The 72,089-nt window shown below is 36.2% G+C and overlaps 4 protein-coding genes across 4 annotated transcripts; 2 read left to right on the top strand and 2 right to left on the bottom strand.

The window, feature by feature from the left end:
- Positions 1 to 25,305: 25,305 nt before the first annotated feature.
- LOC110794965 (uncharacterized) lies at positions 25,306 to 26,277 on the top strand. Its single transcript, XM_021999939.2, has one exon. It carries the CDS (start codon positions 25,306 to 25,308, stop codon positions 26,275 to 26,277), a length of 972 nt encoding a protein of 323 aa, XP_021855631.2.
- Positions 26,278 to 43,081: 16,804 nt separating this feature from the next.
- On the bottom strand, positions 43,082 to 47,057 carry LOC110794966 (RAP domain-containing protein, chloroplastic). Its single transcript, XM_056839600.1, has 3 exons — positions 44,910 to 47,057; positions 44,717 to 44,799; positions 43,082 to 43,386 (listed from the first exon to the last, which is right to left on the bottom strand). Exons 1-3 carry the CDS (start codon positions 46,690 to 46,692, stop codon positions 43,315 to 43,317), a joined length of 1,938 nt encoding a protein of 645 aa, XP_056695578.1. The 5' UTR covers positions 46,693 to 47,057; the 3' UTR covers positions 43,082 to 43,314.
- A 2,466-nt stretch (positions 47,058 to 49,523) lies between these two features.
- Positions 49,524 to 52,295, bottom strand: LOC110779247 (alpha-amylase-like). The gene is made up of 4 exons (XM_021983777.2): positions 52,051 to 52,295; positions 51,803 to 51,935; positions 50,279 to 51,087; positions 49,524 to 49,967 (listed from the first exon to the last, which is right to left on the bottom strand). The coding sequence occupies exons 1-4, from the start codon at positions 52,141 to 52,143 to the stop codon at positions 49,713 to 49,715; spliced, it is 1,290 nt and encodes a 429-aa protein (XP_021839469.1). The 5' UTR covers positions 52,144 to 52,295; the 3' UTR covers positions 49,524 to 49,712.
- Positions 52,296 to 56,285: 3,990 nt separating this feature from the next.
- LOC130469549 (uncharacterized) lies at positions 56,286 to 56,879 on the top strand. The gene has a single exon (XM_056838900.1). It carries the CDS (start codon positions 56,286 to 56,288, stop codon positions 56,877 to 56,879), a length of 594 nt encoding a protein of 197 aa, XP_056694878.1.
- The last annotated feature ends 15,210 nt before the right edge of the window (positions 56,880 to 72,089 follow it).

Genomic DNA, 72,089 nt, shown 5'->3' with positions numbered 1-72,089 from the left:
TTAAGTACGTTTTTCTTTATTTTCGAAATTAAATTAAATATATTCGAAAAAAATAAAATAAAAATCTTATTCCTTAAGTATATTTATTCGTTTAATATTTATTCGCTTAATAAATATTTATTCGTTTATTATTTATTCGTTTAATAAAAATTTCTTATTAATTATTCGTTTAAAAAAAAAATTCTTTATTTTATTTATTCGTTTATTATTAATTCGTTTAATAAACTTTTTTCTTACTAATCGTTCTTGTTTTATTCTTTAAATTCTTCAATGTTTGACCTATTATGATTTATTATGATAGATGGGTAATATAGGAAAGGGCATATAGGATAGAATTATATGTGCATTAGTAGTTAATTGCTAGCATAAGAAGTTAATTGCTATGTGCATGTGTTAAATGTTTAAGTGTTGCATGTAAATGTGCATAGAAATTGTTTGATTCCACCAAACTTATTGTTTTATTGAATTCTGATTATGCTTTGGTTGGGAAATCGTTAGTAAGATCTTAAGTTGTTTGTTTCATTAATAAAACGCTTCTTTCCAAGTACACCAACATAGGATCCTTTGAGAAGATCGACGAATACTGAGGATCTAGATTTCACTTCACAAATTTCCAAGGAAAGAACAGATAGACAAGATGCCTTAAACATTTGAAGTTGTAATAGTTAGTTTGTTCTTAAATGTTTTGGAGAATAAGTAGCAAAGCTACAACAGTTTAAAGTTAAAGCAATAAGAGTTTGAGTTATTCTTTATTCTTTTCAAGGATGTATTAAACCTTTATAGAATTAGCAATAAAAGTTAAAGCATTCGTTTCCAATGTGAGAATTCCATAATTCGCCAACAATAGTTTATGTTTATGTCATAGAACTTTTAATTTTATTTTGAGGACAGGTGTGTTGTGGATATTTAGGATTGTTATTAACATTCTTTTGAGGAATAGAGTTAGATCATTGATTATCCAAAGGATCAAGAATTTATTTTGGGCACGCAAAGAGAATGTTTTCTTCTTTTATTCTGCCTTATTATTCGTGATGATTGAATTTGTTCCTTGTTTCTCAGTTGAATGTCATGTATGCGAATATCATTCATAAATGATTGTTTATGTATGTGAATTCTGGATGCTGGTGTGATATTACATTGCTAGGATAATGTTAAGTGAAGTTTCGAACCTAAAATAGAATATATTACTTACAGGTCGCGCTTTAGGATGGCCAACAATAATGACCTAGCTGCTGCTATTCGCCTCTTGGCGGAAAAACTAGCCCAGGAAATAACTGAGCGCCCCGATTCTGCAGGGGACATGTTTGAAAGGTTTGCGAAAGTTAAGCCACCATACTTCAAGGGGCAAGCAGACCCGACCTTCCTAGAAAACTGGATTAGGGAGTTTGAAAAACTATTTTGGGCGGTAAATTGTCCTGAAAATATGAAAGTAGGCCAAGCTGTCCTTTACCTAAAAGATGAGGCCGATCTATGGTGGAAAGAAAATAGAACTAAGCTAAGTGTTGTTGAAGGATTTAATTGGGACTCATTTGTTGTTGCATTGAGGGAAAAGTTTTATCCTCCTTTTATAACAAAACGAAAAGCGCAGGAATTCATAAACCTTGGGATGGGGAGTATGACCATCGCTGAATATTATAGCAAATTTATAGCGATGTCGAGGATCGCACCTGAAGTTGTAGCCACAGAAGAGATAAAGGCTCAGAGGTTTGAGCAAGGGTTGACCGATGAGTTCCAGTTGGGATTAGGTGGAGAAACCTTTACCTCTTTAGATAATGTGTATGAGAGAACCGCTCATATTTACGGTTTGCAGTCCATAAGGGACGCGAAAAATGTTGTTGGGGAGAAAAGAAAAGAGTTTAATGTCCAGGAAAACCAAGGGAATTTCAAGAGGAATATGAATGAGAATAGGAATGAAAATGGAAATGGAAATTTTCGAGGAGGAAACAGTCAGGGGCACAACAATAGGAGTAAATCCGAGAGAGTGTATCACTGCAAGAGGTGCAACAATAACCACCCTGGGAAGGACTGTAAAGGAAAATTGGTGAATTGCCACTATTGTCAGAAAAAGGGGCATAGAGAGTTTGAGTGCTTCACTAAGCACAGAAAGGAACAAAATAGTAATGGAGGTGGGATCCAAGAGAGGTTTAACCAGTCTGGAGATCAAAATTCAAAGCCCGGAGGGGCACAAAACAATCAAGAGAACTATAATAAGCCTGCAAATGATAACAACAACCAGGATAAGGCTCCGGGCAAACTATTCGTGATGAGTAGAAATGAAGCTGAACGTTCTGCAGACGTAGTTCATGGTACTTTTTTTTAATTAATTTTGTGCTAGTTAAACATTATTTGATTCGGTAGCAACTTATTCTTTCATTTTGTCATTTGTTATTAAAAGTCTGAAATTAGTAGATTTTGAATATTTCATTTACCTGTTATTATGCCCACCGGTGTAACCATAAGGTGTATAAGATTATTTAAGAACTTGCCTTTGAAGACAAAAGATTGCGTTTTCCCTTCTGATTTGAAAAAAGTTTAATTTTAGGGACCTAGATGTAATTCCAGGGACGGATTGACTAAGTTTTTACAAGGCTAAGATGGACTGTGAAATTTAGAGAGTAATTTTAAGGAACCTTGTTGGGAAATTGACCTCATGTAGATGTTTTGAGAAGTCCAAGAACCTTTAGTTATTTCTGTAATGCGAGTGAGGAAATGGATGAATAGAGAGTGTGAGCTATTTCTCTGTAGTGTGCTAATTGGGAGTAAATAAGTTGGAGTGAAGATCGAGGATGTTCCCAGTGTGAATGAATTCATTGATGTGTTTCCGAGTGGAATTGCGAGTATGTCACCAACTAGAGCATTTGAGTTCACTATAGAGTTAAATCCTGAAACGACACCTATATCTGAAACACCGTATAGCAAGGAATGAGAAAGAGCATGGTAAACACTTGAGAGTTATTTTGGAGACGCTTAGAAAGAATCTAGTTTTATATGAATGAAGTATAAAAATCTTGAAGTCATGTGGGTATAAGTGACACTGGCGGAAAAGTGAATGACTAAATTGATTGAGAACTACGTTACGTAAAGGAAAAAATTTAAGAGAAGATTCGAGTGGTCCAGGATCGTTAAAAATCATTTGTTGTCTTGAAAAGATGAAAGGAAATACATGAATTGGTGAAAGAGCTAAGAGTTGTGCCGAAAAGTTATACATAAATGAAAGGTGCAATGAGGTCGATAAAAAGGGAAAGTTGACCAGAAGGAGTCTCTGTAGATCCTGCTAAGATTCAAGATGTGAGTGAGTGACCTATTCCAAGAACGTGTCCGATATCTAAAGTTTTCTAGGCTTAGATGACCATTATAGGAGGTTGTGAAAAAAAAAAAACTTTTGGAAGAAAACAAAACCAATGACCAACTTGTCGAAAAGGAATAGAAATTCAAGTGGAGTGAGAAATGTGAGGAAGCTTTTCATATTTTAAAGGAGCATTTGACCTCTGCACTTGTTGTCGCGTCAATTGAAACCTTACGAGACTAATTAACCTACTCATGACCTAAAGCTAGCTGCTATTGTGTTACCTACAAATATTTGGAGACATTACCTTTATAGGACAACATGTAAGATCCTTACCGAGCACAAAAGTTTGAAATTTTGGCAATAAGGTCCAGTTGAATCTTGGGGACAACATTGAAAAAGAGTACTGCCTTCCACCCTGCAATTGATGGTCAGCCTGAGAGGACTAACCAAACTATGGAATATATGTTGGGAGCATGTGCTATTGGCTTTAAAGAGAAGTTGGGAGATCATCTAGATTTTATTGAATTTTCGTGCATCAATAGTTACCATGCGAGCATTACGATGTCACATGTTGAGGCATTGTGTGGGAAAAAGTGTAGAAGTCTATTTGCTGGAATGATTTGAGTGAAAATATTGTATTGGGGACAGAATTCGTTGAAGTGGAAATATCCAAAGTTATTTCCTGAGATGAGTTACGAGGGTGTAACTCGTTTTCTTTAAGGGGGGTAGAATGCGAAAAAATTCGCGCTTTTTACCTATTTCTATACCAAATTTATGCATTAATTTATGCTCATTTTTAGCAACTTATACATGTTGGTGCAAAGTAAATAGATTCTCCGCATAAGAAAAATGTGTTCATGAGTAACACAAGCAACTTTAAGTTGGCAAAAAGTGCACATGAATGGCACAAGTACTTCTTTACGTAAGAATAAGTTGAAAACTTTTGAAAAGGGTGTGAATTTTCGTGTCAAGTTTCGGGACGAAACTTCTTTTAAGAGGGGTAGATTGTAATCCCCTGCAAATTTAGAAATATTATTTATATATTTTAACGTATAGTTAATTATATTTAAATAAGAACTTACGAATTTTAGAAATAAATATATAATCAACGTATATTTATTTTATTACATTTTTAATATTTTTAATGATTTATGAAATCAAAAGTAATTTTAGAATTTTTCGTTGAAAAGAAATCGAATTACGAAAATTGATTGAATTTAGAAAACGATCTTATTCAGTTTTGGATTCGAATCATAAAAGCTAAATCCTAATTCTAGCCCACTTGGGAAAGCCCAACATTAAAACCCAAACACTCAAACCTCCCTTCCCTTACTCTAATTCACGTGAAACCCAAGCAAGCATACACTCCTCTCCCTCCTTCAATCTCACGTACAGCAAACCCTCACAGCCGTTTTTCTCTCCTCCTTCACGTCGTGCTCCAGCCGCCGGTCAATCACCGCCCGCCGCCGGTAAGCACCCCTCTGCTTCGACCTTCTTCTTCGTCGTCCTTCTTCCCTTTCGTTTCTCTTTTCTTTCTTTTGTTTTTCTTTTTCGCTCCTCCTCACTTCGTTGTTTTGTTTCTCGGGTCAGCCACCACCGCACGACCACCGTGCCTTGCTGCCGACCATCGTTCTCAACCACCACGACAACCACCACGGCAACCACCACCGGTGTGCTGCAACGTTGATTGCTGCTTTGCCCAGCCGGCTCTCCTCCTCTCCCCTTTCTTATTTCGAGTGCTACCCACCACCAACGCACGCCCCAGCGCAGCCACCACCCTGCTCCACCATTGCGCCGCCATCCTCCACGACCAGTTGTGTTGCTGCCGCGCAGTCCACCGCCGGCCAACCTCTTCTTTCTCTTCTAGTTTTTGGTTAATTCTCAACCCTAAACTAAATTATGTTTTAGTTATGTTTTAATTAAATATGTTTTATTAGTTTAATCCATGTTTCTTGAATTAAATTATAGTTTTATTATTAAGTTAGGAATTTTAGATTATATACTTTGCATAATTAATAATTTAATTTCCAGATTTATATAATTGAATTAAAATAAGGATTTTAATTATTAAAACATGAATTTTTAAGATTTTAATAGTTTTAAAATCATGATAGAATGGTTATGAATTATTAAAATTATTATTTTTATGTTCTAAGCATGATAATTTGGTTTTGGGAAAGCTTTAAACGATTTCATATTGCTGAAAATTTAAAGTATGACGTTTGCGAAGAGTTTTCAACGAATTTCAATCATTGATTCAATGATTATGATGCTAGGAAATCAAATATTCAAGTTTTAATGTTAGGGAATGTCCTAAATATGTTTAGGATGTATTTAGAATGCTTTGTTATTGTTGTGAGTGATTAGAAGTTGATTGGGAATATTTGTTGGTTGTTTAGGCGGAGAATTCTCTTTAGGCGACTTTTGAATTATTAAAGTGGTCTTGCAGTTTGTTTACACAAGGTACGTACATACCTGTGTGCTTGGAATGTGTGCTAATTGTTGAAACCATGTTGAATTTGTTGTTGAACTTGGCTATGTTGATAGTATTGTTGAACTTGGTGATGTTGATATTATCGACGAACTTAGTCAGGTTGAAATTGCATGTTTAATACTGTTGCATGGACATATTGAACCTATATTGCATTACGAGAATTATAACATGTTAGTATGGATGATTGATGCAAACATGTTTGATTGGGAACACTAGATTACTTTGTATATATTGATTCAGATCAGTTGATTGTTGTTCCCTTTTAGCTTTTCACTACTTTATGAGGGCCGAGGACCTTGTTTAGTAAGTTGAAACCTTATACCCATATAGAGGGGTTAATCAGTATTAAAGGAAAGGTTGGATTTAATTGGAACGAGTCTTCTTTGATCCCTTTATGATACTTACTTAATTCCAAGATAAAAACAGTTGTGAATACATGTGGTTTGTATGCCTTATGTGATTGTTAAGTCATAACAGAGTTTCAATTTGTAAATCATGTAAAGTGAAACTGAGTAGCAATAGCTTTAGACTGTGCACGTCTAAAGTGACGGACAAACAGGAGTTGGGGTTCATGGTGGTAGCCCATGGCCTTTAATTCGGACCGGATTGATCACCGTGTCCTATTTTTATTCAAACGTTCCTCGATATCGCAGGTCACTGAGGTTACGGAGTCGCGCCCGCACCTCGTCTTCCTTAGTGAAGCCTCTAGCTAGAAAACTCGGTCCATTGTCTATTTCAACTAAAATAATATTATTGTTATAAGTCTAGCCTACTCTAGTCAAGTATGGTCGTCAAATTATCATGTTTGTCTGCCCTTATTTATGTTCATTAGTATCATGTTAGGATGATTCGTTTGGTAGTATCATGTTAGGATCATTATTGCTTTTAGTATGTAGTACTCAGCTTTGCTGATTACGTGCTTTGTTTGTGTGTGTTGATCATGGCTATGCCTTATTGATCCTGTGATGACCCAACTTTGGTGAGCAGTCTCTAAGGATCAATAAGCATTGCCCATCTACAGGTTTGAAGATGATGCATCATTGGGATCGGGATTAGAGAGCTTGTAGTTATATTTGTTTTATTAAGTGATTTGGTTTGTTAACTTATATTTGAAAGTTGTCGTACTATTCGTATTTCCTTATTTCCGTTAATTGGTTTTGGACTTAATATGTAATCGATTATTTATGAACCTAAAAGTTAGTTTTATGTTTTCCGCTGCAAAATTCTGAATAAGCCGTAAGTTTTCACACGGGCGATAATGCCTTGATAATTCTCTATAGTTATATTTATAAAAGGGTTGTTATAGAAAAAGGGAATTGTCGGGGTGTTACATCAGCGCCGTCATTCCGGCATGCTGCTGCAACGCGCCTCCCTCCTCCACCCGTAAATCGCCACCCAACCGCCGCTTGTCATCCTCCTTCCCTCCTTCTTCGTGCGTGCTCCCCTGCTTTGCTTTGCTTGCCTTGATTTACGTTACTTCTTTTCAAGAAGGCAGGAAACCAAACCCAACTTGGAGTCTTGCTTTATAACCTCCAAGTCAGTAACCCCTAACTGTTGTACCCGGGTACAACCAGCTCTGGCTGTATCCGCCAAAAACGACGCGCTTATATTGTTTGCTCTTTCTTGTTGTACTGTTTTCTTTCTTGTTGTACTGTTTGATCTTTCTTGTTATACTGTTTGTTCTTTCATGTTGTTTTTTAAATTCATCATCAAATTTTCATAAGTGTTGTATTTTTTGTTATTTCTTCTGGAATTTTATGTTCTTTTTTATATTGTTTGTTCTTTCTTGTTTATTTGTTTGTTTATTTATAATAATCATATGGTTAATGTTTATAATGAAATTAAACTCTTCATTAATCTTTTATATTTTTACAAGCGCCAGTATTGTTTATTCTTTCTTTTTGTATTGTTTGTTCTTTCTTGTTGTACTGTTTGTTCTTTCATGTTGTTTTTTAAATTCATTCATCAAACTTATTGTTGTATTGTTGGTTCTTTTTCTGGAATTTTATGTTCTTTTTTATATTGTTTGTTTTTTCTTGTTTATTTGTTTGTTTCTAATATGGTTAATGTTCATAATGAAATTAAACTCTTCATTGATCTTTTATGTTTTTACGAGCGTCAGTATTGTTTATTCTTTCTTTTTGTATTGTTTGTTCTTTCTTGTCGTACTGTTTGTTCTTTCATGTTGTTTTTTTTAAATTCATTATAAAATTGTTCATAATTGTTGTATTGTTTGTTCTTTCTTCGGGAATTTTATGTTCTTTTTTATACTGTTTTTTTTTTTTTTGAATTGTTTGTTCCTTGTTTTTTTTTGTTCTTAATAATCATCTGGTTAATGTTCATAATGAAATTGCATGTTCATACTTTTTATTTTATTTGTTCATACCTTTTGTATTCTTTGTTCGTTATTGTTCTATTGAGTCCAATTATGTAAATAATACCAGATTGACAACGGAAGAACTTGAAGGAATTATCAATATTTTCAATTGCGGTCATTTCCTTTTGTAGTCTTTCATCCTATAGAAGAATATGGTTGGTTGTTCAAAAGAAAAATTTAGATAATCTGCAAGTCTCTTCTCTTAGAAGTTGTTTAGCTTGCCGACTGATCCTGGCTTTAGACCATTACAATTTGTTTTGATCAATGTAGAAAAGGTGCAAAACATATAAACTTATGAACCAAAACACAAAGTTTCTACACCTTAATCTTAATCACTACTACACATAAAGGTGATGCCTAATTGTCCAGAAATGAAATAATGCCAATCTTCCTGAGTTAATGACGAAGATGAACAAGGTTAGAAGCATCAATGTGTAGAACCAACAATCGGACAAATTCAAAATCCAACTGTGTTCTGCAAGGATTTTATTTCGAGATAATGTAAACATATGTTCAAAGTAATAACATCGTAATGCAATAACTAAGTTCATTTTAAAATTACTCTGTAGTAAATACTCATTTCACAATCAGTAGATAAATGCATTTCTAAACTGGTTGAATAAATGAGGATTGTCAAATAATTAGATAAACGTTCATATTCGAATGAGTAGATTAATGTTCTTACAAATAAATAAATAAATGTTCATTTCCGAAATAGTAAATGTTCATTTAAAAATAAATAAATAAATTTTCATTTCCGAAATAGTACATGTTCATTTCCAAATAAATAAATAAATGTTCATTTCTGAAATAGTAAATGTTAATTTCCATACCAGTATATTAATGTTCATCTTAAACAACATAAAACGACGTCGTTTTGGATGGGGGTACATCCAACTCTGGTTGTACCCGGATACAGCCAAAAATTTGCGCCAAGTCAGCCCATTTCTACCATAGTGTTGGTCCAACTTCTAGTTTGAGTAAGTTTCAATATTATTTCCCTTTTTGATCTATGTACTTAAACTAATACTAATATGTTAAAATACTTTTGAAACCAATTGTAGAATTTAATTACTAAGTGATATATTTACTTTATTTTTTTATTATTATTTAAATTTATTTGATAATATTTCATGTAAATTGATTTATGAATTTATAAACTAAAAATATTATTTATAAAATATTAACTTTATAATATTTATCGTTTTAATATTAATTCAATAATTTAACCTTTTGAAAGAATTCGGACTCGGAGCTCAGGAAGAACGAACCTAGGAAAAGGCTTAGCAAAATCGCGGAATTGAGGTAACAGTTATTGCTAGTACCCGCAATCCCTTCGAAATGTATTTATGTGCGAATGATGTTATGAACGATTGATGTTTTATAATGTTGTTTTATGATTTGTGGGTTTACAAGTATGATTTGATTGAATTATTTTATGATGATGCAGCTTTATGCAAAATATTGATTTAAACGAAGTATTATTCCTGAAAAAAATTATTTTATGAAATAACGAGATTTAATGGTTTTATTGAACTATCATGAATGAATGAGATTTTCCTGATTAATATTCCATTAAAAGAAATATAAACATGATAAATGAAATTGTAAGAACTGGTCAAGTTCCCCTGATATGGTGAAGGAAATAATGCCCTTGGTCCAAGTATGCATTCAATGTTAAGTCTAATAAATGCGGTTCAGTATTAATTAACAAGTTAATAATTCAGTGAGATCAAGTGAGCTGAATGCCTAGCTAGAGGCCGCTTCAGTTCAAGTGGAATTAATGATATTAATCCACAACTTACTCTTGACTGAACCCGTAGGGTCACACAAATAGTACGTAAACGGATCAAGTATTTAATGGCATTAAATACTCCATCTATGGATATTCGGAATCGACGGATCTTGGTTTCAGTGGGAGCTGAGATCGTCACAGGCAAGAAATGAATTCTCCGGAAACGATGATATTGCCGGAAACGGAAATATGGATCGTATCGGAAATATAAATATTATCCAAGTCGTAGATGTTGCTGGAAACGGAAACATGGTACGTATCGGAAAATATTATCGGAAATGGAAATATTGCCGGAATCGGAAATATTGCCGGAAACGGAAATATTGTCAGAATCGGAAATATTATCGGAATCGGAAAATAATTCCGAAAACGGAAATATTAAATATTTGTTCGAAACGAAAATTGATTCCGGAATCGGAAATATTAAATATTGTTCGTATCGGAAATGAATTCCGGAATCGGGAAATTAATCGGAAGCGTATCGTACGAATTAGCATCGGACGAGGCCTGCCAGACGAAGGCCCAGCACGAAGCCGGGCCATCGCCCAGCAAGCCAGCGTGCCACAAACGCACCAGCCAAGGCTGCGCCAGGCCCACCGCAAGGCAGGCCCAGCGCGCGCCAAGGCTGCGGCAGCGTGTGGGCTTGCGGCAGTGGGCTGCGAGCTCGCGGGCTGCGCGTGCGCGCGCATGGCGCCCCTCGTGGGCTGCTGTGCGTGCGTGTGTGTTTGTGTGCTACTCGAATCCTAAAGCTGCCGGGATTTGTCATATGATTAATCTAATCCTAAAAGATTTAGTTTATTTAATTAGAGTCCTATTAGGATTATAATTAAATAAATTAGTATCCTAATAGGATTCCAAATCCTTTTCCATAACTCTATAAATAGGTGCCTAGGGTCACATATTTACATAGAGAATTCAAGTATTCAAAGTGAGTTTTTGAGAGCAAAATTCAATTACACAATTGCCTATAAAGTGCCGAAAATAAGTTGTACCTTAAGGGCGATTCTAGTTGGTCAATCTTAAGGCGGATCCGGACGTGCTGTGGACTATCTACGGAGGGACGACACTTGGAGTCCTAAAGACTTGTTCTTGTTCGGTTCGGGCGCAGCTAGGGAAGGCACGCAACAAAGAGTATGCATCTAAACTATGCTAAATGATTATGTGTAAATAATATGTTTTCCTGGCTTTATGGTTTTTCCGCATGATTTATGAATTGTCATATGTATCATAACCTAACAGTGGTATCACGAGCCTCTTATTATTTTCATAATCTAAAATTGCATGAACATGGTTAAATATTACAAATTTGCAAGAATTAAAAGGGGTGATTAATTTTCGTAATTGTTAATTAATTGCAAATTGCGTTTATTTAATTATACGTACGCAGTTTTTCGGCAGTTTCTTCGTTACTCATCCAAATCGAGTGATTTTTGTGTCAATTTCGCATGTAAAAGACATTCTAAAATTTTGACAAAAAAAGTATTTTTCTGCCGAACCCAGAATTCTCAAATTCGAACCCTAACTATGACTTTTCGGAGGTTTTAGTTTTTCGAATGCAAAATTTCGTAAATTTAAGATGTTAAATTAAATATTTGCGATTCTTGTTGATAAATCTTGAATTTTGATTGACCTACTGTATATGTTTAACAAGTTTGAATGCCTAGCCTTGTTAATTATGCAATCTAATTTGTAATTATGATTAATTTGTTGAAAATTAGAATAATTTAGAATTAATTTGATTTTCATAATTAATTATAATTTAATTAGATACCTATGATTAAAAACCACCATAAAAATTGTAAATTTATGATAAATTTTAAATTTTTATGACCTAGACTTGAATCCATGTTAATCGGAAATCAATTGAATAATAAATTTTCGATTTTTCGCCCTAAAATTATGAAATTAATATTATTTATTAATTTGTCATTAATTTTAAATATAAATTTTTTAAATTTTATGCGATTCGTTCATATAACTTGCACGCACAAAGCAATGGACGCTACGTGTAACCCTTAAGGGGTGTTGTATAGTGCGGGCATGTGACGACGAGCAAGGGAGCTCGTCGCCCATGCGGCACGAATGCAATGAGCAAGGCCATGGTGCACGAGCACAAGGCAGCAGCCCTGCCTTGTGTCGTGGGCTGTGAGCAATGGACGAATGGGCGAGGGCGAAAGCAAGGCACATCAGTCGCGTGTGGGCACCAAGCGAGCTGCGCCACAACGCGCACTGCCTCGCGCAAGCGTGCGGAGCCTCGCGTGCAGCGAGTGCAAGCTCGCGTGCCACGAGTGCTACGCCCAGCGTCGATGCCTCGCGCAGCGAGCGATGGCTCGCAGGATCGAGCGCTGGCAAGCGCGTGCAGCGAGCGCTGGCGAGCGCACGCAGCGAGCAATTGCCCGCATAAAGCAAGCGCTGGCAAGCGCGCGCAGCGAGCGCTGGCTCGCATGATGCAAGCGCTGGCGAGCGAGCGCAGCGAGCGATGGCTCGCGTGCGTCGAGCGCTGGCGCGCGCAGCAAGCACCATGCGTGATGCCTTGCGATGGTGAGCAGCAGCGATGCAAGGCAGCGCATGGGCTGCGCGCACATGGCCAGCGATGGCTGTGTGCGTGTGGCCCATGGGCGTGCGTTGCGTGGGGTTGTTGCGTTGCGATTAGATCGTTTTGAAATTTTAATTTGAAATTTTCAGTTTACGTAATTTTAATTAATTTTAAAATTAATAATTTAAATTATTTTCTTGGATTTTAATTTTGAATATTGTAATTATAATAAATTTTATTTATTCTAATTATTTTACTAAAATTAAAATCATGAATTAATTTAAATACGACTGAAATTAAATTAAACTTTTTAGATTTAATTATAAATTTATATGAGCTTTAAATTTTAATTAAATTTGTATGTTTCCGGTTAGACTAGAAATACATTTTTATGTTTAAAATTAGTAAAGCATATGAATTTATTGGTTTAAGTGGGAGCCCTTTTTAGTCATAAACTCTTGATTAGGTCTACAAATCCTTAAGGTTAAAACAACTTGATTAGAATTAATAAGGACTGAATAATTGGTAGATTATTGGTGCCCTTGATTAATTGATGCAAATGTTTACGTGATGCATAAATGTTTTACTAACCAGCTATGTGGGCCATTCATGATAATGAATGGGTGAATGGTATATATTGTATATGTACTGTTTTGCAGGTTATGAAGTGACTAGTATGTCCCAAATAGGATAGAAAATATGGTCTGCGTACCATTAATTTGAATGTAATTGGTCTAAAGTACCAAAGTTGTTTTTCAATTCAAATATGGTCTGCGTACCATCAAATAGTTGTAATTAGTTTTAATGATAGCTTATCCTATTTGAAGAAAATGGTGCCTCCCACGGAGATTTTCAAGACGGACTTTGAAGTTAAAGCTTCAAGATGAAGTCGGGCCATACTAGATCACCTTTATCTTATGCATGTTTTAAGTTATTTATTGCTTTTAAATATGTCTTAAAATGCATGAGATCAAAAGCTTGATTATGTTGCATGATTAAGGATTTTAGTTCACTTAAAATCTAACCAACATAGTAAGAGCCTTAAGTTCCAAACTTAAAAATTGAGTTAAAAGGTGCCATGCCAAAATATACACTTGCTTGGATATCCTTTACATCAATCTAGTAATAGTTTTCGCTCAGCGAGGTGTTACTTATTGGTCCTAAAGGGGCAAGGTACACAAATAATTGTGAGTACATGTTAGTTTTGGTGAAACTCAACGATATAAGTAAGGAGTCCTTTTATGTCGTGGCAAAATCGATAGGTTTACCTAATAAGTTCTTAGACGTACCTATCAACCAAGAATAGTTTCTAGACTATTAGCAAAAGGCTTTTGCTTACCTAAGATGTTTTAGGATTAAGTCGACAAACTGTGCTTAGTTCTTCAATGATTTTAGGATCTTGGAATCATTTTATTCACACCTGCTGGAACACATAACTTGAATAAAATGCTTAATAAACATTGAATTATGCATGTATGCTAGAATTTAAGTTTATTAAGAGAAACTGTGAATGCTTATTTATTTGTTTATTCTTTTCGATTGTAGTTTTTAAATATGGCAAACAACAATCAAAACATCATCATAGGTTCTGAGCTTATGGTCAAGATGAACCTGGCAAATTTTCTTGAATGGAAAGCTAAGCTAGTTGAAATAGTCAAACTCAATGGACTTGAGTATGTACTGTCACATCCCATGCCAAGATACTATGCCAGAGACATGACCCCTGAGATATTTTACGCCTGGGATGCGGATCTCAAAAAGGTTATGAGTCTCATGCTGAACAATATCCCTGATGATTGGGCTAGAAGGTTTATAGCCTATGAACCTTTTACGCTCATCAAGAATCTGAGGGATATCTGTCGTGGAAGCACGGAGGACAGGGACCTGAACGTCCATGAGTTGATTGAATCAATGTCTGGTCTAAAGGTTAGTTCTCCCAACAGGTGTTATAGGATGGAGGTCCAAGAAACACATGTTCAGCTCCTTCGCACTAAACAGAGGGTAGGCGTCCCACTGAGGTTCCATGTGGATCTTATGCGTTCATACTTTGATCGCCTAAGTCTACTAGGAACACCAATAAGCGAAAGGATGGTAGTCTCTATCTTGCTCAATTCACTACACAATGGGTTTGGTCGTTTCAAGAAACTATACCTAAGTGAACCAAGAGAAGAAACAGTTGCAGAATTTGTTCACCTTGTCAGAAAGGCTGAAATAATACTGGACTGTGAAGCCAAAGATTTACTCAAGGCTAGAAGGAGACCGTTCAAGAAAGGTGGAAAGTCCAAGGGCAATGCTAAATCAAAGCAGGACAAATCCACATCAAGCTGTCTTTATTGTGATGGAATAGGCCATTACAAAAGAGAATGTCCAAAGCTAAAGGAAGATCAGAAGAACGGAACAGTCGTTCCATCTTCAGGTATTTTCGTTATAGACTGTATACTTGCTAATTCAACTTCTTGGGTATTAGATACAGGCTGTGGCTCACACTTATGTTCCAATCCACAGGGACTAAGAAGAAGTAGAAAGTTAAGCAAGGGTGAAGTCGACCTACGAGTGGGAAATGGAGCACGGATTGCTGCATTAGCTGTAGGAACTTACTATTTGTCGTTGCCCTCCGGGCTAGTTTTGGAACTGGAAGAATGTTTCCATGTTCCAAGTCTTACTAAAAACATCATTTCAGTTTCTTGCTTAGATGCTAAGGGATTTTCCTTTTTAATAAAAGACAATAGTTGTTCGTTTTATTTTAAAGAGATGTTTTATGGATCTGCTAGATTAGTCAATGGACTTTATTTATTAGATCACGACAAACAAGTATATAACATAAATACCAAAAAGGCCAAAAAGGATGATTCAGATCTCACCTATCTGTGGCATTGTCGATTAGGCCATATAAACTTGAAACGCTTAGAAAGACTTCAAAAGGAAGGAATTCTAGAACCATTTGACTTAGAGGATTATGGTAAATGCGAATCATGTTTACTTGGCAAAATGACAAAGCAACCTTTCTCTAAAGTTGGAGAAAGAGAAAATGAACTATTGGGTTTAATCCATATAGATGTATGTGGACCAATGAGTACAAATGCTAGAGGTGGTTTCAGCTACTTTATCACTTTCACTGATGACTTCAGTAGATATGGTTATGTCTACCTAATGAAGCATAAGTCTGAATCCTTTGACAAATTCAAGGAATTTCAGAGTGAAGTAGAGAATCAATTAGGCAAGAAGATTAAGGCACTGCGGTCTGATAGAGGCGGTGAATATTTGAGCTATGAATTTGATGACCATCTGAAAGAATGTGGAATTCTATCAGAATTGACTCCTCATGGAACACCACAATGGAACGGTGTGTCAGAACGGAGGAACAGAACCTTGCTAGACATGGTCAGGTCAATGATGGGTCAGGCCAAACTTCCATTAGAATTTTGGGGACATGCACTAAATACAGCTGCACTCACTATAAATAGAGCTCCGTCTAAAGCTGTCGAAAAGACTCCATATGAATTATGGTTTGGAAAACCTCCAAATGTGTCTTTTCTGAAGATTTGGGGATGTGAAGTATACGTCAAACGATTAATTTCAGACAAACTTCATCCAAAATCTGACAAATGTATCCTTGTGGGCTATCCAAAGGAAACAAAGGGGTATTACTTCTACAATACATCTGAGAACAAGGTGTTTGTTGGTCGAGATGGTGTCTTTTTGGAGAAAGATCACATTTCCAAAATGACAAGTGGGAGAAAAGTAGACCTCGAAGAAATTCGAGTCGAACAACAAACTCTAGAGAATGCTCAAGATGACATTCAGGATGAAACTCAGAGATCTTTAGAAGAATCTGGTGAGAATCATGGTCAATCTAGAAATGTTACCCCGCGTAGATCGCAAAGATATAGATCTCAACCGGAAAGGTACTTAGGTATTTTGACGAACGAGAGCTATGACGTTCTATTACTTGAAAGTGATGAACCTGCGACTTACAAACAAGCTATGACGAGCCCTAGCTCCAAGCAATGGCAAGAAGCCATGCAATCTGAATTAGACTCCATGTCTGAAAACCAAGTATGGGATTTGGTCGATTTGCCAGATGGCTACCAAGCCATTGGAAGCAAATGGGTTTTCAAACTGAAAAAGGACAAGGATGGGAAACTTGAAGTTTTCAAAGCTAGATTGGTTGCAAAAGGTTACAGGCAAGTCCACGGTGTGGATTACGATGAAACCTTTTCACCAGTTGCAATGCTAAAGTCTATTCGGATAATGTTAGCAATCGCTGCATATTACGATTACGAAATATGGCAGATGGATGTCAAAACTGCTTTCTTAAACGGCGTTTTAACAGAAACTGTGTTTATGACACAGCCTGAAGGTTTTGAGGATCCAAAGAATGCTAAAAAGGTATGCAAGCTAAATAAGTCAATCTACGGATTGAAGCAGGCATCCAGGAGCTGGAATATACGTTTTGATGAAGCAGTCAGTGACTTTGGTTTCATCAAGAACGCAGACGAATCTTGTGTATACAAGAAGGTCAGTGGGAGCAAAATTGCCTTCCTAGTATTATATGTCGACGACATATTACTTATCGGAAATGACATTCCTATGTTGAACTCTGTCAAGATTTGGCTTGGGAAATGTTTTTTCGATGAAAGATCTAGGAGAAGCGCAGTACATATTGGGCATCAAGATTTACAGAGATAGATCTAAAAGGATGATTGGACTTAGTCAAAGCACTTATATCAATAAAGTGCTTGATAGGTTCAAGATGGCGGACTCCAAGCGAGGCTACCTACCCATGTCTCATGGAATGACTCTAAGCAAGAATCAGTGCCCAAAAACACTTGATGAGCGTAGACGAATGAATGGGATTCCATATGCATCTTTGACTGGTTCAATCATGTATGCTATGATATGTACACGCCCGGATGTTGCGTACGCACTCAGTGCTACGAGCAGATACCAGTCAGACCCAGGAGAGGCGCATTGGACTGCTGCCAAGAATATTCTGAAGTACCTGAAAAGGCACAAAGATGACTTCCTGGTCTATGGTGGAGATGATGAATTAATTGTTAAAGGCTATACGGACGCAAGTTTCCAAACCGAAAAAGATGATTTCAGATCACAGTCTGGGTTTGTCTTCTGCCTCAACGGGGGTGCAGTAAGCTGGAAAAGTGCTAAGCAAAGCACCATTGCGGATTCTACAACTGAAGCGGAGTACATTGCTGCACATGAAGCAGCAAAGGAAGCTATATGGCTAAGGAAGTTCATAGGTGAACTTGGTGTAGTCCCCTCCATTCAAGGACCAATAGCCCTGTATTGTGATAATAACGGAGCTATTGCACAGGCAAAGGAGCCTAGACACCACCAGAGAGTCAAGCATGTACTTCGTAGATTTCACCTTCTATGAGAGTTCGTTGAAAGAAAAGAAGTCGAGATAAACAAGATTGGAACTGATGACAACATATCAGATCCATTAACTAAACCTCTGCCGCAGGCGAAGCACAACTTGCACACTGCAGCTATGGGAATCAAGCATATTGGAGAATGGCTTTGATGACCCTGTTTAATGTTTTAAAGTTTTAGAGTTTAAATCTTTGTAAAACATTATTGGTTAATCATTCACAATAAATGAAAAGAATTCATTTTTCCATTTAATTTGTGGTTTATTAAATGATGAGTCCCTTCAATTTGACGATATATTCAAGATAGACTGTCAGGACCAGTCCTGTGACTAAGAAATGTCTATCAAGTGAACTTGAATGTCAAAGGTTGAAAATGGTCCCTAGTCGGAGTTTTCTATAAAATTGGACGCATAGAAAACGTTAGACGACTAGAATGCAAGATGACTAGTAGTTCTGTTTCTTGAACTATGTGGACATGGCAGTGTCATAATCATTTGCATAGATACTTACTTTGGGAAGACTAGTATCGGACAAGACCTATGAAACTTTACTGTAAGAGATGAAAATCTGTCATAAGTAAATTTCATTAAAATTATTAGACACTAAATCCTCAATACCTGAGTGATTTGAGATTACTTGTTTGAGAACTGGTTGCTTTGACGTTGACCAACCGTCGCACCGTAAAAGGAGGCTATAAAGGCAACGCTCAGGTAATCACCTATCAAACAAAGTCTAATCTCAAGATCGCAAGATTGGGATTGTCCTCCCATAAATCGGGATGAGATGCTAAAAGTTGTACAAGGCCACTCGGAGAGCTAGAAACTGTGAAATGCATGGCCGTGCTCGGATGAATCATAGGCTATGATTATCTGTTTATTTGATCAGTTGAACTCTGAAACCGAGAAACACCTCTGGACATAATAAGGATGACAACTCTTACCTTATGTTCAAGAGCAAGCATCGAGCGACAAAGGAATTAGGAAATGCACACTTGTCCCTAAGGACAAGTGGGAGACTGAAGGAAATAATGCCCTTGGTCCAAGTATGCATTCAATGTAAAGTCTAATAAATGCGGTTCAGTATTAATTAACAAGTTAATAATTCAGTGAGATCAAGTGAGCTGAATGCCTAGCTAGAGGCCGCTTCAGTTCAAGTGGAATTAATGATATTAATCCACAGCTTACTCTTGACTGAACCCGTAGGGTCACACAAATAGTACGTAAACGGATCAAGTATTTAATGGCATTAAAATACTCCATCTATGGATATTCGGAATCGACGGATCTTGGTTTCAGTGGGAGCTGAGATCGTCACAGGCAAGAAATGAATACTCCGGAAACGATGATATTGCCGGAAACGGAAATATGGATCGTATCGGAAATATAAATATTATCCAAGTCGTAGATGTTGCCGGAAACGGAAACATGGTACGTATCGAAAAATATTATCGGAAATGGAAATATTGCCGGAATCGGAAATATTGCCGGAAACGGAAATATTGTCAGAATCGGAAATATTATCGGAATCGGAAAATAATTCCGGAAACGGAAATATTAAATATTTGTTCGAAACGGAAATTGATTCCGGAATCGGAAAATTAAATATTGTTCGTATCGGAAATGAATTCCGGAATCGGGAAATTAATCGGAAGCGTATCGTACGAATTAGCATCGGACGAGGCCTGCCAGACGAAGGCCCAGCACGAAGCCGGGCCATCGCCCAGCAAGCCAGCGCGCCACAAACGCACCAGCCAAGGCTGCGCCAGGCCCACCGCAAGGCAGGCCCAGCGCGCGCCAAGGCTGCGGCAGCGTGTGGGCTTGCGGCAGTGGGCTGCGAGCTCGCGGGCTGCGCGCGCGCGCGCGCATGGCGCCCCTCGTGGGCTGCTGTGCGTGCGTGTGTGTTTGTGTGCTACTCAAATCCTAAAGCTGCCGGGATTTGTCATATGATTAATCTAATCCTAAAAGATTTAGTTTATTTAATTAGAGTCCTATTAGGATTATAATTAAATAAATTAGTATCCTAATAGGATTCCAAATCCTTTTCCATAACTCTATAAATAGGTGCCTAGGGTCACATATTTACATAGAGAATTCAAGTATTCAAAGTGAGTTTTTGAGAGCAAAATTCAATTACACAATTGCCTATAAAGTGCCGAAAATAAGTAGTACCTTAAGGGCGATTCTAGTTGGTCAATCTTAAGGCGGATCCGGACGTGCTGTGGACTATCTACGGAGGGACGACACTTGGAGTCCTAAAGACTTGTTCTTGTTCGGTTCGGGCGCAGCTAGGGAAGGCACGCAACAAAGAGTATGCATCTAAACTATGCTAAATGATTATGTGTAAATAATATGTTTTCCTGGCTTTATGGTTTTTCCGCATGATTTATGAATTGTCATATGTATCATAACCTAACATATGGAGCCTAGGCTCCCCTGATAAGAAGCACTGGCTTCCCCTGATATAGAACCAAGGTTCTTTCTAATAAGAAGCAAGCACCGGCTTCCGTTGAAATGGAACCCAAATTCCCCTTGTTATGAAGCATTGACTTCCCCTGTTATGGAGCCCAGGTTCCCCCTGTTATGAAGCACTGGCTTCCCCTGTTATGGAGTCCAAGCTCCCCCTGTTATGAAGCACTGGTTTCCCCTGTTCGTAGGAGAAGTCCTACCATGTTTTCCTGTAAAGTCCTGACGACCAGAGTAATACTGTTAAAAGTAGAAAGGTTAAAGAAATGATGTTCTTGAAATGATGTTCTGAAATTATGTTTCCGAAATAATGCTTCTGAAATGATGTTTTATTAAATGTTTTACTATATTCTATTCTCCCTGTTTATTAAATAAAATGAATTGAAATGATGTTACGATGCTAAGATAGCTCGTTATTGAGTGTTCGTCTCACCGTTTTCTTTTCTGTTTTAGGTACTGTTGGGGACAACGAAAACGAGTAGTGGCGAGGATTTCACCATAGCAATGTTCCCTTAAGTTAATGTTATTTTGTAACAAGTTTACGTATGACTTTGTATTAAGTTATGTGCTTTTATTAAGGAACTAAAAATTATTATTATATTATTATGAAGTTTTAGAGTAACTATTATGATGTTTGCCTTATAATTTCCAAGAGGGAGTTACGGCGGTAATGTTCCTACCGAATTAGGATGTTTTCGCTGCTTAATTCCATGAATTAGAGGCCGAGGCGTTACAATAGGTCAATTAATTTTTTCACAAAGCCCTTAAAGGTAAGATAAAGAAACCCAAATCATGACTGATAAGTGGGAAGAGATTGATCTCAAAGCTTTGTCGATCTGCTATGCAACTATGTCTCTCAAACAAGGTTTTACAGGAAGTTGCAAAGGAGGAGACGGTTTAGGCAGACTATGAACTTTTTTTTCCGGCGGTTTGGGCAGGTTCTGATGGTCGGCGGTGAAATGTGATGGCTCATATATGAGAGGGAAAGGGAGGAGAGTGAGAAAGAGAGGGAAGAAAGGAGAGTGAGATAGTGGAGGACTAGAGGGTAATAACGTGAATTTGCACATTTTAGGCTAAAAAAACAAACATGTAGGCTGTAGATCATGTAGAAAGGCTTTATCAACTGCAACTCTGCAAACTTTACGTACCATTAGTCAAATGAACGTCCGATGCATGTATCTGTTAAGACATTTTAATTTTCACATTAATAGTGTGTTACCTTTAACTTATAGGGCTAAACTTATCTGAAGTTATAGGATTTTATTTAACTTATAGTATCTTACATAACCTTATTTAACTTATATCACCTTATAAGTTAAAGGTTATGTGAGATACTCCACTTCAATTCATAACAAACAAGTTCAAATTAATGCAATTTCAGGACTTATTTTGCAAGTTCAGTTCAATTCATAAGCATTCAGTTAAATTTATTTAATTTCAGTTCAGTTAAATTCAGTTTAATTTAATATAACCAACTTATTATTATTATTATTATTATTATTATTATTATTATTATTATTATTATTATTATTATTATTATTATTATTATTATTATTATTGTTATTATTATTATTATTATATTATTATTATTTATTATTTATATTATTATTTATTATTATTATTATATATAACTAATTATTTACTATTATTTATTATTAATTACTATAATTTTATATTTTATATTATTTTTTAGTAATTAATTACGAATTACGAATTATTAATTATTTAATTTTTTATTATTTATTTATTAAATATGAAGTATTTATTAATTATTTAGTTATTAGTTATTCACTACTCCTATCATTTATTATTATTATTTAGTAATTAATTATAGATTACTAATTATAAATTATTAACTATTAATTATTTTTATTGTTTTTTGTTATTTGTTTATTGTTATTTGTTTAATGTTTATTGTTTATTATTTATTGTTTATTGTTTATTATTTATTGTTTATTATTTATTATTTACGTCACAGAATAGTTGACAATTTAATGCGATAAGTAGTAGTCTGGTTATCAAGTATTATTTTATTAAAAAGTAGATGTGGTGGAAGTTAGTGAGATATTTTAAATATTAGAAGAAAGATAATGTATGATCTCTATTACATAAGAGAAGAGGAGAGGGGCATTTCGATAATCCCACTTTTGGTGTCACCTAGGAATAGACTCAAATACCCTCGGTAACTTCACAATTAAAACACTGATTATTTTAGTAATTTAAAAAAATCTAACTATTCAATGCAAATTAACAAATACAAAAAACCAACCCTTATATCACGCATGAAATTTTCAGGAAACCGAAAAAGTCAACAGAGAAATAAATAAACTTTCAAGGAAACCTACAAACAAGGAAAGAGGTCAAATATTATGGAAATATTGGAAATGAATTCCTTGATTAATCATATGTACATCAATCAATATATACAAGGCTAAATTAGCGTAATACTAGGATATAATTAGCTTACAATCCCACTTGCATGGATCAGGTCCAACTATTAGTGTGGACCAGGGTATTTTAGGTATTTTACAGCTTTTAAGGATGACATGGACAAGCAATGTTTACGTGATCCAAAAATCCCGCGGCCTATATAGTAACTCTTACGTTGATATAGTTTACTTATATGCAATATAGTTACTCTACTAGTCATACAGTAAATTTTAACAATATAATTATTAATATATGCGACATAGTTACTGCAAAGATCATATAGTAACTATTAAGTTGATATAGTTGTACTAGCTTGTATGTAATATAATTACTCTAATAGTCATACAATAACTTTTTGATGTCATTTTGATAAGAATTCAATTACTTAATAATGTATACACAAAGATATTGACTGCTTTATATCATATACTCCCTCCGTCCCTTAATACTTGCACCGCTTTCCTTTTCGGGCCGTCCCTTAATACTTGTACCAATTCTATAAATGGAAATTTTTATCAATATTATATTATTTCTCACACTTACCTACTACCCCACCTACACCCCTATTCTTTACAAAAAATTATTTAAAAATTCACATCCTCCACTCACCACTCCCCACCTCTTACACATTTCCCACTAACAATATTTAAAAAATACCCCACTATCAACTAACACCATTAAATTAATAAGTCAATTTAAATTTCTTAAAATCCGCACCGGTCAAACCGGTGCGAGTATTAAGGGACGGAGGGAGTAGTAAATATTTCTATCGTATAGAAATAGTTACTCTTCTATATCATATATATAGTAACTCTTTCTATTCTATAGTTACTATTAACTCTTTCAAAAAATATAGTAGCACGTCATCTCCCTCCACGCCCGAGTCCTCTCATTCCTCTACCACGTTCTTAGTTTTCATTGTTGTTAGAATTTTCTTCTTCTTCTTCTCCTGCTTTTGTTTTCCTTGCAGAAGTTATTCTTCGCACAACTTCAATTCTAGATGAATCTTCTTTGTATTTCTGAATTAATAATATATAAACAAATTTAATAATTTAACATTTAAGTGTGAAAAAATGACATAGTAACTATGTAAAACATATAGTTTCTATTATGCATCATACAATAACTCTTAGAATTAATGATGGTAAGATATTCGCAGAAATGAAATATAGTTATTGTTATAGTCATATAGTTACTGTCATAATAATATAGTCACTCTTATTACTAATAACATAGAGACAAAAAAATAACATAAAAGTAAAAGAACAAAATGATAACATAGTAACTATTAAAAACATATAGTTACTATTATACATGATATAGTATATTTTATTATTAATGATAGTCATATATTAGCAGTTGCATATATAGTTATTGTTATGATCATATAGTTAATGTGATCATAACATAGTAACTCTTATTAATAATAACGTAGAGCACAACAAAGAACATTATAATATACATAATAACTATATCAAACATATAGTTACTATTATACAAGATATAATACCTATAAATACTATTGATGGTCATTTAGTCACATAGTTGTAGACATAGTTGGTGTGATAATAATATAGTAACTCTATCACTAAAAATATAGAATAACATCAAAAACATGCACAAAACATAATAAATTTAAATAGTAACTATTTCAAACCTATAGTAACTATATAAAACATACAAATATTGTTGAAGAAAATAAACATATGGTAACTAATCATGATAAAATAAACATAATACACATTTCAAATATATAGTAACTATATAAACAATATAGTAACTATTGATGAAAATAAACATATGGTAACAAATCATGATAAAATAAACATAGTACCTAGCTATTTCAAAAATATAGTAACTATATAAAACATATAGTAACTATATAAACATATAGGGACTATTATTATAATATAGTAACTATTGTACACATATAGTAACCGTTATAATCATATAGCCACTATCTAAGAAGCGGACAAAAATATACTCTAAATAACATAGTACATAATGTAATTATATAGTAACTACTCCCTCCGTTCCTAAATATGTGTCCACTTTGGACATTGGCGCGGTAATTAATAAAATTGAATGTTGTGTAAGTGGTAATGATTGTGAATGTTTTTTTGGGGAAAGGAAAAAGTAGATAATTGTTTATTGTATAAAGTACAAAAAGGAATCATAAAAAAGAGGAGAGAAACCAGAAAAGTACAAAGCTACCAAGTCAGCAATCCACTAACTCAAAAACCAACCAATAGAATTCTGATTCCAAAAATCCAACAGCCAATAGGAAAACAGCAATTAAATTACACAGATCAGCCAACAAAAGTGGGGACTTCTCACTTTTGGGGGGAAATTTTTGGCAAAAAATTGACTTTTCCCTCCAAAACTTTTATATACATCAGGAGAGAGAATTTTTTGTCCAAAAACAAACCAAAAAATACACAAACACAGAGCATTTATTCAAAACAGGGGCTGGTAGCTTAGCTTCATTGCACTTGGCTTCTTCTGCTCAGACAAAATGGAGGAAGATGCTGAATGGGAAGATGCTGCTTGAACAATAATGATGCGTGGATACCAGAATCAGATGATGATGGTGACCACATTGACGAGGAGGAGACTTTTTTCGACTTGAATGAAGCAGCAAAAGAAACAGGGGACATGGAACACATAGTTTTTCCATTTGATCTCAATGAAACACCAGAGCAGCATCAACACAATTTTCAGCAACAAGTAGGAAGACGGGGTCATCAACGCAAGAAGAACCCAAGGCTCAGCTGCGACACAAGGTTGCAAATTCTGATGTGGTTGTTGAACAACCATCGCAAAAGGGACAAAGACAAACCATATTATGGAGCGTATAAACATATTGCTCAAATGTACAATGTGCATCCAAGAACAGTCAGACGAACTTGGAAGCAAGCAAGGGCACAAAAAGAGGCATTCCAGAGATACAACATGGCAACAAAGGCAAAAAATGCTGGCAGGAAACGCATTCAAGTTGAACAAGACACAATCACAAGCCTAACCATGGGGGACAGAACATGCATTAGGGATTTGGAAGAGATGCTAGATATTGGACCAGAAACACTTTGGAGAATGATAAAAAGGGGTGATGTTAGGGCACACACAAATCCCCTACATCCGGGGTTGCAAGACCCGAACATGCTACAAAGGGTCAAATGGGTCCTAGATTTACTAGAAGGGGACAGTCCACAAACAAAGAGGCAATACCAACCAATGTTTGATTTTGTGCATATTGATGAAAAGTGGTTCTACTTGAGCAAAAAAACACAAAGGGTGTATTTGGGGAAGCATGAAAGGGGCAAATACAGATCGGGAAAGTCAAGCAAATTCATACCAAAGGTAATGTTCACAGCAGCAGTTGCAAGGCCTAGATTTAATGCTCAAGATGAATGCACATTTGATGACAAATTGGGGTTTTTCCATTCACTTATCAAGAAGCAGCAAAGAGGAATTAAAAAAACAGAGACAAGGGGACAATGGTGACTAAAGTAGTTGAATCAGTCAGAAAGAAGAGACAAGGGACATGCTCATCAATCAAATTGTTCCAGCAATCATGCAAAAATGGCCTCCAAGTGAAGGGCCAAAAACAATATTCATACAACAAGACAATGCAAGAACACACATCACTCAATCTGATGCAATATGGCAACAAGCACATCAACAAGGTGACTTCACTTTCATTCTAGTCCAACAACCACCAAACAGTCCGGACTTGAACATATTAGACTTGGGTTTTTTCAGAAGTATTCAAAGTTTAATGCACAAGAAAATGCCAAAGGATGTTGATGACATGTTGGATGCAGTTAACCAAGCTTATTATGAGTTAGAGGCAAGAACACTTGGAAATGTTTGGTTATCATACCAATATGTGATGAATGAAATACTAAAAGCCAAGGGTTCAAATGATTATGATCTACCACATGTGAACAAGAAAAGACTTTTTGCTCAAGGAAGGTTACCAATTCAAGTTATTGCACCAATGTGGGCAGTACATGATGGGTGGGATTTTTTGTATGGAACACAAAATGGGCAACACACTGAAAATGCACAAGATATGCAAGAGGACAACAATGCACAGAGAATTACAAGTGAGGCAGCAATGGCAGACATTCCAGAGAGCTCAAATGCACAACAAAATAGAGGCAATCAAGCATGGGAAGACATTCCAGAGAGCTCAAATGGACAAGCAAACAGATCAAGTCAAGAATGGAAAGTTTGGGAAGACATGCCAGAAACAAATAGAGAATCAAGGGGACTAAGGATCATGGGTTGATCAAAGAATACAACACTTTTGTGTTTTGGGAACATGTATTTTTTGGGGGACAAGTAGTCACTTTTGGAAGCTTGAATGTAAGGAATACATGTATGCAAAACATTTTGTAAGCAAAGTAACATTTTGAAATGAAATGAATGAATAGTTTGTTAAATTGGTTTGGTTCAAGTAATATCATTGCATTAAAAAACACATTAACATGCACATTCACATATCAACCAGAAGACATGAATGATAACAAATGAAAGAATCATCATATATCAAATAACATAAGATCTCAGATTGTCCCCAAGCATCATTGACCGAACCCTTTCCCATAATACTTAGCTCCTGAAAAGCATCATTGATGCTAATGGTGCACGAGTATTATTGAAAAATAAGAGGGTTTCAGCCTCAGCAAAAGAAGTCTCATCATAGATCACACATAAAACCAATAAAGGTAGTAATATCAAACAAACATAAAATTTGTTTTAGAACTCAACATGGCAATTTCATTTAGTCAAATGTTGTGGACATATACACAAAAGGATCTCAAAATGTCCCAAAGCATCACAATCACAAATCCAAGAAACAAACACTTAGTGCCGGAGAAGCATCGTAATTGATATTAATGACAGCAAATGAAAGACTCATCATTGATCACACACAAAGACAAATAAAGGGGACACAATCGGGAATCAACATAGAAATGAACAGGTTTCCCGGTCTAATGCCAGTTTATATGTGTTACGAAACTATTCGTTTCCTAAGACATGAAAACTGGAAAAAGATCGGAAACCTAAACAAATCAATTAAACCTGGTCAAACATATTCAATCACAGTTTGTAACACAAAAGGATCTCAGAATGTCCCCAAGCATCACAGTCACAAATCCAAACTACCAACACTTAGCGCCGGAAAAGCATCGTAATTGATACTAATGGCAGCACGAGTGTTTGAAGTTAATTGGATTTATTTCTCAGCAATTGAAAGACTCATCATTGATCACACACAACAAATTAAAGGCACACAATTAGGAATCAACATAGAAATGAATAGGTTTTCCGGTCTAATGCCAGTCTATATGTGTTACGAAACTATTCGTTTCCTAAGACATAAAGACTGGCAAAAGATAAAAAAACCTAAACAAATCAGTTAAACATGGTCAAACATATTCAATCACAGTTTGTGACACAAAAGGATCTCAGAATGTCCCCAAGCATCACAGTCACAAATCCAAACTACAAACACTTAGCGCCGGAGAAGCATCGTAATTGATACTAATGGTAGCACGAGTGTTTGAAGTTAATTGGATTTGTTTCTCAGCAATTGAAAGACTCATAATTGATCACACACTAGGACAAATTCAGTGGACACAATTAGGAATCAGTTTAAGGATCTCAGGTGTCCCCAAGCCTCATTGAAGCACATTATCTTGGCTTCTCAGCAAATTGAAAGACTCGTCATCGATCAACACAACAGGGTCAAACATGGTCAAACAGGCTCAAACAGGGTCAAACAGGGTCAAACAGGGGACATTTCTTCATGGATAACACAACAAACCAAACACATCAGGGACATTTCTTCATGGTTAACACAACAGACCAAACACATCAGGGACAAATTCATCAAGAAAATCTCAAAAAGGGACCAATTCATCAAGTAAATCTCAAACAGGGACATTTTTACAAGCTAAAACAGGGACAAATTCATCAACTCATTTCATCATTTCATATCATCATTTCATTTCATCAATTCATCTCATGATTTCATCATTTATCATGTCATCATCATTTTTTCATTTCATCAAGTTCATTTCATCAAGATCAAATAGGGACCCATTTAACATTTGTCATCATTTGTTCATTTCATCAAGATCAAATAGGGACAAATTGATCAAGTAAACATAATGTGAACATCAAGTAAACATCATTTCTCATGCATCAAACAAACAGGGGCGAAAAACAATGATTGAAAATCAATAAAACCCTCCAAACTCCACATGCATCAACACAATCTCCTTCAACAACAACAAATCCAACCCTTGCCAGCAAGAGATCACACTTGCTGGCCTACAATCATCAACAGCTAAACATGCATTCTAAAAGGAAAGCCATAAATAGAGAGAGAGGGAAGAAGAGAAAACTGCCCCTTGTAGACATGCAACACCAACAAAGCTAGGACCTCGAACATGCACTATCAAATTTTGAGCCACTGTTATCGGGATCACATTTCCCTTTGTCAGCAATTAGGGTTTCAGACCCCCCAAACTCGAAACCATCAGGGGACTTAGGTGGAGGTTGATCAACTTCATCATCAGGAATTAGGGTTTTAGATCCGCCAGGGGACGGTGGAGGTGGCGGTGGCGGTTTACCCTCCACCGTTTTTTCAGATCCGGTGGAAGGAGAAGCACAGAAAGAATTATATCTTTGGCGTAAATAATTGAGATATTCACCACTATAGCTGTGATCGCCTTCACAATACTCACCAAGATCGCAGTGCTCATCGGTGCACTGATACTCAAATGACTCCGTCTTGCCGACGTTATCATCGGAGGAGGAAAACCCATGAAAACTCTCCGTTTTTTTTGGAACCCATCAAACCAGAAACTCAACCCAGAAACTCAATCAAATAATCAGAAAACCCAGAAACGCAACCAAAAAACCCAGAAACTCAACCCAGAAACTCAACCAAGATCAATCCAAACCCAGAAACTCAACCCAGAAACTCAACCAAGATCAATCAAAACCCAAAAAAACGCAAAAACTCAAAGATCGAATCAAGATCTTCAACCCAGAAACCCAGAAACCCAGAAACTCAACAAGATTCAAAAAAAACCCAGAAAAACCCAGAAACTCAACCAAAGAATCAAGATCTTCAACCTAGAAAAACCAGAAACTCAATCAAAACCCAAAAAACGCACATGCAAACACTTTTTTGAAAACTCAGATCACAAAAGTAACCCAGAAACCCTAGATCTTCCCGATCTTCAACCAACTAAACCCAGAAAACAAAGAAACTCAATCAAACGCCAGAAAATAACCCAAAAAGCGCACATGCAAACAAATTTTTAGAAAGATCTAAGCAAGAAAACATCAAAATCAAAAGAGAAACCACTTTTTTTAAGGTTTTGATCCCAGAAAACGAAAAAACTCAAGAGATTTTTTCAAATTCTAGAAAGAGAAGGAGAGAAACCAGAGAAACATAGTGAATATTTGAGAGAGAAAGATGAAGAAATGAGAGGAGAGAGAGAGGAATACGGGTGAGAATGGGGTGGGTGGGGGTTATATGGGGGGTGTGAGGGGGTCGAAAAAGCACGAGGCTAATGCGTGACCTCGTCCCTCGTGGGTGTGACGCTTCTTTTTGTCAAATCAAGTGTAATTAGATTTCTTGTGAGTTTACACCCAATTGACTAGTAATATAGGAGTCGCCATTCATTTTTTAACGACAATGAGAAAAACTGACAAAACCCGGTTATCGTGACATAAAGGGAGTGCAATTATGTTTGACCACGACGGCCGTAGGTTCCCTTGTGATCCCTGGTGGTGGGGATCGCTCAACGTACACCCGCAGGGTAGAGATTGAGGGTTCGGGGGACTGTAACTACCGAGAGGAGTACTCGCTCTTCGATAACTCCAGAGGCAGGATATCCTTACTAGCTCAGCATAAATAATTGAAGGGACATGCGTTAACTATTAAACTAATCTGAGTTGATTTTAATAATATGCAACATATAGTACTAGATCGAACGCGATTATCTGATTTAGATTGTTTTAAGGGACCTAGCATGATAATCCAATTTCCCAAAAATATCATATTTATTAAGCGTGATCGAACAATCAGATTTTAGTTAGTTTAACAGTTCATAAAAGGGCGAGGAAAGCAATTAAACCATGGAAAAGGGACACATTACGACGCACCCTTGAGAGGTGCGTCACGGTTCTCACAAAACTAACCACTTTGACTTTGCTATTTCTCCTTTTATTTAACGAATCTCAAATTATGGGACGGGATACGTTCTGTTCGATTTATGGATCGATTGCGACAGAACGCGTGATCAGTTTTGCAGCGTGAGGCTTAGGCTTAGGGGTTTAGAGTCAATACTCAGAATAATAATTGTGTGTTGTTGTTTTCACGTCGAACTTAAGGCCCTATTTATAGAAAAGAGTTCGTGGAAAGATAGAATTGTAGAACTCTAATCCACGAGGAATTAGGAAAAAACACGTACCAGGTATTTTCAGCGCCCAGGCCTGGGCGCCGAAGATTTCGGCGCCCAGAACTAGGCGTTGAAAATAGGGTCTGGGCTGTTTTCTTAGTCAGATGCGGATTCCTAGAATCCAGAGTATTTGAGATTTAATTGAGTCTTTTAGTGCGTATTAACCTTGTGACGGGATGCGTCTGGGTCCGTTACGAACTCTAGGCTCGCTAGGATTTTAATTAATACGTGACTCTTACTTTCGAATCATATTAGGAATAGGATTCTCTCGCAATTTCTATCTCATTCAGGATTTATGTTGGAGTGCAACGCCTAGTTCTGGCAGGTTTCTATCTTTTATGACTTGCCACTTTTAACAACTACCCATGACGGCAGTTACTATTTTTAGCAGGTTTCCATAAATAGAAGGTTTCTATAAATAGCAGGTTTTGGGTGAAATGAAAAGGGGAATTGAGATTCGTTATTTTATAGAAGATGCGTTATCAAGTGGAGATTTACGCTTTCATCATCGAACCTTCCCTTTCGGGAATGGGGACAAAAGTAGGTGTCTACAGTTAGCCCCCACTTTGACTGAGTCTTGGAGTAAGACGATGGTCAAAGTATTAGACGGAGTGCGTCGCACAAGCCATGGTGACCTGTTTTGGCGAGGGTCTCACGAGCCCCCGAGTGATAACATTTGACTTAAGGGTCATCACTTGAAGTGTCGACATATCCCTCACGTGTCATTGGGATTTGTCAACGGATAGTATAGAAACTTCCTCACTTTGTCATTGGAAGGATCTAAAGGTGCGTAGAAACTCCCTCACTTTGTCATTGGGAGTAGCTACAGATGTTTTCGAAATCAAAGCTATAAAGTGTAATTGGGCCTGGCCAAGCCCAACCACGAGGTAAAAAATGTTTTTAAAGATTCTCATTTTTAGGGCTAGTTAAACGAGAAAACCCCCTTGTTTGTATGGGACGCAAAACGAAGGAAAATCCAGCACATCGCTCTTTTTTTGGAAAAAACGGAAAACCAATCCTTTTAATTTTTGGAAAAGGGAAAACCAGAAAAAGTTATCGCTGCAGCGACTAAGGACCTACACGGCTTGTGACGTAGACCCCGCCGGCTAAAGATGGCGAGCCTGTCCGCTAAGGGTGGACGCCCCGTCCGAAAAAGTGGACGAATCTTGTTTTTGAAATTTGAAAATAAGGACCTACGCGGCTTGTGACATAGATCCCGTCGGCTAAAGATGGCGAGCCTGTTTCATCTTGAATTTTGAAAATTTCATTTTTGGAAAACTGAGGACCTGCGCGGCTAGTGACGCAGACCCCGCCCGCTGAAGGTGGGCGAGCCATGTCCGCTAAGGGTGGACATCCCTGAATTCGTTTTTTCCTTGATTTGGAACTTGCGTGGTTTGCGGCGCGATCTTGCCTGATTGAGGTGGGCAAGTCTCTATTTTTTGTTCATTGTGATTTCTTTTTTGAGAATTTCTTTTGTTCATTCTTGCAAGAGAGAATTCTTTCGAGGAATGCTCGAATTTAGTTGCAACCTGAACGTGGGCTGACAACGTGTTCAGACGGACCTTTGTCTTGCGATCGTCTGCTTTTGTGGTTTTGAGCTAGTTTTTTACGGCTCAATTTTGCCACTACTTGGGTCCTTGATCAGGGGACTATGTATAAGTATCAACGGCGACCTTTGTCTTGAGGTCGTAAACCGGTTTTATTTTTTTGAGACATCCAAACATGGGACTTCGTACAGCGTAGTCTGGGAATATTGTTTTAACCTTGCATAATATATATTTTCCCTCGAGCCCCCAAGCACTCGTGCTTGACAGTTATTTCTTGTCAAAGAGGTTCCTTGGGGATAAGCATTTTGTAATGTCCTTGATCGTGTTTGGGATTGTGCTCGTAAATGCGAGCGATCTTTGTAGTGGTGTGCTACTCTTAACAAAGCGGTGAGGTGCGACTTTCAGTAAAGAAATCGGCAATTTTCGAGTCGAATAAATATGGCAGGGCCCAATAGAAGCCAGAGCTGTTTTTTGGGTCTGGAATCATTTTCGGCGCCCATGCCTGGGCGTTAATGATTTCGGCGCCTAGCGCTGGGCGCTAAAAATAATTTCTGGCGAGGTTTCTTGATGACACAGCCGGCCTCTTGTTCGTCCGTTTTCCTTTTTTTTTTCTTTTGAACGCGTTCGTAAATGTTCGATACTTAGAAAAGATGATATGTGTGTGCGAACGAGCGTTCATAGAATGGCCGTGGTGTGCGGTCCATTAATCAGTTTGCTTGAATTGTTTCATTTTTTTTGAACAACGTCTGATTTTGAATAGTTTGCTTAGAAGCTTGATAGGGTTCAGGCCCATTCATGAAGTGAGCTCAAACATCGTGCCCTTTCGATTGTTCAAACATTTGCTTCGAGATTTTTTTTATTTTGCTACGGTTGTTTATTAGCTTGGAGCCCCCAAGTATGCATGTTGGGATGCTTTCCTTTTGGCGTACGATTTTTGTAGGTTCTTTCGAGAAAGATGCCTTGGGGTTCCGCTCGTGTAGGTGCGAGCTATCCCTTCCGTGGTAGGTAATATTTTACTGCCTTTAATCCTTAATGTATAAGTCGTGTGGCTTGCATTTTGAATTTGGGCGATAAGTAGTCTTTGCCTCTTTTACACGTGTTCTTGGTCGTGCCCGCATTAGCGCAATATGCCTTATCCTCTCTTTTTTAGACGTGTACCGTGGGATGGTTGAACTTATGGTGCGACGTAGGCTTGTGTGGCCTAACATCGTGTCTTAGAACATTCCTCCAGGTGTTGGGATATCTTTATTATTTTTGCATTGGAGTACTTCATCATGCCTCGTTCAGGTGTTCGAACAAGTGTAGCACCTTCTGCGTTGGTTTGCACGGCTTATAACTTCGTTCGACGCGAGGATTCATAGGTGTTTCTTTCTTATTTTTATATCTGGGCAAGACTTTGGCTAGCAGAAAGATTCAGCGCCCAGGCTGGGGCGTTTAAAGATATCGGCGCCCAGCTCTGGGCGTTGAAAATAATTTCTGGGTATATTTTGACAGTTCTTATCCTTGATTTTTTTCTTTCGCTTTTGCTTTGGAACGAGGTAGACTGTGTAACGGGCGCTTGTAGGGCGAGCGTTATGTGCAGTAGTTTGATCGGAGTTTTGGTGACTCGCGATTTTCAGTTACCCTTGTTAGTGGGGTGACTTTATATATTCTAAGTAGCGCTTAGAATTTGGGAGGGGTTGTAGCCATTCTAAGGTTCGTTTTACACGATTAAAGATTATGATTGTGCCCCTGTGATGTATGTATAGCATTAGCGTCGAGAATTTGCGATAAAATCGTCATTTCGAGCATTTTTAGAGTGTTTTTCTCAAGCCCCCAATTGTAGCTACGGGATTGGCTTGGTGCTATAATGCTTTGCATACGTCTTTATGCATTCATGGCGACATGGATCATGAATAGTTTGAACCAGACTTGTTTAGTGCGAGGTACGTTCGAGTAGTGACCTGCTACTTCTCTTGTAAATGTCGTATTGTGCGACATTGCCATGGTCAAGGTAGTCACATGTTGAAGTGTGCCTTGACCAAAAGCTATGTGCCTTTCTTTACCCACAATCATATTTAGAAATCTTTTGACTCACTTGCAACATCGGGATAAACGCATACTTAGATTAAACCAACGACTCTTTATTATGTTCGAAGAAGTCTTTTAAAATTATTTGGAAATTATTTAAAATCCGAATCCTACTGTGTACAGTCCGAGGTGTCCTAAGTAAGTTGACTTATAGAAGGGTTCGTACAGGATTACATGAATGAATCAACATATTGTTACGATTTTTGGAATGCTGTCTAAGGATTTGCTGGAAGCTAGGGTACAGGCGTCAAGATATACTTGTGCCCGTTTGGCATATGCTTTAGGTTTTTAAGGCCATCTTTTCCAGAATTGCGGGAATATAAACCGTTTTCAAATTGACTTAGATTTACTTGGTGTATGTCTGCACAAAAGGTCAAGGTATACTTAGTTCTTTCCCTATCTCTTTCATTTCAATTTTTTAGCCCCCAGTTGCTGTTATGTCTTCCCATTAATGATGTTTTTAGATTTCGATCTTAGATGCCCGTGTCATATGTCTAAGTAGGGTGGGCCTTGGTTAAGTGCCAAGTCCTATTGACAATGTCTGATTTTCTTTAAAGGGGATTAGCAAGCATTTGAGTTGCCATGAACGGGTGCCCTGAGTTCGAAGGAACGATGGGGCGATGTCGTAGAACAATCTTTTTCATTGCAAGCTTACTGCCTTTATTACTTGTTGGCGATTATGACTGTGTCTAGTGGTGAAAGAAGGTCTTTAAGCGAACGACTATGTCTAGTGGTGAAAGAAAGTCTTTAAGTGAGTTAGTTCGCTTTAGGGAGGGTCAAGTCGAGTACTTTAGAGGTCATGGACGCTTGCGCTAGCCCCCATTCAATTGAGGCAAAGCGATCTTTTTGAGTCTTGGCTAAGTGCCTAGGAGTGTGAGTGCTCCTTCTGGCAAGGGTACGTGCCCTTATTATTTTCGATGTGTGCTCATTTTGGCATCTTGATGACTTGGATTCTTCTTCGTGCTTTCAATTTTTCTTTCGACTTGGATTGCAAGTAATTAAATTTCAATAAGGGACTTCCATTTTTATTCTTGTTTTTCTATAGGCTTTAATATTGGTTGGACCGAATCATGGATTGCCTACGTATCCGCCTTAAATAGATTTAATTTGGAATCAGGTCTTGCGTAGTTCTTAGCCTAGAAAATGGTTTCTTAGAATGCTGATTTTAAACAAGTACGTTCGAGTGGAATCGTAATGTTTGGAAATAGGGTGAAATAAGTGAAGTTTATTATTATTTTAATCTCCCGCTTTGCCGTAAGCCAAAATTTTGTTTTATATTTTTTGAGTACATGTATTTTTTGGTGGTACGTATATCTGAATACGTGTTGTACCCCTCCAAGTATTCGTTATTTTTCCGTGCATGTGCGGATAAAATGACGAGCACTTCTGAACAAAACTTGGCAGATAGAGAGTTTCAACACCCAGGCTGGGGCGTCAAAGTTTTCGGCGCCCAGCTGTGGGCGCTGAAAATGATTTCTGGGCGGATCTTTTTTTTGATGCACTAAATGCTTCTTTTTCTTTTTAGACTAACTTTAGAGGCGCTTTGCAAGTTTCTTTTTTATTATTCACATTCTTTAATTTTTTTTTTTTTTTCATTTTTGAGTGTAGAATGTACTTTTCATTTGTCTTTTTTTTTTTTTGTGACTCAAGACGGCTTGCAAGATGGGTTGAATGAGATAGGATAATTTTTATAGGTAAGCACGAGGATTATATCTGCTAGGACTCACAATTTGCAGCCTCAAGCTAGTGTCATGAGTTTACATCAACCAAGGCCGATGAGTAGCATGGGGACGGCTCAAGGGTATATCAACAGGATGTATCCAAACAAGTTATATGGTCATTATGCTAATGGTGGTGTAAGAGCAGGTTTGGGAAATAACGGGTATGACGCACGTGTCAATTGTCGTACGTGGTTTGCAGTTGATAACAAGTTCAGGAACAAGAGTCGAGGTAATGGTTTCTTGGGTTATGGAAATGAGAACATGGATGGGTTAAATGAGCTGAACAGGAGCCCCAGAGCGAAGGCGTCTAAGAACATAAGGATTGGAAAAGGTAGACACTGTAGAATTTTATGATTTGGATTGGTTGACTCAATTCTTTTCCTTCGTTTACTTGGGTAAATTTCGCACTTTTGGGAGGTACGGGCTAAGTACTTCATGGCTCGCTCTTTTCGCTCTCCCTTTTCTTTTTCTCTTTAAGTATATCATGGTTCGCTCTCTTCACTCTCCCTTTTCTCTTTCTATCTTTCTTCTTTTTGCGTGGGATTTCTCCCCAACATAAATACTTCAATTTTTTATTTGGGCTAAAAGGTAGATGGTTGTGGTCTTTGAGTCACGAGGCGAGACTGAGTGAGCCTCGTTTGGTAGGCCTATAGTGGACCTTTTAACTTTAGTAGGCCTAGGGTGGACCTTTAATTTTAGTAGGCCTAGGGTGGACCTTTAAATTGTCTTACTTTGCAAGCGTATTTAGTCGTTTCTTAAAATGTGCAAATAGCGTAGATTCAAAATCTTGTTTTTACTTTATTGAAATTTAACGAAAGAATTACATCGAAAATAATTTTTTTTGCTTCTTTTCAGATTCCAGTTTTCGGGATTTAATTGGAAGTTGTGATTTAGACTCGAGCTTTCATTAATCTCTCTGATTATAACCCGTGTATGAATTTAAGGAGGCGGCCTAGACTCAAAATAATGACGTGGCGTAAGCCTATAATACTTGACCAAGCGACTCTCAGACTTAGGCTAATAGGACCATAACTTTCGTTGGTTGACACTTTAGATTTTAACCCTTGGGTGTTCATTTGTCATGCGCCATTTTGCTTAATGTTGGCAAGTTAGTTAATTTGGGAGATCGAATTTTTATTTTTGCAAGACTAGAATCATTAGTGCATCTTCTCTCTTAGTGTGTATTGCTTTACCCCAATGGTAGCCTTATGGTATGCCGATTTGGGTATTTTCATGGTTGGTCATGTTGCATTCATGGAAAATCTTTTAGTCCGTACTTAGTAGTATTTCAAGGAGCGAGTGACTCGAGAGGACTATGATAGTCGTGACCCAATGTGATTATAAGCCTTGGGGCCATTAATTTTTTTCTTTGCCAATGGTATTAACACCTTAGGTTCACTTTGGGGGTTGTGCGACTATGGGGGAATGATTTCCAGAATGTGACCGTTTCCATTTTGCAAATACTATAATATATTCTTTTTATTGGTGAGAGAGAGTATTGAGGCCGTAGACTCTTGGCAAGAGATGACAATTACATATGGGTGCTTATTGATTTAAATGTTAGGAAGGGATACTCAATATGTTTTAACCTTTTTATTTGCAGAACGACACCAAGCATTAGGACCGATTCTATGGATAAGACAACTAAGACTTAGGATTTAGATTGTACTTCGGCGTAGCCTAGTCTAGACTCGGATTTACTTATTTTTTATTCGAACATTATTTTTCTTTGAAAACTTCATTTAAACATTATTTTTTTTGGAATACCTAGCCCATGTGACATTCAAGGTTTTTTTTTTATTTTTTTTAAACTAGCATGCTCGGTTTTGGTGCCGAACATTGTCGTCATAGGAGGCCTAACAACAACACAAAGGGTTATTGTTTTATAAGTCGCTTTTGGAATCGAGTGCTTTTTCATACGCCCTCGTAGCAAAAAAAAATTCACGAAAAGTTTTTTTTTTTTGCTACACATTTTCTTCATGCGTGGGCACCGAGGGTGTTGTGCCTGACCAAAAGGCCAGGCAGCAACATCAGCGCCCAGCGTAGGGCGTGAGAAATTCTGGCGCCCAGCCAGGGGCGTTGAAAATGCGTCCCTGGCTGGTTCTCGTTTTCTGTTTGCGTCTACTTTTGTTTATGCGACTTCGATTTTGCGTGCTTTCCCAATAACGTCCTTTACGCGTTGTGCAGCGTTTGTGGGATTCGTTACAGGCCATCCCGAGCGTCACTTATTTTTGTGGCGATCGTTCGGGTTTGCGGAACACGTATTTCGGTATAACTCTTTGGCAAATTGGTTTATGAATGTTTGGGCAATTTTGAAGGTCGTTGGTTTTTCTAGGATAGTTTGTCACACACAATCATATATTTTGCTACACATAACTAACATTCCATCATGAGGCAATAATAATATGTCATGTAGTTTATGATAGGCTTCTATGGGTAGTTATTTGCGCCTGGCTTGGTACCGCTTCTATCGTAGATCCACCACATGCCCCAGTCGGGGTAGTGCTTTCAACAGACGAATTTCTCCCCAGAAGGCCAACCCGCAAGTGCAAGCCAATGGGGCATGCAGGCGAGAGGGACATAGTGGGCGAGCGATTGGGTTTGGGACGGGTGTACTACTAGCGAAAGTGCCGAGTGGACAACATTCGAAGCGTATGCACCCCCCGGTTGGCGATGTGTATCCTTAGTCCCAACTCCCGAGATGAAACACCAAGGGAGCCAAGATTCGTTATGTGGTTCTGTCCGTTCACATTAATATGCTGATTTTCAGGTCGTCCCAACTTGATGGGGAAATAAACGCGGGGTATGATCGTTTCACCCTTCGGCTATTTTGATTACCTACAAGCACGAGTATTTCCTTCACTATCCCCAGTGGAGTCGCCACTGTGAGGGGGTCGAAAAAGCACGAGGCTAATGCGTGACCTCGTCCCTCGTGGGTGTGATGCTTCTTTTTGTCAAATCAAGTGTAATTGGATTTCCTGTGAGTTTACACCCAATTGACTAGTAATATAGGAGTCGCCATTCAGTTTTGAACGACAATGAGAAAAACTGACAAAACCCGGTTATCGTGACATAAAGGGAGTGCAATTATGTTTGACCACGACGGTCGTAGGTTCCCTTGTGATCCCTGGTGGTGGGGATCGCTCAACGTACACCCGCAGGGTAGAGATTGAGGGTTCGGGGGACTGTAACTACCGAGAGGAGTACTCGCTCTTCGATAAATCCAGAGGCAGGATATCCTTACTAGCTCAGCATAAATAATTGAAGGGACATGTGTTAACTATTAAACTAATCTGAGTTGATTTTAATAATATGCAACATATAGTACTAGATCGAACGCGATTATCTGATTTAGATTGTTTTAAGGTACCTAGCATGATAATCCAATTTCCCAAAAATATCATATTTATTAAGCGTGATCGAACAATCAGATTTTAGTTAGTTTAACAGTTCATAAAAGGGCGAGGAAAGCAATTAAACCATGGAAAAGGGACACATTACGACGCACCCTTGAGAGGTGCGTCACCGTTCTCACAAAACTAACCACTTTGACTTTGCTATTTCTCCTTTTATTTAACGAATCTCAAATTATGGGACGGGATACGTTCTGTTCGATTTATGGATCGATTGCGACAGAACGCGTGATCAGTTTTGCAGTGTGAGGCTTAGGCTTAGGGGTTTAGAGTCAATACTCAGAATAATAATTGCGTGTTGTTGTTTTCACGTCGAACTTAAGGCCCTATTTATAGAAAAGAGTTCGTGGAAAGATAGAATTGTAGAACTCTAATCCACAAGGAATTAGGAAAAAACACGTACCAGGTATTTTCAGCGCCCAGGCCTGGGCGCCGAAGATTTTGGCGCCCAGAACCAGGCGTTGAAAATAGGGTCTGGGCTGTTTTCTTAGTCAGATGCGGATTCCTAGAATCCGGAGTATTTGAGATTTAATTGAGTCTTTTAGTGCGTATTAACCTTGTGACGGGATGCGTCTGGGCCCGTTATGAACTCTAGGCTCGCTATGATTTTAATTAATACGTGACTCTTACTTTCGAATCATATTAGGAATAGGATTCTCTCGCAATTTCTATCTCATTCAGGATTTATGTTGGAGTGCAACACCTAGTTCTAACAGGTTTCTATCTTTTATGACTTGCCACTTTTAACAACTACCCATTACGGCAATTACTATTTTTAGCAGGTTTCCATAAATAGCAGGTTTCTATAAATAGCAGGTTTTGGGTGAAATGAAAAGGGGAATTGAGATTCGTTATTTTATAGAAGATGCGTTGTCAAGTGGAGATTTACGCTTTCATCATTGAACCTTCCCTTTCGGGAATGGGGACAAAAGTAGGTGTCTACAGGGGGACAATTAATGTTCCCCATAAAAACCCCAACTCCCCATGTCGGACTTCCCCCTTTTAAAAAAAAAAAGTCATTTTTTTTATTATTTTAATATTTTTTCGAATTAAATAATTGGGAGAATTAGGTAATGTTTGTAATTGTTTAGAACTTTAGGGGTATATTTGGAAAGATTTTAAGTCAAAAAATGGGAAGTGGACACTTAAAAGGGAACGCCATATTTAGGAACTGGACACGTATTTAGAAACGGAGGGAGTATTATTTATCAAAAGTCACTATAAACTGTTCATAATATAATAACTATCTTAAGCACATAGTTACTGTTTTAAACTTATAATAACTTTCTAAAAAACATAGTAACTATTTTAAACACATAGTTATTGTTTTAAAGTTACTATAGTAACTTAAAAAAAAATAGTTACTCTAAAAACTACTACTAACATAAACACAACGAACATTCCAGTGACTATTAAAAACACTATTTCGCAACATAAATTAAAGGTAACTACATGATTTATATACTAACTATGTGAAACACTAACCTTAATTTCAACAAAACAACAAACATTTCAAATCACTCAACAAAATAATAACTATGGTACACATATAGTAACTATTGTACACATATAGTAAACATTAAAATAATATAGTAACTATTGTACACATATAGTAAACATTAAAATAATATAGTAACTATTGTACACATATAATAACCATTAAAATTACATAGTACCTCTTTGAACCATATAGTTATTGTATTACTCATATAGTTACTATTTAAAATCATAAAGTCACTGATCGAATTGGCGAAGTGAAAATATTATTTTGGCAAAACAAAAACATTAATTTCTCCAAAACAACAAATATTTTCAATTTTAAATAAAAATAGACTTAAAATTCTTTAAAAAACAACAAACCGATATGTGATCTCTAAAAATTCTTGCGAAGATTTGTAGACGAGCGCAAATTCTTCGATTCGGTTTCGGCAACGACGAACCTCCTTCTTGATCTACTACTTCCTCCAATTTTTCCTCACCTAATAGATCAAATTATAAGAATTATAAGATAATTACGAAGAAAATCGAACAAAACCTAGAAATTTGGGCTAAATTTTGAAAAACATAGAGAGAAAATGAAGAGAGAGAAATTAAAGAGAAATGACCAGAATGCAGATCTGAAATTTTGAAAAATAAAAAAGTTTAAAACGTATATAAAGTGGGCTAGACAAAAATCGCATTGAAACTCTACAAAACATATAGTAACTCTTTAAAACACATAGTTACTGTAATACGCATATAGTTACTATTTAAAACCACAAAATAACTGTCATATGACGTACATTTACACATATTGCCCATACAAATTACTCCGTTGCCCTGGTCCACGCTAAGTTAGCATGGACCAGGTTTATATTAGTGTAAATAATTAGCTTAGTGCTAGGCTATAGCTGTTAGCGTAATTTTAGGCTATCAATTACGGAGTACATAATCTGTAATAAATTAGAAATCAAATGACATAAATCACGCCTAATATTCTGTATAATTCTGTAACAAATTAGGAAATCAACTGACATCAAGGAGTTCGATCAAAAGTGCAAACGCATCAAGGAAAAGAATCAACAATCCCGGGAAAAACATCTACGAAAGAAGAAATTAAGTAATATGATGCAAATTTTGAAGTGTTTTAATTGTTTTTTACTTTTTAGTACTAAATTTGAGTAAATTGTGTTTATTTCTTATTTTAAGGAAAATCGCCATGAGTTATGTAATTTGGTTTGGTTTGTGACAATATATCCATCTATAATTTTAGTTTGTGTATAATCTCGCACGTATCGCGTGCATATAAGACTAATATTTTTATATTGAATGATAGAGGAGTTGAGATTAAAATATTTGTGTGGTGGGTCAAAGTGAGAAAATAACATCTATTAAAATATAATAAAAACTTTCTTTAAATGGGTTGGAAAAAAAGTATAACGAGTAATCTGGGACAGATGAAAAAGAAAAGTGTAACGAATATTCTGGGACGGAGGGAGTATTATTATTTATTTATTTTACTAATATTTAGTTCAGTTAAGTTCAATTCTATTCAGTTAAGTTAAATTAAGTTCAATTCAGATCAGATCTAAACCAAAGTAACAAATTGCACAACATGCTGAAACACGATGATCAAATGACACAAACATATTTGCATTACAAATTTACATTAATCGGGTAAACAGAATATACAGATTAGTCCTGTTCCTATAAATAATGTAACACAGGCATTGAAAGTCCAGCTTCTATTTTCAGTCAAGTCCAACATATCGAATGATCAGCACATCCACATTTTCTGCTTCTACTGTATGAAGGTAAAATCTCACCCTACATAATCTTTCAAAATTTGTCTCAAGTATTCTTCTTGCTCAACACTTCCTTCTAATTCTTGCCACTACAATGATAAAGGAAATGCATCAGCAATTCATAAGCAGGTAAAACAAGCAGATGACAGAGATCAATCTGATCCAAAAATAGCACTTTTAACTTCAATGATCCAGATAATTTTTTTTACTTCAACTGTCATTATTTGTAACTGAATACTAGGTTATGTGGGAGTCTATAAGGGCTGTGGTTCAGCCCTCTGAGGCTCTGACAAACTCAAATATCCACTACCAGTAAAATTCGATCGACTCACTTCAGACTTCATACGGAAGAACTAGGAGAATGAATCGTAAAGGTAAAAGAAGAATACGGCAGTATCATCAAGCAAAACTGTTATCATAACGAATTGCAAAATCCAGGTAAAACATGAAAACAAAAACGATAATGATGTTTTCTGAAAATTAGCACGTAAAAAGAACAGGGAGAGAAAGAGTTGGGATCAATGGATCATCATAGTTCTTAAAGAAAAAAGAGCAGAACTTTTCTTGACTACATACATGGTTACATGCCTAAGGCATTGTGAGACGAGTATAAGTTATTACCGGTCAATTTTCAGATTAAGATAACTGTGACTTAGAAAAAGAGATTGTTTCAATGTAGAATTCTCTGAATTCCAGGTAAGGAAAACATACGTAGGACATAAGGCTGCCTAGACTACAATAAAGAACGCCAGTTATTCCGTACAAAACAGACACCTTTCTTGATCTAGCTTGCATCTTAAAAAAGCTTGGTCTCCTCATTTGTCAAACAATCATCATTACAAAATTAAGCTCAAGGAAGAAGTGGATGAACAAAGTCATGTTTTCCTTTTGTCAAATCATTTACTTCAATTACATAGCACAGAAAATGAACATCATTCATACGGAGTAGTTTATATCTATTTCAAACTCTCAGAAGTAACCTAGAGATGATTATTCTAGAATCTAGACTGCAAATATGAGTACTCTATACTTGCTTATTATACACGAAGTTATACCAAAATGAGATTTTTTTTCTTATCTTTTCTCAGCTATTAGATTGGATCTAATTATATCGTTGCTCTGCTCTCATTACCGTTTATTGTAAATAAACTATTTTTACGATTTTAGGTGTGGTTTGACACATGTATGATAGCTTCCGTTCAACTTGTTTGCCAACATTTAAGACGCATGTTTTTCACTCCAAATATAATTGATCTTACCCCCATAGGGGAACATGTGCAATATGTTGGAAATTTTTGTGATTTAAAATTTAGGATTTACATGTCTTAGGACTTTAGGTAAACACAATATGCTCAAATAATGCAGCACAGTTCAAAAACAACGATTACAGAAAGGAAGAAAATGTTTCAGGAGACTCACTTCTTGATGAGAAACTGATACAGGATCCCAACCAAAAGCAGAAACATATCTCCGTTTCAGCACAGTATGTCCAAGAGGGACTCCTGCAAACTCAACTATGTTATGCTTCATACAGGCTAAAACATATAGAAAAAAAATTAATGCCTTGGATGAAAAGATGTATAGAAAATGTAAGGTATAATCTGAATTTTACCTGAATTTCTGGAAAAATGAGTAGGTCCATCAATTTCAAGAGCAACTCTCTTGTCAATCAAGGCTGCATCTAATGTGTATGCATCCAAGTCATATTCTTTCACCCAATCTAGCCCAGTACCGTAAAGTAGACGAGCAACCTCTTTTTGGAATGATGACGTAACCTTTTGATTAAATCTCCTAGTTCTCCCAGCACGGGCAATCTTTTCCTCAACATCATTTCTTAAAGACAGCTGAAGATGAGAATACTCAACTTTCAAGCACTGGTTTACCAAATAGACTTGTGACGCGAACATAACATCCTCCCTGTACTGATCTGTAATTCTTTCTTCCTCAAAATTTTGCAGAGTTTTCCACACATTGAAAAAGAAATTGCGGTCCATCTCACCAAGAGCAGCATAAGACCAAGCTATATTACCAAGCTGATCCCTATTGAATCTAAGGATAAAAGGACTCGGACCTTCAGCGTCAGCAAGTCCAGCTTCGTCATGGCTTAATGAACCCCTAATTGAGCTACATTGAAACTGATCTTGATCCTTATAAACATTTTCTAAAGCTTCAAGCAAATGATCAGCTGGTTCATTTAAAAAAGCAAAAGCCCACAACAATTGGGCAAGCTCTTGTGGATGAAAAGTATGAATAATCTCAGAAGCTTTCTTAGACAACTCTACAAAGAGATCTGGTGCAGAGTGTCTCATTGAGGCAAATGCACCAGCAACATTAGCTACATTTTGGGAATTAAATTCACCAACTTTTGTCATGGAAATCTCTGCAACTCTATCCATTTCCGTCATATACAGGAGGTCACCTCCAATCTTAGACAAAGCCCAAGCAATATTTGAGATACCTTGCGCTGAGCACTCTGGGAGTGAAGTCATTGCAATACCAACAAGCATAGACATCTCCCTTTGACGAGCAAAGGCCAACCTTCGAGTTTCAACCATTGACACTTTCTCCATATTCTTTGCAATCCTATGGATGGCAGTAGCAAGATTCAGAGGAGAGAGCGGGGAAGGGCTCAAACCTTTCCCAACAGAAATTATCATTTCAGATACCACCTCCAACACCTCTTGTGCTGTCTGCGCATCAACAACCATTCTGTTTAAGTTAACCTCTTTTTTCCGGTCAGATGGCTGACTACCAAATTGTGACAACCTCTGAATAAATGTCTCCATTGTTTCCTTCTTTCTCTCCTCAAACATTCCATCTCCAAGCATACCAACCGCGTTAAGTAGGTGATCCATATTATCTACAGGACTAGCATCATTCTCATCATCAGAATCAAAATCAAAGTCCTCATCATCTACCTTAACTTTCTTGTCTATTATGCCCTTATTCTTCTTATTCTTCTTCTTCTTTTTAGCCTTACGACTCACCATATTCTCCATAACTCGCTCCATCCCCCTATCCTCAATCGATTTCAACGCAACACTCCTTGCCCTCACACACCAATCCATACCATCTGAATCCCTCAACAACCTCGAATTCTCCAATTTCTTCTTTTTTTCGAGAGGTTGTGAACCTAAAGGGCGGCCTTTCCCTAGAAATTCAAGTTTCCAATCATCCACTTCAGGCACTTGCTGTTTCTCATCTATAGCCTTAACAGCAAAAATACCAATTTTTCTAAAACCCCAACAATTCCTACCAAAATATCCAGTTTCCAGCTTTCTATCCAAAACCCCATTTGCTATTCTACCCAATAACAACTTTGAACTAGATTTATCACTAAGAATTAAGGGCTTCAAACATGTTTCGCCGTAAAATGCACCTGACAACACTTCCATTTTACCTTATTTAGATTACAAAATTGAAAAACTTGGCAGAAACTTCAAGTCTATACTAACAAATTAAACAAAACGGAGTAAATCAAAATCTAAATTCAATTGGTTCTAAAGATAAAAATAGTTGGATAAGGAATGGGAACTTACACAATATCTCCAAATTTAGGGTCTGAGAGAAATTGAATCATTGGATAACAGAGTTTTACTTACAGTATTTCACCCGCGAACAAGACAGTGGAGGATAGGAAGACTGGAGTTCTTGGATGCTGGTGGAGTTATAAAACTTACTCGGTATAAGAGCATCTCCAACAAGCTCCGCCCAATCAATCTCAAGGATTGGCAAGTGAAACACATAATGGGTATTTCGTAAATAAATTATCAAAATAGACAATCTATATATTTAAATGGCAAATTTGTCAAATACAACCTAATGAAGTTTTCTATTTGTCAATTATAACCTTCAATTTCTAATTTTGTCAATTACAACCTTAAACTTGTACATCTATTTTAAATTACAACCTGAAATCATTTTCCGGCATAAATTATCGGAAGATGATGTCATAACGTTATTAAAAAACATACGACGTACATAATAACTACATATAAAAAAAAACGATTATGTTATTTTTGTTTTAATTCTTATTTATCGATTTAATTTTTTTTATAGAAATTATGTAATTATTATTTTGGGAAACAAATTAGACTAGGATTTCCGTCCAAATTAGAGCAGCGAAGGTATGTTTGTCGAGTTCAATTTGCTTGTCGATTTTCGCCCAAATTGATTGATTTTCGATTTTTTCCAAAATTGATTAATTGTCGGTTTTCGCCCAAATTGATTAATTTTCCCCCAAAATGATTGATTTCAATTTCTACTGTAAAGAGTATGCTTGTCGAGTTCCCGAGGAACTGCCGGTGGTATTTCAAAAGTAAAGGTATAGAGACGCCGGGAAATCTAAGAATTACCAGAAATCAGACGACTATTTGTGTTCATAATTAATGGTGGTGGTCGAGCTGCTGATTCCACCAACTGCTGGTTGTATTTCGAAGGTGAAAATCGCTACCTTAACTCATGAAGATCCATGAAAACCATTGAAGGAAGGGGAGAGAGAAAAGAAAAAGAAATGGATTATTGGTGTCTTTCATTTTTGTCATCCGACTATTGTCAAATGGATTATTGTTGGAGACGAGAATGGCAGTGAACAAAGGGGACAACCATGGATAAAAGCCCTCTCCCGCGACGGAGAATCAAAATCCGGTGGAATCCTTGAGGTGGGTATATTGGGTTAATGGAAGAAGGAAGGGTAGAGAGAAAAGAAAAAGAAATGGGTGGGTTAATGGGTTAATGGGTTAATGCGTGGGATAATGGGGAATTAGGTGAGTAATTAGGGATTATAGGGGTTAATTAGGGATTAGGTGGGTAATTAGATCGTAATTGGTTGATTGTGAGGATGATGACGTCATGAAGGGATATTTGGGGTATTAAGTCATTTATGAGGGGTATTTTATAAATTTCGGAAATTTGATAGACGATTGATGAACTATTTTAAAATTTGGGGATATTTCATGAAAAATATGTTTAGTTAAACTCGTGGGAGAATCAAACCACTTGATAATCAAACCACAAATAAGAAATGAAGTGGTACGTAACCTATTAGGCTGCGTTCTATTCACCTGATTTCCACTTATTTTTCCTGAACTTATCTTATCTGAACTTATCTGAACTTAACTAAACTTATCTGAACTTATTAGAACTTATCAAAACTTATTTTAGTTATAAATTGTACTTGTAAACCCTTATTTTTCCTGAACTTATCTTATTTGAACTTATCTGAACTTAACTGAACTTATCTGAACTTAACTGAACTTATCTGAACTTAATTATCTGAACTTATTTTTCCTAAAATAAGTGGAAATAAGGTGAATAGAACAGGGCCTTAGTCTAACTGTGGTATCTAGCAAGAAAATGTGATGTGAGATAATAAAAAATAAAAAATAATTTAAGTTGACATATATAATGGAATAAAGTAGAAGTGAGTAGAATTTAGAAAAAAAAATTCAAAACTATAATTAGTGGTGCAAATAAGCCGAACCGATCAATAAACTACTCGGGTTCGGGCTCGTTTAAAGCTCGTTCATGTTCGCTTATTTATTAAACGAGCCCAGCTTGAACAACTTTTGAAACTCGCTTAATAAACGAGCTTGAACATGAACATAGGTATGCTCGTTCATTTAAGTTCATGAACAACTTGTTCATTTATGTTCATGAACAACTCGTTCATTTATGTTCGTGAACAAGTTCGTCTAGTTATGTTATGTATCATATTTTACCATATATACGTTTTTCAAATATAAATAAAAATCACGTTTTTGACTTTTGAAATCTATAATAGAATAAAAATATTTTGAAATAAAATTTTATGGCTAAATTAGTGCTCTTTGACTCTTTCTAAATTATTAGTTTGTTTATCAAATAAAGTAATGTACTTTAATCTTTATTATTAGATATGATTATAATTTTCAAGTGGTTATACTCTAAGCTCGTTTAAGAAAGCTCGTTCATGAAAAAAGCTCGTTTATAAACTCGGCTCGATTAATAAATGAGTCGTTCACGAACAATTCGCGAACACAAAGTCTTTTAAACGAACCGAGCTTGAACAGATTTTTGAGCTCGGTTAAAAGCTTGGGCTCGGGCTCGAGCTCGCATAAGTTAAATGAACATAAACATGAACAGGGTAAAGCTCGGCTCGGCTCGGCTCGTTTGCACCCCTTAACTATAACTTAGGAAAACGGAAGAGTATAAAAGTAAGGAGTATATTATTTTTGAGGGGATAAAAGTAGATGGTACATCGTGCATTCGTGCTTCTCTTCTCCATATACGGAGTAGTATAAAATTCTATAACATAAGGTAAGATGACATACAACAATGATGTTGAAGTAATTTTTTTCTTCTAAAGATTATAAGCTAAAATTTATTGAAATATTAAGAAAATCGGTTGCATAGATCATATGCATATCGATCATAATTAGCCTTGCTTCTCCCAAACACAATAGTCTTTTCCATAAGTAGAAACTTTAAAATTCGAAGGAATAAGATTTCCAAGATCAGTTCTTGTTCCAATCTTTACTATAATCTTTCCATCGATCATTGCAGTATATAAGTCTGCATTCGCGGCCATTATATTGACACTACTTGTTTCACTTATTGCGTTCCTTTGCCTGATCAAAGCCAGTTTTACAATTTCTTCCTTGAGCCCCCATTGAATATAATGATCATAAAACTGCATAACAGAATAAAAAACAAAAGAATTTTGTTACATAAGACATAAGTTAAGACCCTGTTCTATTCACCTTATTTCCACTTATTTCAGGAAAAATAAGTTTAGATAAGTTCAGATAAGTTCAGTTAAGTTCAGTTAAGTTCAAATAAGATAAGTTCAAGAAAAATAAGGGTTGGCAAGTACAATTTATAACTAAAATAAGTTTTGATAAGTTCAGATAAGTTCAATTAAGTTCAGATAAGTTCAGATAAGTTCAGGAAAAATAAGTGGAAATTAGGTGAACCCTTGGTATTAAAGTGGAAAGTACTTACTATAGATGGAATTCCTGGGTGTGTCAAAATATAAGCATATCCTAGCATGACTTTGTCTGAAGGAAAGGGCCATAAGTTTTGGGTTGACCCGGTGTCATGATTATCAATAAAAGTAACAGCATTTTTGGGCATAATTCCTATCAACCCACTGGGCCTGCCATTCGGGTCCTTCATCCTCCACCATTCATTTTCAACAGCAGCTGCAAGAATACATTTGGTAGTGAAATCAAATGCAGAAACAACACCACCACCAGCAGCTTGTACCCACCCTGCTAGTTCATTTCTGGGTCCGTCTTGGTTGTAGTCTGGCTTGCCATCAGGATCATAGTTTTCTTTATCCCACAACTCTCCAACTGCAAAATCTGGGTTAGTCTTTTGCATGTAAATTTTGGTAATGCTAGGAGCATATCCCTTAACAAAATCAAATCTCCAACTATCAAAACCAATCTCGGATTTAAGCCAATTCATCCAATCAATCAACTCCTTTTGTACTCTTGGATTAAGATGGTCAATATCAGGGGCTGCACCATAACCAGCCCCTGTGTCTAGATTTCCACTGCCATCGGAATATGGAGTATCATCCCTACAGATAGCCCAAGGACCCCAATCCAGGCGATCATCAGGGGTACCACCTTCGAAAATGCAGTATATTCCTCTTCCATCTTTTTTATCAGCACACCTATGATTTATGACTATATCTGCAACGCACTTTATTCCTTTTTGGTGGAAAGCACTAATCAAGCTCTTCAAATCAGCCGCATTGCCGTATCTAGATGAGTCAAGATCATATAATCTTCCTGGTAAATATCCTGAAAATCACACAAAAATAGAAATTAAACTAGATTAGCTCCCGTACACTCACGGATTATATACAGTTTTTTTTACAAAATATTTAACTGAATATCCTCAAACTACTGCATAATTATAAAGTTTTGAATATACATTTAAATTTATTCATCTAATATTCATATTATATACTTGTATGTGTAATAAGCTAATGGACCAACATATCGAGTGAATATATTTTCCATATTAATATACCGATTTTACTAAAATATTACCAAAAAAATTATTATTACGTAATATCTATTATAAAACAAATATTATTTTCTTAGGAAAATGGTTTTTGGCGGGAAAATTTTGCACCAGGAATGACACGTTTCATTCCTGGTGTATATTTTAATACTTCCTCCGTCTTAACGTTTGTTAGTTTCACGTATGCCAATGCACAACTTTGATCATGTATATCTTAAATTCTCTTTATGCAAAAATTATAAAAAGTTGATATTTTGAAAATACACATTGAGACGAATCTAACAAGATCCCACATGACTATGTTTTATCTTATACAAAAAACACTACAAATAGTCAAAATAGATTATATGAATAGTGGCAAAAGTCCAAACGTTGCGAGTATTAAAAGACGGAGGAAGTATAAAGTACTTCAGATAATAGATAGATAGATACTGCAAGTTACTTTTGAGATTCTTTGATGATTTTACAACCATAATGACTGTGTGTTACCTTGAGGAGAAACGGAGTGAGTTGGTGGAGGAAGCCAGACATGGGTAACACCGGCTCTAGCTATGTCATCAATCGAGCTTCTGAGTGAATTGTACCACCCTCCTTGCTTGTTGCATGATTCCCAATTGAACCCCTGAACAAATAATAAGGGTTAACATATATCAGCAAACTTTATAACTTATAAATATATAAAGACATTTACGGAGTATGGGTATTAAATAATTAATCATGCTAATGAGATAACTTACCTGAAACAACAAGGTAGAAGTACTACCAAAATGAAAGTGAAGTAAAAATGAGACATTTAAGCAAAGAAAAGGGACAAGATTGAAGATCTTCATATTCAATCTGATAGATATATTGAAAGCTTACTAAGGATGAGTATGATAGAGGGAGCTACCATACGAGGTATATATAGGTACCAAATGTATCAAGGTTAGAGATAAAATATTAATAAAACTACACGCAAATCGAGGAATGACCGGTACAAGGATTTAACGTAACCGCCCGGCCGCAGCTTACCTGATAGTAGTTGGTTAAGCCATGATGCTGTTTTAATTTTCTGGTATTCGGATATAGTTATAGTCCTAGGATACGATCCTATCCTTTGTGTCCAATTTTATTTATTAAAATGGCTACTGTTGAATTCTATTTTCCAAACTAACTATTGTTTTGACTTTGAAGTAAAAATCAATGAACCAGTTTGAGTTTTTTTTTTTTTTTAATAGTGAACTGGTTTGATTTTTTTTAATAGTAAACCGATTTGATTTGAATTTTTTTTTTTTGTTTAGAATAGTGAAACAATTTGATTTTTTTAGGGGACTCCCCCTTTTTTTTATAAATGTTTTGGGTTCTTTTATTTTCCTCCATGCTTTTACCGGTTATATCCTTCATTTATTATATTAATTTAAGACATGGAGAGATAATACAGAATACCACAATATTACTATACCTAGCTATCACTATTATGCGCAAGTGTGCATGAACATGTCGGAATTAAATAACGAGGGATCCATATCATTATCTTAACACATTATCTCTATAATTATTAAAATTTGATCATGAAAAAATATTAGTTATAGGTTTTGAACATAGGATCTCTTTTGTTAATCACATATTTAAACAACTATATCACAACTAATTTTGTTGTTAATTTCCTATTCGTGTAAAATTGTCTTATGTTTGCACGGTACTTTATTCTAAGTATAATACAAGTTGCTTTTTCTTTAAAAATAACGTAGTTATTCTTTGGTTTGTAATTTATGTTTTTTTAGTCAAAAATAAAAAAAAAAGAAAAAAAGCCAGTTCACTATATACATATGAAAAAACAATTAAAAAAAAAACGTAAAAAAAACCGGTTCACTATATACATATGAAAAAAAACCTAACCAAACCGGTTCATTGGTTTTTTTGGGTTCAAAGTCAAAAATAGTACTCCGTAGTTAGTTTGGGAAATAGAATTTAAAAATAGTCATTTTGGTGAATAAAATTTTAAAAGTAGCCAATTTGGTAAAAGATCCTGAAAGAGATGTGTAAAGGGTAGATGCGATGGGCGTAAAAACATATATAGACAAAGAGTTACAAGGTTTTGTAAACTATTTTTTTTCCACGATAATTTTTCATAGTCGCAATATCTACGATTTTTTTAATTTTTTTTGAGGGGAGCAATATCTAAGACTTTGTTTGCTTTGATAGAAAATACTTCCTCATAAAAATGATTTTCTCATTTTCATTTGTTTGTTTTATTAAGGATGGAAGACAATTTTTCTAAAGATGGAAACCAATTTTCCTTAATTAGGGGAAAATTTATTTTCGTTTGGAAAAAAAAGGCCACATTTTCCTCTCTGGTCTTGTATATTTCTGTTTCTTTTTTCTCTGTTTTTCTTTTCTCTATATTCTTTTTCTTTATAATTTTTTATAAGGAACAAGCAAAGGAAAACATATTTTCTTTTGTTATTTTTCTTTGAAATTAATTTTTATGAAAAATCATTTTCCTAGGAAAATGTTTTCCTAAACAAATTAGATTTTAGCCCGTGCGATGCACGGATTCTATTAAATTGTTATGTTTAAATAAAAATCTTATATATATATATATATATACCACTTTTATATATTAGATTAGATTAGTTTTTGATTTTACATTGAATTTCATTTTAGATTTTTTTTTATTATAAAAGTGTTTGTTTTTGGATGAAATTGTATATGCGTAATATTAATAAATAATTAATAAAAAATATCTACGTGAAAGTTAATCGTTTCTTTACGTGGCACTCGACTTTTTTAATTTAAAACCAATACCATTAGATTTTTCTATGTGGCGCTCTAATATTGGATTAATGTTTGAGTTTAAATTGAATTTTATTTATTTTATTTTAGATTATTTTTGGATTTTGGATGAATTTTATTTTAGATTTATTTTTTAATTATTAGAGTGTTTGATTTTAGATGTAGTTGTATATATTAGTAATTAATTAATTAATTAAAATATCTATGTGGCACCTAATTAATTATCTATGTGGCAATCGACTATTTTTTAATTATTAGAGTATTTGATTTTCGATGGAGTTGTATATATTAATAATTAATTAATTAAAATATCTATGTGGCATTTAATTAATTAATTAAAATATCTATGTGGCACCTAATTAATTATCTAAGTGGCACTTGATTTTTTTAATTCAAAAAGAAATTAGAAATCTTATTTTTCATTGGCCGAAACCATTAGTAATCCTAGGTGGCGCTATAATCTTTCAGCAAATATGTCTCCTTTATATATGTATATTAGAATAGATTAACCTGAGCCAAAGAGGAGATATCAAACTTAAAATTTGAGATATGGAGGTGCCCTTATCTCTTCTTGATCGAACAATGATTATTTAATATTCATCACTCAATTATTAAATGTACCTGTGTACGTCTTATGTGACGGTTGTTTGAGAATTGAGATGAATATCATATCAGTGTAGTTTCTGTTCATATCCAATTTTTCATAAGGTGAATTAAATCTCTTTTAAAGATAATGAATAAACCTCAAATTTGATGATTTTATCTTGAAGTACTAAACCCTATTGTTTGCTATTTTTAAGATGCATTTATTACAGTTAGATATACAGTAGACTGCAATAACATCAAACTGCTTATTAACAGAATTCTACGTACACCAATTATCTTCAAGAGGTGATTTATGGGAAGAAAAAAACACAATTATGGAGTATCTATCTCAACCAAAATAATATCTGTCCACTTCCACAGTACCACTAAGTTATGTTTGGAACGATGATGATGTAAGATAATTTTCCCCTCCGGCCAGAGGAAGGCTACATCGCTGGTGGACAGCGATTTTCTAAGCCCATACCCACAATAAAAAATTAAAAATAAAAAATAAAAAATAAAAAAAAGTACCCAAAACCAAATTTATATCAGTGTAAATTTACATTTCGTTAAAAGATTATTGTCATTTTTTATAAACTTATTGTCATAACAGACAATATACTGTCATTTTCTAAAAACCAAAATAATAACTTGCTGTCATTGTCAAATTATATCCTGTCACTTATATTTATTAGTATACTGTCATCACATAACGTGATATTTTCGATTTGGTATCAGAGCCACGTTTCAAAGTTTGAGTAAGGTTATTAAATCTGGAGCGAATCACACTCCCTACTGTGTGTAATAAACCTGAGTATACTCATATTTATTATCTACCTGATGGTGCAAATAATTTTGGACCAATCCTTAATTATATAGTGGACCAAATTGGAGATCTAAAACTCGAAATTGATAATATTTATGCTCGTTGCATTAATATTGAAAATAAAATAACAAGATTAACGTCTGATACTGATAAACAAATCCTTGAACTACAATTCAACAACTCGGACTTGCCATAACAAACGAAGTAAGACATCAAGCCAGACCTAAGGAAGGGTCTTGTAGTAGTATTAAAGGAACTCAATTCAAGTATAAGTATCCATTTCAAAATTCAGACAAGAGTAAGAAATTCACAGTAGAACGTCCTAAGAAAATCGAGGAACGTACTATTACTAGAAAAAATGAGCCAGAATCTTAAGGATAAAAATCTAGAAGAACTTGAGAAATTGTTTGATCACGAAGAAAATCCTAACGAACTAAACAACATTATGAAGGTAATTGCCGAAAAATGGGTCGCTTCAGATAGTGAAGACTACGAGAATAACTATATATCCATTGAAGAAGATTTATACCAACAAATGGGATTAATAAAACTAGAAGACCTAGAGGCCATACCTTTAGAAATCATACAACAAAAGGTTGAAAACAAACTAGGAAAAATGGTGATTGATAATAATAACGAAGTTGGAGAAGAAATAGTGCAAGAAAAGACAATGGAAAACAACTGAGTTAATAATTTCATCCAAAGACCTAGATATCAAGGAGAATCTAGCTGCACACAACTTAAATATGTATCAGGAAAGACGACCCGACGTTTAGTGCGAAGGTTATGCCAAACAAGTTCCCTAAAAGAGAGGAAATAAAACTCGAACCGATTAGTCAAACTGGGTATAAGTTAAACCTAGATGGATTAAGAAACAGAGAAGAGGTCATAGAACATTGGAAAAAGAGTATGAGTAGCGTGCTCAACTTAAATACAGAATGGACATCAGAAAACTTTCTTAATTACATAGAACACAGTCTGTATGGGTGTGTAGCTGATTTGTATGATGGGTTAGATGAAGACGTTAAAGGATTATTAAGAGAATCAGAACCACCTACTACCATGTTTAAACAATTATGTCAATATATTGAATCAGAGTTTATCGGGTCTAAGGAAGATCCTGATGAAAAAAGGATCGAATGTCAAAGAAACCTAAGTAATTTGTCTGTCTGTAATATGAAATATATCGAAAGTTACATTATGGAATTCGAACAATATTATTATAAAATTGGTGAAAACGAAACCAACTTAGGTATGTTCTATGACAAATTACCAAATCATATAAATGGAGAGATAAGTGAAAAATATCAAGAATGGGTCGATAAACATGGACATAGGGATGCACTGGGAAAAAGGATAGCATTTCTAGAAAATGGATAGAAAAGAAATGTAGAGAAGTAGTCGGAACCCAACAAATGAAGAGACAATTTCTCACATGCTGGGACATGCCTAATGACTATGGTTGTACTAGAAAGAATCCCATGAAAAAGAGATATTATAAAAGAAATAGATTTGATCGACCAAGAGGGGAAACATACAAGAAAAAGAATTATAAGCATAAATATAGAAAACCTAGTAGGTTTTTTAGAGAAGACGAGGCTTTAGAGTTGGCTTTAAGTAACAATAAGAGAATTATTGAAATAATAGAAGAGTAAAGTGAGGAAAATGAGGAAGATGAAAATCATATAAATGAAAAAGAAAGTGAAACAGAAGAAATAAATAACATGATGGAAGAAGTAGATAACTACGAACCTGAAGAGGGAGATGATGAAGAAGGAAATGGGAGGATGACTATAGGCCAATTAAATAGAGTAGAGTATTCCATGGAAGATAAAGAGTTAGATGACCTAACTAAAGAAGGATGGAATTTTCCACAAATTACAAAAGATAAAATATTTAAAACATCATTCTTCAAAACTAGAGCCAAATATATATGTGAGGAGATGGAAGGAAGTATTGTGATAGAAGATTGCGAAAAGAAAGCGGCTGAAATCAATATCGTTAATTGGAAAAGAATTAAAAACCGCAAAGAAAAGGAAAATTATGGATATATTTGTATCGGTGCAGTTCAAGTATATATAACTCCATTACAAGACTTCGGAAATGAGGTTAAGTGTCTAAGTTTCATCTGTGACATAAGACACAAAGAGTTTTACGATCAAATAATCAGTGGCATTACATGCAATCTAAGCCAAGTATATATGTGAACCATGATATTACGTAAGCTTAGAAAATTCTTATGCCCCGAAGTTCTTAGCTATCAAGTTGTTAACCCTAGGAGTGAAAATGCATAAAGGAACTCGACCTATTCAGATAAGATGGAAGGTAATCTATAAATTAGTCAATAGGGTAGACTCTTCCTTCAAGAAAAGAGTAGTGGACGCACAAAAATATGAACAGGGAGGAGGACCTAAGAAGAAGATTACCCCAATAAAAGTAAACCCTAATGATATTGAAATAGAAAGAACTTGGGAAGAATTCTTCATGAACCCTACCGTGACTAACAAGTCTAGTAAATTAATGATAGATGAATCAGGAATGCTTCATCAAGGTACAACTCCAATTCCCAAACTACAACGAAGTTTAAGTCTTAAAAATAGCAACCAAAGTAAGCACAATCCTAGTGTTATGAAGATGAAAAAACATGTTAAACACGAAGAAGACGAGGAAGAGCTCTTAACCTTATTAAAGATATTAAACGAAAAATATGAAGTTAAGAAAAACCTAAGGGAACCTGCAAGACATAGTTTCGATATGGGATCATGTTCAAACATAGAAATACCTGAAGATTTAGGGAGTCATTTTATCGATAAAAGGAAGGTTGTTGGTTATAAGACCAAAACCATAAGCGAGCCAGTATATGAAGATGAATTAAATATGAAAATGGAAAGTCTTTACGAGATCACAAGCACAAACCCTAATAGCATACACATCCCAATAAATATATGCATTGAAGAATATATAAATACGAATTCTGTGCATATATTGACAGTGGTTGTTCTGCATGTTTTGGGAAAAGAACATTGTTTCTTGATTTCTTATGGAAAAAAGCAAAGGTTCCGATGCAAGTAAGAATTGCCAATAATAGTGTTATGATGCATACAGATATAATTGAAGGACTACCAATTGAAATTGGAGAAGTACATTGTGTTATCCCTATATTATGGGCTACTGATCAACCGTCTCATGACATGATAATAGGAAATAACTTTCAAAGGTTATATTCTCCTTGTACACAAGCTATTGGTCAAATTATCTTCACTATCAACGGCCATTATGTACCAGTTGAAAAACTGTCAAAGGCATATACTCATCAAAGCATGGAATTCATGCACAGCCAGCTTGGTGATAGGGTTACACATGCACAACGTGAGGTAGCATTGAGAATATCCGAAAGTGATTCACCTCTAATAAACCTGATAATTAAGCGACAAGAAAAGTTATGCGAAAAACTATACTCAACAAATCCTTTGGAACATTGGGAGAAAGATAAATACTTTGCTAAGATAACTTTAATGAATCCTGATAAAGTCATTCGGGTAAGACAAATTGTTTATACCTATCAAGACATATCAGAATTCAATGAGAAAATAAAAGACTTGTTGAAAAAGAAACTAATACGAAGCAGCAAAAGTCCTCATAATAGTCCTGCATTTATAGTTAGAAATCTTGCAGAAGAAAAAAGAGGAAAAGCTAGGATGGTGATAAACTACAAAATGCTCAACGATAATACTATATTTGACGGATATTATATTCCTAATAAAACAGTGTTACTTAATAGGATACAAGGAGCAATTTGGTTTTCAAAAATGGATTGTAAGAGGGGATATTGACAAATAAAGATGGAAGCAGACAGTATTCCATTAACAACATTTAGTGCTCCACAAGGACACTATGAAGGCTAGTTATGCCATTTGGATTAAAAAAATGCCCCTCAAATATTTCAAAGAAGAATGGATAATATCTTTAGAGAACTTAATCATTGTAGTTTATATTGATGATATCCTAATCTTCTCCAAAAGCCTAGAACAACATAAAAATGATTTAAAGGCTGTAACTCAGAAATGTCTAGATCATGGTATAGTCCTTAGAAAAGATAAATGTGTCTTTGCCCAAAAAGAAATAGAATTTCTGGGATTAGAAATAAAAGCAGGACAAATTGTTTTACAAAAGCATGTCCTTGAAAAAATTGAAAAATTCCCGGATGAGATCGAGGATAGAAAACAACTAGAAAGGTTTCTAGGGTGCATGACATATGCGTCTGATTTTATAAAAGATCTTGATTTAATGAGAAAACCTTTGCAACAAAAACTTAAGAAAGAAGTACCATGGAATTGGAAGAAAAGTGATTCTAAAACTGTTCAAGAAATGAAAAACTTATGCAAAAGTCTTCCTGTACTAACGTTGCCTACTAGTGAAGATGAACTAATTCTTGAAAGAAATGCGAGTAATGAACATTGGCGTGCAGTGTTAAAGATAAAGGAAGGAGAAAAACTATGTAGATACAATGGTGGAAGTTTTAACAAGGCTGAGTTAAACTATCCTACCATGTAGAAAGAAATCCTTGCAGTCATAAGAGGGATCGAGAAGTTTTTAATCTTCCTAGCCCCAAAGCAGTTCTTAGTGAGAACAGACTGTAAAGGCATACTTGGATTCGTTAAGAAAAACTTGTCTAATATGCAAGCGCAAGGGAGACTCCTGCATTGGCAATTATGGCTTAATCAATTTTCTTTTACTGTTGAACACATACAGGGATCGAAGAACTCGTTAGTAGAGAGCCTAACCAGAGGATTAGCCAATGGCAAGAAATCCAAGAAGACACAACAAACTCCTGCGAACCAGATAGAGAAACTGGTTGCAGAGAGAAACACTCTCATTAGAGAAACTAATGAAGCTATGGAGTGGGTTTCACCCTCCACTTGGGCCTTAATGAAGGCCATAATAATATCCTCTAAAAAGAGGTCGAGAGATGGCCTTATCAAAGGTTGTCATCGAGCAGTCAGGAGATTCTTGATGTTCGAAGTATTAAACATAATACTCCGACTTATCCTTGATTTACAAGACATTATAATTAACAAAATAAGAGATAATGATTTTAGAACTTGGTACAAATAGTAGTATCAAGGTCAAATCGTTATTATGATATTCTAGATCTCTGGGGACAACGAGTCTGTTTCCCTAACAACTCTGGAGTGGCTATGTTACCTATTCATCCGAACAATAATAGAGATATTCATGGGAATATTATCCCATATATGGAAGAATATTATAAGGCATGGGGCTACGGAATGGTTTGCGATATCAGTCCACTTCCTAGTCTAAATGATGATTTCTTCCCTACACTAACAAAGTTCCAGCGATATGTATTCAGAATAGCTCAGCGCTTTGCCAAAGATTATAACTATTTGGATGTCACGATACAATGTGCTAATATAGAGGTAGTTGAAGGAAAAATAGCTTCTCCTCATTACCTAATGATCTTCGGAAGGGAGAAATATAGAATGGAGGATCCTATTTATACTAAACGAAGAAGGGTGAAAAATCCTACTGAAGCAAGAGCACTTGGATTTTTCTACATAGCTCAATATCTCAATCAGTTTTTGTGCATAAATAAAGTTCGTCCTATAATAATTCATGTGGGAAACACCACAGTAGTGGCTCCAATGATGATGAAAAACTACCTTGAAGAAGGCATGACTCATAGTGAATCAGTCCACAAGTACCTAGAGAATGTAGAAGCTGGAAAGTTTTTATCCTTTGAAGGCAAAGAACACTTATTTGAAGCATTCATGACTTGGGATGAAGTTTATGCAGCTAGTTGTGTCCAAGAGTTCTTGGAGAGTCCTCTAGAGAAGCATACTTGCATTGAGAGACAGATTGACATTTCCATCTCTCTTGAAGCAAAGCAACTCTAGTTTTCTTCTTGTATTTAGATCCTTGAGTGTTGTAAGCTTTTTAAGTTTAATAAAAGCCTTCTTTCAGAAGGGAACGTTATCCATTTGAACTTTATGTCTTAAATAAATTATTTTCTTGTTTAGAAGACCATCCTTTAAAAACCAACCAAATTAGATAGAGACTACGATCAGAGGTAGGAAACGAAATAGATCTGTGTTGTGCTTGATCTAAGGAAGGCAAGGTTAAGGTTAGCTACCTTTATAAAGCCGGAAGCTAAGGAACGCCGGAGTATCCAGTGCCAACTACGTTCAGGTATCGGTCAAACCTCTCTATCTAATCTAGTGTTGCGAAGCATGGTGGGTTATAAGCATAGAAAGTTATTTATTTAGTATATAAGTAGTAGAATTGTGATAATTAGTACCGTTCAAAGTCTTTAAGTAAATCATTACGTTGAAATTACCAAATAAAAGTTACTTTATAAAAAGGTATTTTGTTTTGTAGCTACTTGTAGTTAAGTATTTGATAGTGTCAAACATCTTGGGTTTACTGTCATAATTATAAGTTATACTGTCAAAGCTCGAACAATTACTATCAAAATCGCACGAAAATAACCAGCGGCAAATTTTTCTACTGATTACCAGCGATCTAGACAACCTCTTCCCCTCCAACCCTATGGCTACAAATGAACAGGGTCGAGTCGAATATTAATGTATTTGAGCTATGTTTATTAAAGAATATTGGTGTTCGAGCATGATCGAGTTTGAAAAAGATTTTAATTCTTAGATCAAGATCGATTTCCTTTTTTTCTACTCTTCCGTTTCGTAACGATCTTTACAATTACTATTTGCACAAATATTAAGATAAAAGAGGGGGGGTGGGAAAAAAGGTGAGTGTGTGTAATAGAAAAAAAAATAATGTAAAAGAAAGTGGTTGGTAATTTGTTTTTTTTTTGTGTGCAAATGAACCATAATGGCGAGGATGAGAATAGATCCCACGATCACCTGGAATCGAGAGGGAAACTCTTACAAACTAAGTTATCCTCCACTCTCAAGTAGTTGGAAATTTGGAAATAGTGTGAGATAATTAAGAAGGATAAGATAGTAAATTTTCATGTCCAAAAAGAGTATCAAACACAATGTAAGAACATTTTATGAAACTAACTAAAACGGAAGTGTAAAGATCATTATGAAACGGAGGTGGTTAAATAATTGCTCGACCTCGGTTTGAGATTGTTTGTATGTTTCAAAATAATCTTTACACTTTACATTTTAGTCTGTTTCATAATGTTTTTACATTGTGCTTTATACTATTTTTTGACATAAAAATTTACTATCTTAACCTTCGTACCCACAACATTTACAATTGTTCACACAATTTCTCTCACTTTATTCATTTTTTTATACTAGCCATATTTTACACATTTATCTTACTTTATCTATATTTTATTATATTCACTTACAACCTTTTTTTTTGGTGTAAGAGAGGAGGTCTTCCATTAAATAAAAGAAAAGCTTACAACTAAAAGGTGAAAAAGCATAAAGAAATAACAGACTGAAAATAAAGAAAGCATACAAAAAACACAAAAACAGAACACCAGCGAAGTCAGTAGCTTCACGCTGCAATTGCAAGTACTCTATGGAGCAACGCCACACCACTTAGCTCCTCCAATAAAATGGCTCAAAGACCCACCGGGGCCGCCTCCATAATAGTCAGTTTGGGAGTGTGCTCAATTCTAAAGTTTGCTAACCAATCAGCCGCCCTATTGGCTTCTCGGTAACAATGTTGGACAACCACCTTCCACTCTTGCCTTCGGATCATCTTGTGACATCTACGAACAATATGATAGTTTGGAGAGCTAGATTTTAAGTCTCCTAACAGACTTTGGACCACCACTATGGAGTCCACCTCAAGGACTATCCTCTTCAAGCCTCTATTCCACGCATACGACAAGCCCCGTAGAACCGCTAAGAACTCAGCTTTTCTGCTTGTAGAGATACCACAGTTAGCAGCGAACATACCCATCACTTCACCTTGATCACCATGGATAATGCCTCCAGCCCCTGCAGCACCTGGGTTCCCTCGTGAAGCTCCATCTGTATTCAATTTAGCCCACTCCTCACTAGGATACTTCCACTTTACCCACAATTCACTTTGAGTTCTAGTTCTGCCTTCTCTACTTTCTTGATTCTCCGTGGATCTTTTTATGTCGTGTACCCTTGCCATTATAAACCCAATTTGATCAATTGGTATTTCAGCCTCCACATCAAAGGCCCTGCGGTTTCGCCACTTCCATAACCACCTCAAAGTTGTGACAAAAACAATAGGCCGATCTTCGTCCCTAGTGCCATCATTCAGTACATTTCTCTCAATCCACTTATCAAAAGTGTTATGGAATAGTTCATAATCATTCAAAGCCGGGAATTTTCTCCATACTAATATGGCCGTAGGGCATGTCCTTAGGATATGTTCTATATTCTCTTCCACTTCTCCACACACGAGGCAACGCGGGTTGTCTGTCATATGGGGCAAAAATCTGTTGGCATTCATTAAAACACAGCTGGGGAGAACCAACCACAAGAAAAACTTTAACCTTTGTGGAACTTTCAATCTCCATATATATTTCCACTCTTTAGTTACACCTAATTCCTGCTCTCCTCTAATAATCTTGAGTGCAGTTTTTATAGTAAACCTTTGTATATAGATCGGAGACGAACATAATAAGATCTAACAAATTTCCGTAACGTTATTAAAGTAGGTAGACATGTTGTAATTGGAGCCCATAATCTAGCCCACAAAGCTAGAAAGGGGGCCTAGCCTTCTCTTCTATTTTGAATTTTGTGTTGTAAAAAAAAATTAAAAAAAATAATAATAAATAAATAAATTTCCGTAACGGAGTACTTCTTATTTCCATTTAGGGAGTTAAGTGAGTCCATTTGTTAATTACTCCGAGCAGAAAACAAATAATTATTGCTAGACATTGACAAAGAGGAATTGTTCAACGGAGTACCTTGTTCTCTTTAACTTATAGGACCTTATTTTTAGGTCTTATAAGTTCAGATAAGTTCCAATAAGTTTGAATAAGGTCCTATAAGTTCCAATAAGTTCATATATGTTCTTATAAGTTCCAATAAGTTCATATATGTTCTTATAAGTTCCAATAAGATCCTATAAGTTCCAATACGGTCCTATAAGTTCCAATAAGGTCGTATAAATTTATACAAGTTCTTCTTAAATAAAATGTGTAATATTTTGATTATTTGCATTGTTATATTAAGTACATCATATTTATGTTATTATATTACAATTCTCTGTGATCACTAATTGAAGCTAGTAATTATCGATTATTTATAAGTATTAATTAATATATTATTATTAATTAGTATCAATATAATTTTAAGGGAAAAACTTGTTAGGTTATGATACATATGACAAAACATAAATCATGCGGAAAACCTTAATGCCAGGAAACATATTATTTACACATAATCATATAGCATAATTTAGATGCATACACTTTGTAGCGTGCCCTCCCTAGCTGCGCCCGAACCGAACAAGAACAAGTTTTTAGGACTCCAAGTGTCGTCCCTCCGTAGATAGTCCACAGCACGTCCGGATCCGCCTTAAGATTGACCAACTAGAATCGTCCTTAAGGTTCCTAGGAATTTTCGGCTAAAATGGTTGCAAGTGTTTGGCTGATTTTTGCTTCAAAATCTTACCTTTGAATACTTCAATGTTGCGTATAAATTTGTGACCCTAGGCACCTATTTATAGAGTTATGGAAAAGGACTTATAATCCTATTAGAATACTAATTTAGTTTAATTAGAATCCTGCTAGGACTCTATTAAATAAACTTTATCTATTAGGATTAGGATTTAATCATATGACGAATCCCGATAGCTTTAGGATTCGTGTAACACGCACACGAGCAGCGCACAAGCACCGCACACCCGTGCGCAAGCCTTGCGGCCCACACCGAGCGCACAGCGCTGAGGCCCACTGCTCGCGGCCTGCCTGATCCGTGCGCGCGCCCAAGCCTTGGCTGGGCTTGGCCTTGCGCTGGGCCTGGTCGAGGCTTGGCGTGTGGTTTGTTGCGCTTGGCTTGCTGGGCGACGGCCTGGCTTCGTGCTGGGCCTTCGTCTAGCAAGCCTCGTCCGATGCTAATTTGTATTATACGCTTCTGATTAAATTCCCGATTCCGAAATTCATTTCCGATACGAACAATATTTAATATTTCCGATTCCGGAATTGATTTCCGTTTCGAACAAATATTTAATATTTTCGTTTTCGGAATTATTTTCCGATTTCGATAATATTTCCGATTCTGACAATATTTCCGTTTCCGGGAATATTTCCGATTCCGGCAATAATTCCATTTCCGACAATATTTTCCGATACGTACCATGTTTCCGTTTCCGGCAACATCTACGACTTGGATAATATTTATATTTCCGATACGATCCATATTTCCGTTTCCGGCAATATCATCGTTTCCGGAGTATTCATTTCTTGCTTTTGACGATCTCAGCTCCCACTGAAACCAAGATCCGTCGATTCCGAATATCCATAGATGGAGTATTTAATGTCATTAAATACTTGATACGTTTACGTACTATTTGTGTGACCCTACGGGTTCAGTCAAGAGTAAGTTGTGGATTAATATCATTAATTCCACTTGAACTGAAGCGGCCCCCTAGTTAGGCATTCAGCTCACTTGATCTCACAGAATTATTAACTTGTTAATTAATACTGAACCGCATTTATTAGACTTAGCATTAAATGCATACTTGGACCAAGGGCATTATTTCCTTCAGTCTCCCACTTGTCCTTAGGGACAAGTGTGCATTTCCTAATTCCTTTGTCGCTCGATGCTTTCTCTTGAAGATAAGGTAAGAGTTGTCATCCTTATTATGTCCAGAGGTGTTTCTCGATTTCAGAGTTCAACTGATCAAATAAACAGATAATCATAGCCTATGATTCATCTGAGCACGGCCATGCATTTTACAGTTTCTAGCTCTCCGAGTGGCCTTGTACAACTTTTAAGCATCTCATCCCGATTTATGGGAGGACAATCCCAATCTTGCGATCTTGAGATTAGAATTCGTTTGATTGGTGATTACCTGAGCGTTACCTTTATAGCCTCCTTTTACGGTGCGACGGTTGGTCAACGTCAAAGTAAGCAGTTCTCAAACAAGTAATCTCAAATCACTCAGGTATTGAGGATTAGTGTCTAATAATTTTAATGAAATTTACTTATGACATATTTTCATCTCTTACAGTAAAGTTTCATAGGTCTGTCCGATACTAGTCTTCCCAAAGTAAGTATCTATGCAAATGATTATGACATTGTCATGTCCACATAGTTCAAGAAACAGAACTACTAGTCATCTTGCATTCTAGTCGTCTGACGTTTTCTATGCGTTTATAGAAAACTCCGACCAGGGACCATTTTCAACTTTTGACATTCAAGTTCACTTGATAGACATTTCTTAGTCACATGACTGGTCCTGACAGTCTATCTTGAATATATCGTCAAATTGAAGGGACTCATCATTTAATAAACCACAAATTAAATGGAAAAAATGAATTCTGTTCATTTATTGTGAATGATTAACCAATAATGTTTTACAAAGAATTAAACTCTAAAACTTTAAAACATTAAACAAGGACATCAAAGCCATTCTCCAATATGCTTGATTCCCATAGCTGCAGTGTGCGAGTTGTGCTTCGCCTGCGGCAGAGGTTTAGTCAATGGATCTAAGATGTTGTCATCAGTTCCAATCTTGCTTATCTGGACTTCTTTTCTTTCAACGAACTCTCGTAGAAGGTGAAATCTACGAAGTACATGCTTGACTCTTTGGTGGTGTCTAGGCTCCTTTGCCTGTGCAATAGCTCCATTATTATCACAATACAGAGCTGTTGGTCCTTTAATGGAGGGGACTACACCAAGTTCACCTATGAACTTCCTTAGCCATATAGCTTCCTTTGCTGCTTCATGGGCAGCAATGTACTCCGCTTCAGTTGTAGAATCCGCAATGGTGCTTTTGCTTAGCACTTTTCCAACTTATTGCACCTCCGTTGAGGCAAAAGACAAACCCAGACTGTGATCTGAAATCATCTTTGTCGGTTTGAAAACTTGTGTCCGTATAGCCTTTAACAATTAATTCATCATCTCCACCATAGACCAGGAAGTCATCTTTGTGCCTTTTCAGGTACTTCAGAATGTTCTTGGCAGCAGTCCAATGTGCCTCTCCAGGGTCTGACTGGTATCTGCTCGTAGCACTGAGTGCATACACAACATCCGGGCGTGTACATATCATAGAATACATTATTGAACCAATCAATGATGCATATGGAATCCCATTCATTCGTCTACGCTCATCAAGTGTTTTTAGGTACTGAGTCTTGCTTAGAGTCATTCCATGAGACATGGGTAGGTAGCCTCTCTTGGAGTCTGCCATCTTGAACCTTTCAAGCACCTTATTGATATAAGTGCTCTGACTAAGTCCAATCATCTTTTTAGATCTATCTCTGTAAATCTTGATGCCCAGTATGTGTGAGGGGGTCGAAAAAGCACGAGGCTAATGCGTGACCTCGTCCCTCGTGGGTGTGACGATTCTTTTTATTCAATCAAGTGTAATTGGATTCCCTGTGAGTATACACCCAATTGACTAGTAATATAGGAGTCGCCATTCAGTTTTTAACGACAATGAGAAAAAATGACAAAACCCGGTTATCGTGACATAAAGGGAGTGCAATTATGTTTGACCACGACGGCCGTAGGTTCCCTTGTGATCCCTGGTGTGGGGATCTCTCAATATACACCCGCAAGGTAGAGATTGAGGGTTTGGGGGACTGTAACTACCGAGAGAAGTACTTCGCTCGTCGATAACTCTAGAGGCAGGATATCCTTACTAGCTCAGCATAAATAATTGAAGGGACATGCGTTAACTATTAAACTAATCTGAGTTGATTTTAGCAATATGCAACATATAATACTAGATCGATCGCGATTATCTGATTTACATAGCATTAAGGGACCTAGCATGATAATCCGATTTCCCAAAAATATTATATTTGTTAGGCGTGATAGAACAATCAGATTAGGTTAGTTTAACAGTTCATAAAAAGGGCGAGGAAAGCAGTTAAATCATCAAAAAGGGACACATTACGACGCACCCTTGAGAGGTGCGTCACGGTTCTCAGAAAACTAACCACTTTGACTTTGCTATTTCTCCTTTTTTATTTAACGAATCTCAATTATGGGACAGGATACGTTCTGTTCGATTTATGGATCGATTGCGACAGAACGCGTGAACAGTTTCGCAGCGAGAGGCTTAGGCTAAGGGTTGGAGTCAATACTCAGAATATAATTATGTGTTGTTGTGTGTTCCTTTCACGTCGAATCTAGGGGTCTATTTATAGGGAAGAGTTCGTGGAAAGATAGAATTGCAGAGTTATAATCCACAAAGAATTAGGAAAAAACACGTACCCACACTAGTGGAAAAAACCCCTGTTGCAGCCCCCTTGTTGAGGGGGGCATTTAAAAGCACGCCTCAACAACCCTAAGTCAACGCGAGTCAAAGATTTCAAAGAGATGTCGAGGCGGGCTTTTAATTGTTCGCCTCAAGACAACTCTATTGGGGCGGGCTTTGGTGTTGTACGCTTCAACCGTTTCAAGGTTGTGAAGCGAACATTCTATTGCTCGCTTCAACAGAGTCTCAGCCCGCGAATTTTAAAGCCCAATTAAGTAATACCAAATACCCAACTCACCTCCATTATAATTAGGGTTTTTTCTTATTTCCTTGGCCGACCGTTTTTTCTTCTCTCTCCTTATTTCCTTGATATTTTTTAATAATCATCTCACTTCTCATCTTTTTTTCTTGCGATTTATTTCAAATCACCTTATTTCTCAATTACAATTACAAATTGCGATTTAGATTTACAGATTGTGATTTATTTTTTACAACTCATACATTTACAGATTGCGGTTTATTTTTTCTTGATAAAAATAACCAAGGATTCTTCAACCATCTCATTCCCTGTGGCGTTTCTCTCCATTCGTGTTTGCGGTTCGTGTTTGCGGTTCACAAAAGATAGAGAAACCAAAGCTTCGAACCATCCTCCCTATTTTCTCCTCGACATGGTGATGCTAACAAGGTCCAATCTCCTTTTCTTTCATTTTTTCAATTAAATTTTTGATTGAATTTGGTTTTTTGCTCTATTTCCTACTTTGTTCATGATTTGGTGATGTTTTGATTTCTTTGCTAATGTCGGCAGTTAACTCGATTTTTTGGTGAAATTTGTTGTTCTGCTTATGGATTGATGGTCGATCTTCAGTTAAAAAGATCTATCTCCAACGTTAGGATCTAGATCTAAATGGGTGAGTTTTGTTTTCTTGTCGTTTTTTTTTACTACTTTTTAAAACATTCCTGGTATATTTTCATGGCAACTGTTTTGTAATTTTTCATCTTATTATTTCATAATTTAAGGATCTTTATTTCGGTTTTATTGTTATTGTTCATTTTTTTTGGCAAAATTGTTATTGTTAATTAAATTGTGTCTTACTGGTTTTTTTTTCTTTGCAGGTTTGTCATGGCTGTGAGATTCATTTTATTAGCTAATGAATATGCAAACAAATACATTTTCAATGGAGTTGTCGATTTGCTTAGTTTGGATTTTTCATATATTTGTACTTTGATTTATTCAACTTTGTAAGATAATATAGAAACTCATATGTACTCCGTATTTGATTAATAATAATAAAAAAGTTAAGTATTTCAAGATTTTTGTCTCCAAAACTTTAATAGCATGCGCAAATGTAAACTTTCATAGTATTTTAAGATTTTTGTCTCCAAAAGTATCAATTCGTAATCTGTTGAGGCGGGCAATAGTTGATTTGTAGGTCTGTTATGGGGGGCATTTGTCAAGCCCGCCTCGACAGAGAGTTAATTATTAAGCTTATTTATGGGTCTGTTGTGGGGGGCTTTCAAAAGCCCGCCTCAACAAATATTTTTTTGAGGCGGGCTTGGCCCGCCTCAACATGTCTCTGACCTGTTGAAGCCCCTTCTGTTGAAGCGGGCCATGTTCGCCTCAACAAGCCCGAAATGCCCCCCTCAACAGGGGTTTTTTCCACTAGTGCCAGGTATTTTCAGCGCCCAGGCCTGGGCGCTGTAGATTTCGGCGCCCAGAGCCAGGCGTTGAAAATAGGGTCTGGGCTGTTTTCTTTAGTCAGATTCGGATTCCTGAAATCCGTAGAGTTTGAGATTTAATCGAGTCTTTTAGTGCGTATCAATTTATGACGGAATGCGTCTGGGCCCGTTACGAACTCTAGGCTCGTTAGGATTTTAATTAATACGTAACTCTTATTTCCGAATCCTATTAGGAATAGGATTCTCGCGATTTTCTATCTCATTTAGGATTTATGTTGGAATGCAACACCTAATTCTGATAGGTTTCTATCCTTTATGATTTGCCACTTTTAGAAGCTACCTTTTACGGCAGTTACTATTTTTAGCAGGTTTCCATAAATAGAAGGTTTCGGGTGAAATGAAATGGGGAATCGAGATTCGTTTATTTTATAGGAGATGCGTTGTCAAGTGGAGATTTTATGTTTTCATCATCGAACCTTTCCCTTTCGGGAATGGGGACAAAAGTAGGTGTCTACAGTTAGCCCCCACTTTGACTGAGTCTTGGAGTAAGACGATGGTCAAAGTATTTAGACGGAGTGCGTCACACAAGCCATGGTGTATGTGACCTGTTTTGCGAGGGTCTCACGAGCCCCCGAGTGATAACATTTGACTTAAGGGTCATCACTTGAAGTGTCGACATATCCCTCACGTGTCATTGGGATTTGTCAACTGATAGTATAGAAACTTCCTCACTTTGTCATTGGAAGAATCTAAAGGTGGGTAGAAACTCCCTCACTCTGTCATTGGGAGTAGCTACAGATGTTTTCGAAATCAAAGCTATAAAGTGTAATTGAGCCTGGCCAAGCCCAATCACGAGGTAAAATATTTTTAAAGATTCTCATTTTCAAGGCTAGTTAAACGAGAAAACCCCCTTGTTTTATAGGACGTAAAACGAAGGAAAATCCAGCACCCTTGTTTTTATAGGACGTAAAACGAAGGAAAATCCAGCACCCTTGTTTTTATAGGACGTAAAACGAAGGAAAATCCAGCAAAAGTTATCGCTGCAGCGACTAAGGACCTGCACGGTTTAATGGCGCAGACCCCGCCGGCTAAAGATGGCGAGCCTGTCCGCTAAGGGTGGACACCCCGTCCGATAGAAGTGGACGAATCTGTTTTTGAAATTTGAAAATAAGGACCTACACGGTTTGTGACGTAGACCCCGCCGGCTAAAGATGGCAAACCTTGTCCGCTAAGGGTGGACACCCCGTCCGATAGAAGTGGACGAATCTATTTTGAAATTTGTTTTGCTTTTTTGAAATTAAGGACCTACGTGGTTTGCGCCGTAGACCCCGCCGGCTGAAGATGGCGAGCCTATTTTAATTTTGAAGACTTTATTTTTTCGAAAACTGAGGACCTGCGCGGCTAGTGACGCAGACCCCGCCCGCTGAGGGTGGGCGAGCCCTGTCCGCTGAGGGTGGACGTCCCTGAATTCGTTTTTTTTTCGATTTGGGAACTCGCGCGGTTTGTGACGCGATCTTGCCGACTGAAGATGGGCAAGTTCCTATT

The sequence above is a fragment of the Spinacia oleracea genome, chromosome 3 (genome assembly GCF_020520425.1).
Source record: "Spinacia oleracea cultivar Varoflay chromosome 3, BTI_SOV_V1, whole genome shotgun sequence".
NCBI classification, from domain to species: domain Eukaryota; kingdom Viridiplantae; phylum Streptophyta; class Magnoliopsida; order Caryophyllales; family Amaranthaceae; genus Spinacia; species Spinacia oleracea.
This window is presented reverse-complemented; position numbering and strand designations above follow the sequence as displayed.

What these genes read in the sequence shown, in the direction of transcription:
- LOC110794965 (XM_021999939.2), top strand. Translation starts at nt 25,306, where the DNA reads ATGGGAAGATGCTGCTTGAACAATAATGATGCGTGGATACCAGAATCA.
- LOC110794966 (XM_056839600.1), bottom strand. Translation starts at nt 46,692, where the DNA reads ATGGAAGTGTTGTCAGGTGCATTTTACGGCGAAACATGTTTGAAGCCC. An exon ending in TCATTTTTCCAGAAATTCAG is followed by an intron (nt 44,800 to 44,909) that starts GTAAAATTCAGA and finishes TTGAGTTTGCAG; the next exon opens with GAGTCCCTCTTGGACATACT. An exon ending in TATCAGTTTCTCATCAAGAA is followed by an intron (nt 43,387 to 44,716) that starts GTGAGTCTCCTG and finishes TTATCATTGTAG; the next exon opens with TGGCAAGAATTAGAAGGAAG.
- LOC110779247 (XM_021983777.2), bottom strand. Translation starts at nt 52,143, where the DNA reads ATGAAGATCTTCAATCTTGTCCCTTTTCTTTGCTTAAATGTCTCATTT. An exon ending in TCACTCCGTTTCTCCTCAAG is followed by an intron (nt 51,088 to 51,802) that starts GTAACACACAGT and finishes TGTGATTTTCAG; the next exon opens with GATATTTACCAGGAAGATTA. An exon ending in ACCCAGGAATTCCATCTATA is followed by an intron (nt 49,968 to 50,278) that starts GTAAGTACTTTC and finishes TCTGTTATGCAG; the next exon opens with TTTTATGATCATTATATTCA.
- LOC130469549 (XM_056838900.1), top strand. Translation starts at nt 56,286, where the DNA reads ATGCCAAACAAGTTCCCTAAAAGAGAGGAAATAAAACTCGAACCGATT.